This window comes from Antennarius striatus, chromosome 6, assembly GCF_040054535.1.
Source record: "Antennarius striatus isolate MH-2024 chromosome 6, ASM4005453v1, whole genome shotgun sequence".
In the NCBI taxonomy this organism is placed as follows: Eukaryota; Metazoa; Chordata; class Actinopteri; order Lophiiformes; family Antennariidae; genus Antennarius; species Antennarius striatus.
In genome coordinates this window covers 24,777,497-24,849,585 of record NC_090781.1, presented here as the reverse complement: position 1 = coordinate 24,849,585, position 72,089 = coordinate 24,777,497, and the positions used below count along the sequence as shown (strand labels likewise).

The following is a 72,089-nucleotide window of genomic DNA, read 5'->3' as shown; positions in this document are numbered from 1 at the left end:
CCAACCGGTCAAGGCGGATGGCCACCCAAAAGAGTCTGGGTCCTGCCCGGAGTTTCTTCCTCAATGAGGGAGTTTTTCCCTGCCACTGTCGCTTAAGCTCTGGAGGGTTTTTCTGTCTGTTAAAGCACTTTGAAATGTCTGTTTCCATGATTAAGTGTTATATAAATAAAACTTGATTAATTGATTGATTGATGGAGATGCTTGCCTCGGTCACATGACTACCTTCTTAAAGGGGCCGCTCCGACCGCTAACACAGAATACATTACCGTTAAACTGAAACTCCCAAGCTAGCAGAACCAACAAGAAACAAACTTCTTTGGAAAGTTTGGAAATTTTAGAACGTTTCTTTTTGAAAATATTGTCAAAAGGTTGGAGACCGCTGCTCTTCATGCTCATCAATGCAACCGCGTTGGTGTGGATGGACCCGGGCTTGGCTCTGACCTTCCTCCAGCTCCATTGCGGTGGCACGGCGCAGCTAGCATGGACCCAGCGAGTCTTACTGAGGAAAAGACGGGAGGAAAAAGGGGGGATGTTGAACCTTGAGACCAGCAGATATACGAGCCCCTCACTGTTTTTTCATTAACCTGACTGTCAGCATGAAAAAGCCCTTTCTTTTACCTTGTTTTCCTTCTCCTCCTCCTACGCCTCGTCCGTCTCCTCCTCGCGTTTACGTTCAAGGACGGAGTCATTTTGTGCTTTACGGCTGAGAATGAAGGTTTGTTCTACTTTTGTATACGTGTGTGCGGGACAGTGGACTTCACATTGGCGGGGTAGAGGATCTGGAGGAGATAGATGACTGTAAGGATGGTCGTTGCGAGGTGATGACCTCAGTAGTTTGGATTTAGTGAAGTGTATAAGGGCAATGTGCTCTTTTTGACAAATGACGCGGTGTGTATTTCACGTCATTAGACGGCACCCACTCCACCAGCAGAGGCAAACAGAGTGTGTATTGTGTGGGGAAGAGGGGGGAGTCTGCGGTTCCTACTTTGCTCGGTTTCAGAAACCCCATCCTCCGTTTCTGCACGTCCAGCGACGTTGTTGTTGGGAACTCGATTTCAAGAGGCGTGTGTTTTTCATTTTGCTTGATTTATTCGATGATCTAATTGGCTGCAATGACGGTTTTGATGAAAACCACACACGTGCGCCGACACACACTTCTAAATTCACCACACATGCGAGGCAGACAATCCCCCTTGACATCTCTGACACGCCACGGCCGTATAGCATTTTTATTTTTCTTCTGTCCCAAACAAAACCCATAACTCAGACGAGCCTTTTCCACTCCTAACCATAAAGGTGGCGTGGAAGGAGAGGGTGGGTGGGGGAGGGGGCTGTTTTATGGCGGCGAGTGAAATGTAAATCCACCCCAGGTCGTCAAATCAGGAGGAAGGCCCTCCGCAACTTTGGGGAGACGAGTCCAAACAAAAGATGTCGAGCAAACATGATGGACCTCCTGCTGATGCGCCGGTTTTTCGGGAACATCTGGCACATGCATCTGCATCAAACCGGAAGGTTTACGGCGCTCTCCATCCTCTTCCTCCTCTTCTTCCGCTAACTAACCGAGTTGAACAAGCACGACTACCGAGAGCGAGCTGAGCCGATGAGCGGCGACCATATTTCAGGCTCTTTCTGAGGTTCCTGCATGAATTAAACATGAGGTTTCGTTGAGGATGTAAATCGATAGGTGTTTCAGCAGCTCCCTTGTCTCGCCGTCCCCTGTGCCTCGCTGTCGTCATGGGTTGGGATAATGATGTTTATGGATGCGACATCACTCGCTCTTGCAAAAAAACCCACGTGTGAGCTAAAACCGCGGGATTAGCGCGGGTTTGATCGAACGAGTTCACGCGTTGCTCAACGTGGACAAACAGGCGAACGAGTGATATTTTATTCTTGGCTTGAAAGGATGAAGAAGAGAAGAGAGCGTTTAAACGGAGAGCAAGATTAAAATAACGACTGGACGATCCCTGAATCCTGAATAAAGCCTGACACAGATAAGTTGGGCTTAGATAAACTTAAACTGAAGACCTGAAGGATTCTAAGAAGCTTTTTATTCTTATTCATCGACCTAGACGTCTTCTGCCTTCACTTCAATGTTGAATATTTCCTTCAAGCTAACACCATGTAGCACCATGTAGCGTGTTTTCCATATTTAATTTAGCGCCGCTGAAGGTTTCCACACAGAGGGAGTAGATTCGCTCCCGCTGTCATTTCTCCTGCCACCACCGGGTGCACCAAATTAAAAATAATAATAATACTGATAATTCAAATTGTACAAATGTCGGCTTTGGGATTGCTTTTCGTGAATTATTTAGCGTTACACATTGCTGACTCCTGCTTGTACATGAATCTCCGGCGGCGCGCTCCGCCACCAGCTCTGTTTCCCATTAACTTTCCACACTACGGTTCAATCCGCTGCTTATTTTTTCATCCGCTGCTCCTTTGACATTTACATGTCTGTTTTTATCCAGAGAGGAAGATCATCTCTGGCAGCTTTTCCCGTTTCCCCGTCCGACAGATTTCCTGCTCCGTCAATAAAATACATCGTAAGATGATTTTAATTAAATCTGTCATTTTGTCCGTTTGCTTTGGGAGAAGCAACGTAAATGCTAATTGAAATTTTGGCGATATTTGATCTGTGAATTCATCGCCTCCACTGTTATGATGGGAAATAAGGTCCAAAACACAAGACGAGTAGAATTTGATATGTGAAGATACAAGGGACAACATTGATTTAAGTGATTTTCATTTAGTTTTTATTATGACTGAGATTTTGTTGTTTTCAGGAGTCAGACTCAACGTAACATCGTCTCCATGGAGACGCACCTGATTCACATCCAAGGTTAACTTCCCCCCACCACAGGAGGAAAGTACCGGCGCTACCCTGCCAGCTACAGATTCATTACCTGTGTTTTTATTCATTTCACAGATACAAAAGGATTCTGGTTCAGATTCCTGTGTTTTATCCTAACTGCTCCAAAAAAATGGATTTACAAAGATCTATTGCTAATGTTTTGAGCGACGATCAGACAAAAAAAATTTTAAAAACCACAGCAGGAAAAAACTACCAGCTCAGTAGAAATAACAAATCACCTGCCCAACTTCACTTTATTAGAACTAAATTAACTAAATTTCCCATGATCATTAAAATAAAATGTTTATATATTACTGCTCTAGACTATATTACAACTCCCAGCAGGTGAATTCATGACAAATTCATCCATGGGGTAGAATGAAAATCCAAAAGTTGACACAAAAGTGAAGCATTTTGAGTAAAACTAAAGAACAGACGTGTTTTTAAATTAGGAAAAAGAACTTTTTAGTTAACTGTTGGTTAGTTTAGTGTCTACAGTATTTAGTTTTCACAGTGTTGGTCACAGGAAACCACTTTTTGACTCCACTTCCTGTGGCCTCTTGTCGCTGCTGCTGACGCACCTGTTTGAGAGGTCAGAGGTCGTGACCTCACGTATCCACTCCTGATTTTATTGGCTCAAACCACCTCGTTGGTTCCACTGTTTATTTTTCCAGCTTTTAGTTTTTTTTTCTCCGGCCACATTTTATTTTGTACGTGTCTACATTTTCCGTGCAGAGGAAACGTTCTTTCTATATTTTGATTTCTTTTGTTTAAAGCGGAATTTTTTTTTTTTCTTTGTCTGCTTCTGTTGTGTCTTTCTGTTCACACACACACACACACACACACACACACACACACACACACACACACACACACACACACACACACATACACACTCTTAAACCCATTTGGGCCATTCTCACAGAGGCGAGTTGAACTAATCCACCTGGCTCTGGCTCTCAACTTCCCAAATGCCGACATGAGAGCTGGTCATAACTCTTCACGCACACTTTCTCACACACACACACACACACACACACACACACACACACGCACACACACACTTATACGCGTACAGAGACGCACGTACTCCAGAGGCTTTCTTTGGTGAGCCATCGGCGCCGTATTACATTAAAGGTCAGTTACTGGGTTTCCATTTTAGCGCTGCCTTCCGCTGGCGGCGTGCTGCGAGCAAAATAAATTGGAGGATTGTCTGTCAGGACGCCCGTTTGATTCCTTCAGACGGCGGCGAGCGTTTAACCGTAGGAGGTAACGACCGCTGCCTCCACCCTTCTGCTGGAGGACACTGATGGGAATGGCGTTGGTTATGCAGGTATTAATAACACGTTGGAGGAATCCTGGGGACAATGATTGATGCGTGGACCAAATTTCAAACGAGGCCAGAATGTTCAGTCGGCTCACTTTTTGGTTGGTTCTGTTTGATTTTTGGATTATTGGATGCATAAGTAACTACTTAATATGCAAAAAGCATGAAATTTTAGCATCAAGATTATCGTTTTAGATCGAGTATTGTTGTTAAATCTCTTCCGTCTCAGCAGAAAGTTGCAGAGAAAAGCCTATTTTGAAGTGAACTGAATTCCACACTTGTCTTCCTCCTCACCGTTGTCCCCAACGGACGCGTTAATCTCCAAAAGTTTCAGGGTCTTTGCTCCCCCTGCAGACACTTTATTTAGATTAGAAATGAAGAATGAGAGGAGAGAAAGTAGGGAGGAGGTGATGCTGGGTGAGGGAGGTGAAGTCAAGTACATGGAAGCAGAAAAAAGTGTGTTTTATAATGGAATATATCACACTGATGAATGGATGCATGTGTGTGTGTGGCTGAAAAACGATGAAATGTCAACAGAGGAAAAACATGTTTGTTTTAGTCAGATGTGGTTTTTGACAGTTTTTGCGGGTCGTAGGCCGTTCTTGACCCACAGAGGAGCAACCGACTCCATCCTTCATCCGATCTGGATCCGCACGACAACAGAAATACGATCCAGTAAATCATTTTTCAATAACTCTCTTCCAACCGTATTATTTTTGAGGTCCAAGTTGAAACGATTCCATCTGGAAAATATATATATATATATAATCAGTCCAACACACAACAAATTTATGTTGTACAAGCGACACGCGGCATAATTTTATTCCTATTCCCCGTCCGGAACTTGACGCAGCGCCGCACAGCAGTTTTCCAATCATTCAGATCTGATGGCAGTTAATTAAATTTTTCCAGGTGTCAGACTGAAGTTATAGCTGTACTATGTAACCCACTTGTAGCAGCCTGCAGAGTAATGAATATGCGAGCTACCACATTACGCTAAATCCGTTTTTTTGTTTTTTTTATTGCTATCAGCATTTTAAATTTAATCTTTCCTCTGTAATGAAGAATCAGACACAACCGGAGTAACGTGTCTTTTTTTCTTCATCTTCCATTTGTTGTTTTCTCTCCTCGAACTTTAAAACTCCTTGACCCGACGCTGTCAAGATGAAGTTGGCTGTTGTATAATGTAAATGTTGGAAAATGACAAATTCACCCCCGAGACACCCGTTTTGACCCCTGGGAGTGGAGGTGAATTAGTCAAGAAAGGGTTTCTTGACCTCATTTAATTGCGAATTAATAAAGGGCAGTGCTTTGGTTTCCATGGTAACAACCATATATGCCATTGACCGTCATTATAATGCCATTCGGTGCAGAATCTGAGCAGCAAATAAAGGTTTTTCCTTCAGATAATCAAACTTGAAATCCTCAGGAAATGGTGATTTTTCTTATTTTGTTCCATTAACGGCACTCGGAACGATCTGCCCCCCCCCCCCCTAACATTTCCAGGTAAACGTTGTTTTTTCCTCCTCACCACTGACCCCTTGCTATGTTTGCGATCGGCCCCTTTTAGTGCTACTTAATGGACTGTACCATTAGCATCACGGCGACGTCAACTTGTTGGAAGGCAGAACGGTGACCCGGAGCACAAAGCATTTCATTCAATTAGGTTGGAGCGTAACCACATTATGACGAACCCCCCCACCCCGTCCATCGGTGAGGGGTTCTGTGTGGTCCCACGGAACCGGAGTCAACCAGTGGAATTTAGACCCCAAAAACATCTGCACATAGTCCCAAAACCCGAGAACTCATGTAACATGTCCTGTTGGGACAGGAGCGCAAACACAAAGTTGAAAAAGACATGCTGAGCACTAGAAACACACTCACACACACACACACACACACAAACACACACACACCTTGTTGAAAATGGCTTTTTTTTGCCCATTTTAAACTTTCAAACTGCAAGCACATTTTCTCACAAACATGCACACACTCTTACTGCTCACATATTTTTACTGAGTCTCCTGAGCTGATTGTACATTTGCGTGCACACACACACACACACACACACACACACACACACACACACACACACACACACACACACACACACACACACACACTGGCCAGTCAGCCTTAGTTGTTTTTGGACTCAGGAGTCTAGTTAACAAAGGCCAGTATCAATCATTTAGCCTGTGGCGAGCAGCTCAGTCGATGGGGTCGTGTGTGGGTGAAGAACCCCCAGAATCCCTCACTTCCAGGGGGAGGAGGGGCTGGAGGAACCCCCCGATGGTGCGGCTGGAAATTGAATGATGTCTTAAAATAGGATGTAAGGAGGCAAGCTGAGAGAAGCTCGGATGAAAGCTGCAAATAAATACAGAGGCAAACAGCAGCCCTGCTTATTACGCAGCTTTATTAGCTACTCAATTTCCAGTGTCTGAAGAATGCATGCTGAGCTTTATTATTTCTGAAAAACACACTCCTGCTTCACATTAGAATTCCACCAGTAGAGGCTCATCAATGATGGCGACTCCTCCAAAAAAAAATCTGGAGGAGGAAAAATCTACTGAAACGCCGAAAACATATTTAGATGATTCAAAAAATAATTAGAACAAATTGTTTACTCATGCGCTGCACCTGCTAGCCTATCAGCATTCATTTACATCTATTTTCAAATTGTAGGGGATGATTTATTCATTTTTTGTCATGAATATATATACTTGATTGAAGAAATTGTGGAGACTGGTGGAAAATCAGCATCAGTTTTTATATGTTGTTCTTGCTCATTTTGCATCCCCCCCCCAAAAAAAAATAATTACCACTAGCTGTCACTGGATTAAAGAAGGATCTGTGTCTCCACTTGTGTTTTTTAAATTATTATCAGCAGAAATATTGAAAAACGTGGCAAGAAATGGAATTCATGAAGATATATTTAAATAAGTGACAATCAACCAAGGAGCTGGAACCAATCCCAGCTCTTCAGAGGTCAGCAGCTATAATAGTAGAAATAACTAAATGACTTATTGGGAGTGTAAGTTCATGAAACATGCATGTTTTTCTGTATAGCCAGAAGATACTGGAGGGGATGTGGAGAACACACATTAAAAGCTCTTAGTACACACATTAATGCTCCATTAAAAGATGCTTTATTGGTCATGATTCAACCAAGAATGGTTTCTCTCAGGCGCAAAATGCGTGTTTAATATGAGGTTAGAAAATGATAATTGATTGATTTTTTTTTTTCCAGTATCGGGTGATGTATGGATTTCTAAATCAATGCTTTTATTGCGGTATTCAAGACGCGACGGTGAAAGTTCATTGAGGAAAACTTACTTTTTACACGTAAAGATGTAATTAATTATCATACCATCCTGTCTTTTCACACTGATCATTCATGCATTCTTAATTTGCTGCTGTCCTTATCTGGAGACACATCAGCTGTTCTTAGCAGCTGGTCGGACCAATCAGCACCGTGACACAGCATTCATTTCCTGTTGTCTTATTGGACACTGCATGATATCCTCCATGCTTCGAGTTTATTCACTTTCCCATCACTGCCAAATATTTGCAGATCCATTAATTTCATTGTCAGTCTCGGTATAGTCATCAGCCACCGCCTCCACCAGATTCTAGATTCTTTGGTTACCCTTATATTTCTAATCTCCCTGAAGAATCCAAACGCCTCAAACTGACTAATAATCAAACACCATCTGCTTCAGTAACAATTATCTCTACTGTAATAGTGAGTAAAGGTAGTCCTCAACCTACAAACACAATCAGTTCCGAGGTTGTTCATAAGCTGAATTGTTTGTGAGTCTTTATTGATTACATTTCAATTTATAATCTCCATTTTGAGGTCATTTTAATGCCATGACTACTAACAATTACAGGACATTAAAACATCACAAAATAGATAAAATACCTTGTCTCAGTCACATGACTATCTTCTTAAAGGGGCCACTCCTGCTGCTGACACAGAATTCATCACTTGTCTTATGCCTATTTTCTTTTGCTTTTCAATCAAGTTTTATGTATAAAGCACTTAATCACGTCAACAGACATACCAAAGCGCTTTAACAGGCAGAGAAACCCAACAGAGCAAGCATAAGCGACAGTGGCGGGGAAAAACTCCCTCATTGAGGAAGAAACTCCGGGCCGGACCCAGACTCTTTTGTCATCCATGATAAACAGTAAAGCATCCAAACTATGAAGCCTGACGCTCTGAGATGCTAACAGAGACGCCTACGAGAACAAGATGGAGGAACTGAGTGTCGGAGATACGTGAATGCAGGTCGGATGTTCATATCTTGAAGACTAGCTGTATTTTTCATTGCACATGTTGTAAAATATCAAAGTGACTGACGGCAGGCTCTAAAGACCTTGTAAGTGCTTGAACTGGTCACTGCTGTGAAAATAGTTCCCACTCTAGCATTAAGAGTGTCTTTATTATATACCATTCTTCAATCTGACACTCTATTGTTGCATTAAATCAGTTTTTCTACACATTATTTGTTGCTTGTGATTTGTATTATACTGTATATACAGTATTTTTCCAATGTGTTCATTGTTTTATGGTTCAATAAGACCCAAAATTACCAATAATAGCATTGGAATTTATATTGTAATGCATTTTTAATGTTAATACAAGGCCGTATTATCTTCTATCATGCTAACACGCACATCCCCTGTTAACAAAAAACCCACCAAGCATGAAAGAACTCTCACATGCAGACAAGCTGGGCTGTGTCGTACTGGATTTCTCCATTCACGATCTTATCTCCAAATGTTGTACCCAAATCCCTCTGGGATGGGTGCTATTTTAATTCCATTCTCCAACTTGCTGAAAACAGAGGATTAAGACTGTGGAACGAGTGTAGCGAGCGTCTCCTCCACATGTCGGTATATTTGTATATATGTGCATACGTCGGCTTTCATGTGCTGCAGCCCACATGTGAGCATTGATAACAATCTTATTGCTGTCAACGGTCCAAAGGCCGGCGCTGCAGCCGACGGAGAAAATCCCCGAGCCTGAGCTCTGTCTCCTTTAATCTATCCTCCTTTTTCTCACTGTAGGGCTCAAAGCAGCAGATGATGGATGGTCGTTGTACACCGAGAGGCCTTTTCTTTCTTTCATTCACTCCATCATTCCGTCTTTTCTTTTCCTTTTTTTTTTTGGTTTCCAACTTTTTAATACGAAATCAGGTTAGGAAAAGGGATCACCTGCCTGTCTCCCCACCATCTACATACCTGCCTGTTTAACCGTGATAACCACGTTTCTGCTCGGACTGATAGCCCGCTGGACCTTCATCAGGACGCCATCCAGACACAAAGGAGAGTAGAAGAGGTTGACTTGATTAACCTTCATCTGGCTGGCAGGGATGGACAGAAAATCCGCATCACCCCCCATTCGCACATTTCCCCCTTCCTCAACCCTCCAGAGGCTCCAACAACAAGAGACCTGGCGGCGAGGGAAAGTGGTTTGCTCTAGAGATTATCGCGTTTGTGTTTGCGTGGCGTGGTTCCGTCAGGCTAAAGGTCGGCCTATCAGGTGGGGCTAGCTGGGTATGGATAAGGAGCAGCTGAGTGGTCAAGTAGCTGACCTCCCGTTTGCCTTCATATGGGAACGGACCACCCTCCAGCACCCTTTTGCCCTGGAGGTGAGATTAGTCTGGTGGGGCTGATAAAGCCCCAACGTTCTCCAAACAGCCAAACAATCACTGAGGATTATATTCAGGGGAAAAGGGACGGTTCACATACAAAGCAACTGGGAAAACAGGCAATAAAGACTCTTCTTTGTTGACTGTAGATTTTCACAAAAGCATACCACTTAGATTGGCCGTATTTGTAACTGTCAAACCCTAGTTTTGGTTTCCAGGAAAAAGCAGCTGGTGAATGCATTGACCGGGTGCAGGTCGAGCTCGCATGTAGCTCGGTTTTTTACTCTAAATATGTCTTTCAATTTTGTCCTCCTTGCCTTTGACAGATGTTCGGAGCCATGCTCTGTTTGACAACGGTCTTGTTTTATGAGGTGCTGAGCATGGAGTTCATAAACAGAGGGAACATCTCGGACCACTTCATCAAGATCTCCACCTAAAACCCAAGTCCGGCTCCTATTATTGCGGTTTTATGAAATATGCTCATAGGTACTGGGAAAAATGTGATTTTTGACCTGATGATGGTACAAGATTTTTTTTTTTAAAAATGATGCTCTCGGGATGAATTTTTGTGCTAAAAACAAATCCTTTCAACACTGGACTTACAAAAAAAATCTTCAAATAAGTCGATAAAGACTTCTTTAACTTCGAGTTCCAGCTCTGATGCTAGCACCATTAGCCCTGCTTTGGCCGTCTTTCGTCAGGAAGTCTTCTCTGGAGTAGCGTGACTCACTTTCTCAATGTGAATCTTCTTGTGAATGAGCTGCTTTGCTTAGATGATGAATGACTTTGAGTCTTTTCATCATCCAAATGCCCTGCACCATTAGTTGCACAGTTGTACAAATAATTCAGTCTGGATGAATGTGAATGATGGGTCGATTGGCCATTAGATGTACATTTCCATCCAAATGGCTAAAAAATACATTAGGAAAACAGAAATTTATAAAATTAGAGACATTGAAAGGGCAAAAATTGAGGAGAACATTTATCCTGCTGTCTTTTTCTAGCACGTTAATAAAGTATAATTCTGTCAATTCAAATTTATGAATACTCTAATGTTTTCCAAGTATCCTAAACTAAACTTTTCAGATCTGCAGTAAAAGTCTTTCTCTCGTTTGCCTGCCCACCAGCCGTCACTCATTTCCCGTGTACTCGTTTTCCCGTAACGCTGACTCAGCTTCATTTTCCAGCGTTTCCAGAGGACATGTTGGGGGAAAAAACAGTTGCTTCAGGACACGCTGCGACTAAAAGATAGTGTTTGTCGGTGATAATTCCTGCCTCTGGTGTGGCATTTGATGTCTTCACAGACTGGAGTGATTTCAAAAAGCCAATTTAGGACATATTCTCTAATGCTGCCAAACTTTTCATCTGTTTTGTTTCGGGGACACTTTTCTCCTCCTATATATCTTTGCGTATGTCTTGACCATCAAAGTTCTGCGCGACAGCTCCCAAACCAGATGCACGGTTCTGCTAAATCAATGTGGTCAGACGTCTGAGAGACAGCCCAGCTATGTTCCCCACTCCAGTTTTAAGCTTGTGTTTCCTTTTCACATATTCCCCTCTACGTCATAAGAGCCCTTTTCCTTGTAAACATCACTCAATGCAATAAAAAAGCAGACAATTCACCTGCAGTTCTCTATTGTTTGGAGAAGAGGAGGATTATGGGCGTCGTGTTTTGGAGAAATGGATTAAAATATTGTGTGGATGTACTTATGTACGATACAATAGACAGAGTAATCATAATGTCAGTGTGAAGGATGGCGCTTTATTGTGGGGGAGCTTAACGGACAGGCTTTATCTGTCCAATCGGGAAATTGAACGATGAAACAAAGTGAGCCAATGAAAAGGGTTGAAGTGACAGTCTGGAGCCGCCAGGGTTAAGCCCGTTTGAAGGAGCGCACTTCACCTAAAGGTTCCTTAATTAGATTGGTCGACAAAAGCATTAAGACCTCGAGCAGTGTGTGTGTGTGTGTGTGTGTGTGTGTCTGGAGTTGTAGGATAATCTCTTCTTGACTTTTGGCCGTCTATATGGTGCGAGACGCTACACTGATGTTTTCAGAAGACCTTGAGGATCACAAATCCCAAATATTGCATCTTGGATTGAAAGGATGTGACGAAAAGGTCCATATATCACCTTCTAATAATAATAATTGAAGTAAGTTTGTGAAGTAAAGAGAAGAAAACCAAACTGGTAGAGATTTGGTACACGGCATTGAGCAAAAAAACCTGCAGAGACCCGAGACGTTTCGTTCTATAATTCACAATCTAAAAGAAATCTATAATATCAGTAAAATAAGAATGCTTTAATAATCCATAATCCAGGATTAAAGCGTCACAGTTGCTGCCGACCAATGAAGAGCTTCCAGATATTCCAGTATAATCCTGGTTTATCATTAGCTCTGATTAGTCCCTCCTATATAATTACAGTAGGAGTGAAAAGTCACAATGAAATTATTGGATTAGATCAACAGGATTAAAATAAATTGAAGATCCTTCTCCTCCATCATACACACACACACACACACACACACACACACACACACACACACACACACACACACACACACACACACACACAGCATCTGCTATTGATCATAATGATATCTTCATTCTACACATTCTGCTGACAGGCAGATGTGCATCTGATGTTACCATGGTGATGCATCCTGGTTGAAACTGAATGGCTATTATAAACTGGTAAATCCAGGATTATATTATCTAACCAAACAGGTAAACCTCGACTGATATTGTTTTGAGTTTAGTCATTCTTGATTAATAATAATATAATAATAATAATTATAATAATGTAATACAAAAAACAAACGTACTCAGGTTTGTGTGTCTTTCTTTCTCTTTCTTCCACTAACACTATTTTCCACATGGATAGTAAGAAGCTAACCAGGTTTAAGCAGCCTCCAGACAGACGATAGACGCTGGTGTTTCTCGGCCATCTGTCTGTTATTCCTGCCCACAGTCTGGATCCAGGCTGGAACACCTGGACGGCGTTCATCTGCTCGTCTCCAGGTGTCACGTTGGCGTTCAGACTTCACCGACAGTCCTGTTGGATTTAGTTCAAACTGAAACTCCGACTTGATAGAAGCGGGTGTGGTCAGGAAGCCCCGCCCACCACACACATGCACGCTCTTACAAAGCAAAGACGAGCAAAACAACCACAGCTTTCCATTGGGTGACTTTAAATCATGTCAGCGTTGAGTCATCAAAGGGGGCGTGGCTTATAACATAGCAGCATTTGAGTACGTTCAACTTAAAAATGGTAAAAACTGTTCCACTGAGAAGCTCCGTTGAGAAGAAACGATGCAGTCCATCACACATTGATGGACTGCGTTGGAAAGTGATCTCGCACACTTACTGACACGTAACCCTAGGCGACGCGTATCATACGCATTGCTACTAACTTAAGTTTTTTGTATGCATTCAAATTCCACGTCAAAGTCATCAACGTCATATACGTCGGTGGGTTTGGAGCGTGTTTATCTCTTTCATCATTTCCCCCCGAAGCCGGCCAACAATCTGTGAAGGAGAAACGCTTTCCCCTCTGAGGCCGATAAGCATCTCCCGCTGCAAAACTTCAGAGCTTTAATGCATTCATGCCTCGCTCTGGTAATTTCTCAGGAAAAGTGTAAAACACCATTTGGCTCCACGTTGGCCTGGGCTCCATTTCTGAAAAACCGTCCTTTCTCCCGGGCCCCTTATCAAAGACTAAAGACAATCAGTAGTTTATCAGTGTGGGAAATGAGTGCAGGAAGCAGATGTTGTTCTGATTAAACACACACACACACACACACACACACACACATTATTCCAAGTGGCACTCAATGCTGCTTCAAGGACTGACAGGAACGGAGCGGCCAAGTCTTAGCGTTCCATCGTGGTTATCTGGAGAGGAAAACCACCAGCAGGCTGCTCATTTCTTCATTATGTGTGTGTGTGTGTGTGTGTGTGTGTGTGTGTCTTTATTGCACAGTGAGACTATTAAAAATACTAAGCAGAAACGAGGCCAAGGATGTGATTGATGCGTTTCCTCTTCCTCCTGCTGCACAACTTCCAATTTATGCAACCACATAATGTAGTAATCAATGAATGACAATCAGCCAATCAGCTCCCCTTACAGACGCCATGACAGACGTACCTGAAGGTCTACCTGTGTGAATACGAATGAGAGGCAGCGAGATCTTTTATATGGTGTCTACTTTATTAAGAATGCACTTTGGCACCCCTATATTTTCTTCACTTTAGGCTATTATTTTACAAACTAGATATAAAAGGACATAAATAAATGACATAAGTTACATGTACCTAGAGCTCCTGGACAAAAAAAAAACAACAGAACAAAACAAAAGCTCAATAAAACATGATCATGTCGGGGAAAAAAAAGTACAAATTAAAAAAAACCAAGATTGAGAGAATGTTAGATCTACATGGCTAGATCGATCATATGGCATCAGAAGGCATACAATGACAAACATGGAACTTCTTTTTAAAAACTTTTTTGTGGTTGTTTTTTTTTTTTTTTTACAGTTTTTCAAATCATCCAACATTTAAGTAAAGGAAAAAAAAATATTTTACAGTACATTCTGGTTTCCTTCTCCTTTTTCAAACATGTCTTGCATATTTCCAAACAGGTCCTTTTTATTTCTGCTAGATAAACCACCCCCCCGCCAAAAAAAAGAGCGTCGCCGATAAAGGAAAGCGCAGTAGAGCTGTATTAAGGACGGAGGTGTTTTTTTCTATTATATGAAGCATCGCTTTTCGAGTTCAGAAACATTCACATAATTATAGTTTAAAGAGATAAAGGAATTAAAACAATGTTGTCCATGGGGGGGAGGGGGTAAGCCTGTAGCTGATGTGCTCTGGAGAAAAAAAAAAAAACTAAATAAGCAACAGTTTTCCCTTCTTCAACATGTTTTCCTCACTCGTCTGGTCTTTTTTCAAAACCGTTTTCCATTTCCAAAAGGAACATAAAAAGGTTTCGGCGTTTCCTCCTCCAGTATGCCGTGAGCTGGGAGAGTCCAAGCCCTCGTCTGGGTGTGTTTCCACGCTGGGGAGGCCTTTTCGTCACACTCTCACACGCGTCCGTTTGCGAGCCGGTTCGTCGCTGCCAACACAGGACCACCAGGGGTCCCAAAAATTTGTTTTCGTAAATGCTGTTGCAGAGTTCCACGTCTCTGCGTGTCCGTTTTTGCGAGGCCGGTTCATCGTCGCCAATGCAGGACTACCAGGGGTCCCAAAAATTCTGTTTCGTAAATTTCATTGCAGAGTTCGTGCAGAGCGAGCGACACACACCTGGCTTTGTTTGGGTAGAGACCGCCAAAAGCAAGAAAGTCAAGGGTTTTGTCTTTTTACGTCAAAAACTACACGTCTCTGTCGTGGCCTCTTCCTCCATAGTGGCATGAAAACACACACATTTACTGATAGTACGAAAGACGTCACGCATACAGTCAGACACACACTCAGACATCGGTATACACACTCAAATACACACATTTCTGCAATCACACACTCATTTCAAAACATATTTTTTTCTTTACATGCAAACAGAACAACAAAAAAAAACATCACCAAAATGAAACTTTCAAAATAAAAGCACATTATCCACTGGAGCAGGGCTTCTGGATTATATTACATTCTTCTTAATGTCTCTTTGTTATGCTGTTATATCATTCTTAGTAATTTCAGTACATTACTAGAGGGGGGGTCCTGATGGTGGACGTCACCAGATGTTCAAGGATGGACTTTTTTAATCTCACAGTCGCAGGACACTCCAAGGAGGAAGAGGAGGAGAAGAAGAGGGAGGAAGACGTTGGGAAAGAGGATGAAGAATTGCTGCTGTGGCCCAGGGGTTGGAGGGGGGGGGGGGTCCTGTTTGTGATGGACAGCAGCAGCTGTGGAGAAGAGGAAAAGAGAGGCTGCATCAGTCATGGTGGTTTTGAATATAAACAGTTTCTACTTGGCATCGCCTCCCCATCAACAATCCAGCTCCGCAGCCCCGACCCGATGGAACATTTGAATCATCTGCTAAACAAAAACGCCAAATCCCCAACATCCAGAGACGGCGAACGGCCGCTCTGCAGGGGGAAAATATGGATTTCGTGGCAGCGAGGTATTAACTTGTGTGCGCCACATGCTGTTGTGTGCGCGTGATACGAGAAACATGCTGTCGACTTATTGGCTCGCATGAAAAGCAAACACTGGCCCATGTGTGACGTGCATGGAGTCCAAATTAAAGCAGCAATGCAACTAAACCAGATTGTTTATTTCTGACATGCAAACTCAAGCTAGTAATTTAAATGTTTCGACATCTCTCCAGCAGAGATATTGATTAATGGTAGCACTTTATAATCAATAATAGGCATAAATTTATGCTTTACAAGCCTCATGCTGCATATTTATGGCACCAATTGATTACTTTTTATAGTTGATCTTTTCACAAATGTTCAGGAACATTTTAAAAACAGTAAAAAATTGCACGAAAATTTCAGAATATGTTCGTAATTTTTTTGAGTTATTCATATTAAATTGATAAATTTGGGTTTATAATCAGAAAACATCACAAACGCTCAATGAAATTAAAATATTTAGTTCTGTTTTCATCATAAATGAGGCTTAGTCAGTAAAATGTGAAAACACAAAAGAGCCTGATTGGTGACCTTCTTTGCAGGGCTATTCAATAAAATCACAAACTACAGTCTCCAAAATGAGAATAAAAATATGAACGCTTGTTTGAGGTAATTAAAATTCAACTTCTCCAACATCTAAATCACCTGATTACACACCGCATCAAGACATTTTGACCAGAAGTCATTTCCTTACGTTCCTAGACAGACTTCCTGCTCTCCGCTGAGCTCTGCGGCTCTGACTCCGAGTCAGCCGCTGATTCATTCTGCTCATTAACATTCCAGCAGCATCGGGTCTGCAGACTGATCACAGATCAGCGGTTATCGATCGGCTCTGGCTGTCTGAGGTGGCTCGACCCACATGTTAATTAACAGCGTTTTCAGCTGAGGGGCCGCCGATGAAGGAGCAGAAAAGGGGCATTAATTTATCTTCCAAGCACTCCAACATAGTTTGTATTAGTCTCTTACTGCTATAATAAAGTGAGTTTATTAAAAAAAAATATTTTTAAAAGAAATCTTTTCTTCTCTTGAGTCTCAGGTTGAAATAAAACGCTATTGATCCTCACCTTGATGACAGCTTGAGTAATCCTCTCTGTATTTCCTCATCTGTTTTCTCGGCGCTGGAGATACCGATTCATTCTGCATCCAATTTGAATTTGTGGAATCCCTTTTTTCACAAAATAACTCCTGCCAATGAATCCTTCATGCTTTTCATTCATTTTTGTAAAAGCCTGTCCCAGACGATGAGGAGGTGCTGTCCATCAAAATAGGAGATTCGGATGAAGACTTGAATGGAAGCATCCGACATGTGTGTTTATCTGTGGGACAGGAGGATGGGGGGGGGAAGACAGGGGAGCGGGAAGACTCCTCTGGAAGATTAAAGACATTCTCAGCAGCGTCCTGAGGGCAACAGAATACAGCAAGGCCAAAAAAACATCAAAAAGCTCCTCAGAATTCGCCCTCGATGCAGTCCGAGCCTCAAGCAGAGAGATTCTGTGTTTATACGACGGTTAGGATTCTCCAACAGATCCCAGCTGAGACGGAACAATGGTGACCAGTGCTGACTGTGAGTCCTACAGAAACAAATTCATGTACAATAAACACAGTTTCAGGAAATCAAAAAAAAAATAAAATAAAAAAAATCTGCTCCATGGATTTATTCCAGAAAGAAAAGTTCCAGAAACAACACTTTTGCCCTAGAAGAGGAAGAACGGTGCGATTCTCCCATCCCTTGTTTTTTCCTTCCAGACCATTAAAGGCACTCCAGTTCGGCCTCTCGGAAGCACTTTTCCAGCCGTCCCTCCCGTCTGTCCATAAAATGCTGCAGACGGGGAGCGTTCCATTCCCAAAAAAAAAAAAAAAAATGGGCAAGATAAAGGTCTGATTTTTTTCCCCAAAAAAAGTGCCATTTTCCACTTTTTTTCTTATTCATCTTCTTTTATTTTACATCCAATTTAAAGTGCATGGATGAGGTAAACTATTTCTTCATAGTTTCTTTGTCTCTTTTTTTTTTTTAACATTTAATCTTTTTTTGTTCTTTATGTATTTTTTCCCAACGCCGCCTGAACCTCCTCAGACGGGAACCATTCTGCCTTGCATCTGTTGCATTTGGGACAGCATTCCCTGGACGCTGGTCAGGATCTTGTTCTGGTGCGTTGCGGAGGAGATGCCGATGCGAGCCATGTCCCTGGAAAAGAAAGAAAAAGATCTTTTTAAGGACCACAAAAAAAAATAATAACGCACACAGGCCTGAGCCTCGTGATTCATTTTACAGCCTCCTGGAGGAAATCAACCAGTTTAACTGCGGAAGGAGGAATTTCTCATGCCAGCACAGCTAATGCTGTAATCCTAATTAGTAAAAAAATATATATAAATGTTACTGACAGAAACTAAGAAAGATTTTGTGCAGACCTGCAAAATATATCACTGAGTGTTTCTGGAATAGTTGAAGAAGTTTAATGCTTTCTTGCTGAGAGTTAGTTTAGCTTATAAAAATGGCTCCACGGAGGAAGCTAACTTTTTTACATCGTATTTATATATGTTAGTTTCTGAATGATGAAAATGAGATCTATTTCAGTCCTTTGTGATCCCATAAGGCACATGTGTCAAACTCAAGGCCCAGGGGGCCAAATGTGGCCCTCCACATGATTTTATGTGGCCCGCAAGAGCATACAAGGTCAAAATAAATGGAACAAAAAAAAAACTACATTTCCCAGAATGCAGTAATCAAGCCCATTTTAACTTTGACGAAAACGTTTTTAACAAAGTCGTGTTTGATGTTGTTTTTCTTTATTGATTTGAACAGTTTGATCCTTGATTGATGGAATTACGTAGTTGTTTTTCTTTTCATTACCTGACAAATTAAAAGGATTTACGTTACAACAGAGAAACACAAAAACACATTTTTTTTCTGTTCAACCTTTTTTAACTTGAATAAGTAATAAATTCAGAGTTACTTGACGTGAAGCAGTAGTTACATTTATGTTACGTTACATTTAGTTACATTTAGTTACATTTAGTTACATTTAGTTACATTTACTCACTCTTGTGTCATGTGCACCACGGCCTCTGGGGTGGTGTAGCCGGCGGCGGTGAAGTTGTCGCTGTATCTCTCCATGCCGATGGCCTGGAGCCAGTCCTCCACTGTGCCCACGGCGGGGGACACCTCGGGGCTCCCCGGCTCCAGCAGGGTGGTGTTCGGCCTGGTGAGGGTGGTGGTGGGGGCGGGTGCGGATGGAGAGTAAAACTCATCAACCAAATATGGTTCGGTTGTGCATTTAAACTCTGAACATATGTCGCTGCATGTAGACAATAAAAGCTGCATCCTGTTTCAATGCTTTTATTTTGAAAGGATTCACAAGGACTGGAAGAACGACAGGAATGACGAGCTTCTCTCTCTCTTCCTGAACGGAGCGCTGTACTCATCAGACAGGCGTGACAGAGACAGACAGGGACCCACAGACTGTGAAAAACCTCCGCACTACATTTCCCTCCCAACCAACCCCCACCACCCCCTCCCTGATGGACTCAGCAGGTCCGGCTCTGTTTTGTGTCCCCGGGTTTTTAAACCGATCCAAGTCAAACAAAATTTCCTCCGACACAGTAAGTTAATCCTGATTCTACAGAAAACACACGTCCACACTCGGCCGACTTTTACTGCCCACTGGAGTTCCCCAGAATTTAGCCTCCTCTTTTTTTTCCCATCATCCTTTGTTTCACCAGGACTCCCCTCTCACTACCCATAGTGTCCCATTAGGTGGGTACATGTGTGACCTTCTTGCATGCGATGCCCCCCCACCCCCCCCAGCCTGGTTAAACTTAAACAGACTTCCCCCGGCCTGCGTGGAGCATGGACGCACATGGAGGTGGTTGTGAACACGTTTGGCGCTGCAGGCAGGTGTTGATTTTTTACCATCGTAACTCTCTCCTCCAGTCGCTGCGCTCGCATTCCAAAGCGTACAACGCCATTAAAGCTAGTTTGCACAGAAATCCATTATGGGATGTGTAGGGTGGGGGTGGGGGGGGGTGCCGAAAAAGGAGCCTCGTGTCGGTGGTAGATAATGTTTAATGGCGAGTGTTAACACCGGCGAGAGAAAAGCAGATTACGTGGGTGTGTGTTTGTTTGTGTGTTGGGGCAGGATTGCGTTGTGCCGTAAATGGGATGTGTGTGTGTGTGTGTGTGTGTGTGTGTGTGTGTGTGTGTGTGTGTGTGTGTGTGTTTGTGTGTGTGTGTGTTCACACACATACGCTTTTTAACACAAGATATTTGTGGGTGAGATTTCCACCACTTTCCTGTACTTTTTTATTAATATGAAATAATTCCTCAGTGGGGGGTGTCACTCATGAATTAGATTTTTATTTTGGAATGAAATTTCTCAAATTTCAAGTCTGTATTTCTCTTGTGTGACTTCTAGCCATGCTATTAACTCATTGGTTGCCAGTGACGTCCATTAGTCTGTGCGTTAAATGCATGACCTCTGACCCTTTTTTTTTTGGTATTCTCCATCCTCTCACCTGACGGCCGTCTCCCCTCCGGTCCTCTTCAGGGTGTTGGGGTTTCGAATCAGTTTGTCCAGCATGTTGACGATCTGTCCAAACTTGGGCCGGTCGGCCCTCTCCCTCTGCCAGCAGTCCAGCATGAGCTGGTGGAGCGCCACGGGGCAGTCCATGGGCGGGGGCAGGCGGTAGCCCTCATCAATAGCCTTGATCACCTAGAGACAATACATCAATACTGTTATGAGACACTTTTGAATCCCCTTTTCTTTTGTATCTCTAATTTTATGTACTTCCAATGTGTGACAGCATACATGCTATTTGTAATATTCATTTGTAATATTCCACTGAACTCAAGGCTGTTCAAATATAATTTCTTCGCTGATGACTTACGTCTTGGTTGCTCATGTCCCAGTACGGTCTCTCCCCGTATGACATCACCTCCCACATGACGATGCCGTAGCTCCACACGTCACTGGCCGAGGTGAACTTCCTGTAAGCGATGGCCTCTGGGGCCGTCCAGCGGATCGGAATCTTCCCTCCCTGAAATTGGAACACAGCCTGATTAATGAAAACTGACACAACTGACAAGGAAGGTCACACACTGACACACACACACACACACACACACACACACACACACTTACCCTGGTGGTGTACGCCGCCTCCGGGTCGTCCTCCAGCACTCGAGACATGCCGAAGTCGGACACCTTGCAGACCAGGTTGCTGTTGACCAGAATGTTGCGCGCCGCCAGGTCGCGGTGGACGTAGCTCATGTCCGACAGGTACTTCATGCCCGACGCGATGCCCCGCAGGATCCCCACCAGCTGGATGACCGTGAAGCGGCCGTCGTTCTTCTACAGAACAAAATAGAGCGTTTAGAAAAACGGTTAATTATGTCATCATCAGCGTTTAAGTCTTCACCTTGAAATGACATCATCTCTGGCCCAGTGATGTGTTTTTCAGCCACATCGTACATTATATTTAATGACACGCTATAATTTCAATAAATGTTTTACAAAACAGGTCGTAACACATTTTAACGCAGCTGTAAGGTCAAATGCTCTTTATACCATTAGTCAATGCATGTGTCGACTGTTATAACTCCTCTTATAAGCAGTTTCTCCTCTTATATGCAGACTTTACCTGTGTATAATTTATTCTATGTAAGATATGTAAACAATGATAAACAATGAAAAGAAACGCAAAAGTTACGAGAACACACGAGCTACGTCTTTATTCCACCAACGAGAACAAGATCCGGTCTCACTGATGTTGTATCCATCCACCAACACGTGGTAAAGAACGAGATCCGGTCTCACTGATGTTGTATCCATCCACCAACACGTGGTAAAGAACAAGATTCGGTCTCACTGACGTCGTATCCATCCACCAACACATGGTAAAGAACGAGATACGGTCTCACTGATGTCGTAGCCATCCACCAACACGCGGTAAAGAACGAGATATGGTCTCAATGATGTCGTATCCACCCACCAACACGTGGTAAAGAACGAGATACAGTCTCACTGATGTTGTATCCATCCACCAACACGTGGTAAAGAACGAGATACGGTCTCACTGATGTTGTATCCATCCACCAACTAGTGGTGGTTTCCTGAAGCAAGACTTGTATCTCAGATTTTGGCTTGTATGTCGAACAACAAGGCGGACAGAACGACGACTTGTATCTCAAATAACTCGTATCTCGAGGTACGTCATTGCATTGTAGCTGGAATCAAATACAGGCATACTTACAAGCTTTAAGTATTGTTGTTTGATGGTTGTTTACAGCTATTTTATAAATGCTGTGGTGTCACAAATTGAGTAAATATACAAACCTCCTTTTATCTGATTTGATAAGCTGATTTTCCTTTTAATCTCTAAGATGCAACAAGTTAATTCCTCCACAGATAACACGACCTTATGCGCTGTTTACTCTTCCTCTCCATGTTTTTGTATTTGTTCTAACTCCATCTACATTTGTCCACTGGATAAAGTACTGAGCATCATTTAAAACCCACAGTGAATTCTGGAAACACAGATGTGGAACCTTCACCGACCTCCTTGTCAGAAACGCATCAAGTCGATCAAGGAGAGGATCGAGATTAGGGAGAATGTTTGTGAAAGAACGCTTGTAATATCACTGGACCACTTTACCAAGATAAGATGGGATCAACAAGCTGCAATTATTACACACACACACACACACACACACACACACACACACACACACACACACACACACACACACACACACACACACAGGCAGACAAGAAGGCATGACTGACCCTCAGGAATGCATCCAGCGATCCGTTCTCCATGTACTCGGTGATAATCATTACTGGCTTACCTAGACAAAGAGAGAGAGAATGAAAAGCAGGTGATTATGGAGGTAAACGATGCACATCACAGCCTGACGCAGCGGGGAGAGGACACACATGTTTGTGTGTGTGTGTGTGAGTGTGTGTTAGAGAGAGAGAGTGTGTTAGGCGATCCATCTCTGTCCCGTCGTGATTTAATTAGCTCGGTATTACAGTTACCCTGACATCGCCCGTCTTTCCCTGCACATGTAAAGGAATCCCCACTGGAACCAAACATCACTACACAAACTCCATTCTGTGTTTATGCAAATAAGTACCGACATCAGACGCGTTATCCAGAGTCTCATCACGGTCACCCACCCAGAATACCCCCGACACTCTATTTATGTCACTCACTGTCCCTTTGCCCTCTTTCTTCTCGGCCAACTTTCGTCACATCTGTCACTCTCTCTTGCCTTCTCTTTTTCTCATCATACTTTCTCTCGCTCATCCCCGTCATTTCTCTCTGGCCTTTCTCACCCCGTCCTTCTGTCCTCCCCTCTCCCGTCTCTCTTGGGAGAATGTCTGCGTCTTTATCTGAGCCGGGACAGGCAGGCGGGGAGGGCGAACATTCCCTGTTGGGTCTCTGTCCGGCTTTGTCTCTTAGAATCAGGGGGGAAATCAGGGAGAGGAGGATGGAGAAGACGAGGAAGGGAGGGTGTCTGGTTTTTGTTTCTGGATCTCAAGCTGGTGTGTAACCAGCCATGGCGACAACACATGCTGCCCCACTTCCTCCTGGGACATTGCTGCTCCTTGCATTCCATTTCAAGTGGCACAGTTAAGGTGTTGGGGAAAAAAGTGCTGACTTCAACCCAATGCCTTGAGGGCGAGGTTGGGCACCCCAACAGACTGTCTAAGGCAACACAGCGCCAACCGACTGGTTGACAGCTGCTGTCTTGAAGGTACGGTCTCTCGGATCCAAGCCTCTCCCCACGCCAAGAGGCCATCAGTCACCGCCGTACCCATCGCGTGATTGGCACTCCATTAATTACAGGCCGACCCTGCATCGCCCTAAAAAAGAGGAAGTGGAGTTTAAGCTGGAGAGAGCCGGGGCTTTCTTTGTCAGCCATCTTTGTTCCCTTTGTTGCCTGCTTCTGCCCCCGGGGCATTGGGTGATTGACAGCTCCCCAATCGAGTCTGAGGAGCGTCTGACCTGCGACCTTAAACTCTCGCCTTCCCAGCCCCGCCCTCTTCCTCCCTTCTCATTTGCATGCTAATACCTTGTTTACTGAATACGCCCTGCTGCCTTTGGCAATGAACTCTGGGCAACGGCCCCGCCAATGGGCCGATTATCACCTGCCAACAAAACAAGAGAGGGGAAGAAGGGGGTAAAAAATGCAACAGGGGGGCAGAATATCAGGGGAACGTTGGGGGAAATGCCCTCCAGAGGCCCCTTGTCGTTTGCAGCGAACAAAGATCGGGCTTTTAAACGGAGATCTTTTTTGAATTAACCAGCTCTTAACTTATAGTATGCAAATCAGCTGTTAAACATGTCACGTGTGATTTCAGGGTCTAGGTTTTAATTACACACAAGCATGTGCAGAAGTATATACAGGCTTCAATATGTTGGACGGCTGCACACAGTCTTGGGTGAGAGATTTTTTCACACCTTTATGTGCCTGTTTGCAGCTCCTCTGTAATTTATAATGTTTTAATTGCCTCCGTTGGACATGTTCCAAGGTCAGATTGAGAAATTCACTTTAACTGGATTGTAATTTAGACAGGAGTACAATCAAATAATGGCTTTTTAAGAGATTCCTCCAATTTTGGAAGGTAGAGTCAGAATCCCGTTGCTTTGGTTCATCTTTTTCTTCATCTCCTGCCCTGCCTCTCTTTTTTAAACCTCCCCTACGGCAGATCCACCACCCTCTGCTTCCTCCCAGCGTCAAGCCCATTGTTGTCCTCCATCTTCCCTCCAATCCATCAGCTCCTAACTGCCTCCCCGTCTCTTTCTCGGTGTCTTTTTTGCGCCTTTCCCGTCTGCCTCTTTTTCCTCTTGACTTCTTTTTTTCATCTCCTTGCATCAACGCCATCTACGCCCGTCTTCTCTGTCGTTCTCGTTTTTTTGTTCCCCTGTGAAGTCTGAGAGGTCATTCCTCGTGGGGGAGAGGTGTAATAGGTGATAAGCAATTCTGCCTGTGCCGCTGTTTGTTCACGTCTTCAACCGAGCCAAGCATGTCCTGTGTGTGTGTGTGTGTGTGTGTGTGTGTGTGTGTGTGTGTGTGTGTGTGTGTGTGTGTGTGTGTGTGTGTGTGCGCAGTTTGTTCAGACAGACAGTGTTATCTAGCACAGATAGAGTCTGGCTGTTGTGTCACGATGCATTAAGGCACTTCATCCATCTATCCCAGGGCCGGCCATCAGCTACGGTAACACTCACACACACATGTATGCAATCAAAGGTGCACACACAAACTGACATGTGCTGACAAAACACTGGCTCACGCACATCTAGACTAATATATAGCATCGGGGGAAGGTGTAAAAGGTAGGAAGAAAAGGAAAGAGTAGGGGGTGTGAGTGCCAAGGGCAGAGGGTATGATATTCGACCAGGCAGCAGCAGATAGTGGAGGGATAGGGTATCACTCCCTAACCCCAAACACATTTACAGCTGACACCATGATTAATGAGCCTGGTGCCGCGCTACAGACTCTGTTCCTGGACCCATTAGTCCCCCCCTACCCTTCCATGTACCACCTTCTCTTTCCCACTAATGCTGGACCCCTTCCATCTGGACAAAACCCACCTGGGGATAAACCCGGATGGGACATCTAGATAACACATGGGCACAAATACAAACAGATATAGGACCAAAAACAGGCCTCTGTGAACGTTACACAACACAAATGTCGTATACCTTCAGATATTCTGCGTGTAGCACACACACACGTCACGCAAATACACACTTTTGGTGTGTAAAGATTAGTTTGTCCCCATGCTCACCCTTTTCCAAAGTCACCGTAAACCACAGGATGATTTATTGTCGTAAGGGAGGAAGGGGACAGCAGGAATAAATGTCCTTTCTATGTTATTTCAATATAACAGTCATGTGTGTGTGTGTGTGTGTATGTGTGCACACATGCAGTTTTACTGCAATATCCTGCAGCAATTACATCTCTAAAATAGTTTAAGCTTTTTCAAACAGAGATATAATTACAGTCCCTCATTTGGAAATGGCAACTATTTTTGTCTTCCATCTTTTTCCGCACACAGGAAGTTAACGTACATTTGGTGACCACGCCCTCCAGGTGGATGATGTTGGGGTGGTCAAACTGCCCCATGATACTGGCCTCGGACAGGAAGTCCCGCCTCTGTTTGTCGGTGTAGCCGGCCTTTAAGGTCTTGATGGCGACGCAGATCTCTCTCTTGCCCGGCATCTTCAGGCGGCCGCTGCAGACCTCGCCGAACTCCCCTGGAAAACAGAGAGTCGGGGTTTAAAATGCAGAATGATGACACTCAAGGACATCGGTTGCCACGCCGGACGATAAATCAAATCAAGAAGGGGGTAGGCGACGGTGTGAGCCGGTTAGAAGGGGTGCACTTTAAACATTGATTAGGGTCTTTAATCCCTTACTGCCCCTCCTCCCCTACACCACCGGAGAGGCTAAGAGGGGAAATAGATATTGATTCTTTCTCTTTATTATTTTGTCATTGGATGACTTTTCTCTGGCCACACCGGTGGCACAGGCAACATATTTAGCGTGATTTTTTTTTTTTTTTTTACTCATTGACCTCTACCTGAGGCAGTAAACCAAATGTTATTATCCAAGTTTGCCTTGACGTTTTATTGACAAGCAGCGCCCCAGAACATTGCACGCAAACACAAATCACCAAAGAAAAGATATGCCAGCAGCGGAATATTTGCCTGAAAGAAAATACACTATTATTCTATTAGTTGGGGGGGTGCTTTTATCCAAAGTATGTTGCAATATGCCTTAGTCAGACACCGCCCAACATCACGGCACTTTGAAAATTTGATTTATAAGATGGCAGAATGAATTGTAGTTGCTAGAAAAACTAAAAAAAAACAAAAAACACCTCACCGATGCCAATAACTTTCTCAATCTTGATGCAGGAGGCGTCGATCTCTTTGGCGAACTCGCGGACGGCTTGGTTCGGGTCCTCGTAGGTAAAAGGGTCAACGTATATCCTCACTCCTAAGAAAGGAGATATAAAAAAAAAGAGAAATAAGGGAGTGAAAAGTGAAGGTTAATTCATTCCAGGAACTCGACTCCCATCTGTTCTTTATTTCCATCATGCTTCAGGCTACGCTGCCTTCCTCTGTGGAACCTCTCCTCCTCCTCTAACTCCATTGCTTTTCATGCAACTTTGGTTGACTCCAATGGAGATGGAGATCATTAACTTGAAATTTTTGTGAGTCGCAAATAACAATGTTGATGACTTGATAACGAGGTGTTTGGAGCATGTTAAGATGCAAGTACATTAACTTCAAAACTGTTCTTTTTTCACCCTTTTATGGGCTTCATTTGCGGTTTAGAGAGCATGCACACATGAACGCACCTGACAGGGTTAATGTTCTTCAATTACAGAGTGTGTAGGTGGAGTGTTCATCATCAGTTACCTTGATGTAAGTGCTTTTCTTCATCAGAGTCCTGCTTGGCCTTGCTGTATTTACTCCTTCTGGGGGCAAAAACAGCAAGACGGTCAGTGGCAAGTTTAGGCCATAATGTAAAACGTGTCAGAAAAACAAACAAACAATGCGTGTCTGAGAAATTATCATAATGATAAAAATAATGGAACACATGTCAAGTCAGTGAACCGTAATTAAAACCAAAACCAGACTCTAAACCTACTTATCATCAATTAAATGAAGTGAAGTGGTTTCACAATCACTGATTACTGTTGAGACATTTATATTCTGTTGGAAATAAGGATTTAAATGGGAGCTCGTAACAAATACAGAAACCTTTTTTTGGACAGTAAAATATCTCAGATTCAGTTTATCACACAAAAACAGTACCTGTTTTCACATCTGTATAACTAATAGTTGTGGAACCAACACCAACGGCTCCATTCCAAGCAGTTTAGAATTAAGGGATGAAATTTAAAGACCTGATCGGTCAATCAGACCTTGTCTCTTTGTTATAATTAATGACTGCATGAGAAAAAATGTGCAAAACAGGAGTTGTCAGTGATGCTTCAACATGTTTCCCATATGTTGAATATTTTCTTCTCGACTGCAATTTCATTCTCACTGAAATAGTCTGATGTTCAGTCACTTTTAAGACAGTTTACTTGATTATATTTAGTATTAAAGAGTATATTTTACTGATTGCAATCTGTTTCTTTTAACTGAGCGACTTTCACTTGCGGTGTGGTATTTTAACGTTATGATATTACGACTTTAAGTCCGGCCTATCCTTCAGCGCTTCAGGCTCCTGAAGGGCACTGATAACACAGCAGAAAATCAATGGTAGACGAGATGCACTTAAACCGCTGTGGATCCCTCAGGCAGCCTTGACACCTGGGCTTATATTGATGCGGCGGGTCGGTGGAGGAAATGACCAGATGTGTGAGGCATTGTCCTCCTCTGTGGTTGTGTAACGACGGCAAACGGCGACGTGATTACCGTCCCTCCCCACATTCACAGGACGGCAGCGGCGGCACAATGACAGCGGTCGTCATATGCATATAAAAAAAGACAAGAGGCAACCACCTGCTAGGCTGAGCAGGGGGGGGGGATCACACACACACACACACACACACACACACACACACACACACACACACCGAGGTGAAGCGGCCCCATCTGCATGTAATCCCATCAGTGTGACGCGTTGTCCTGCTTGCCGGTTAACACCCTGAGATTGGGTCACGGCGAATCCACCTGATGCCACTCGCTTTCGCCCCCTCTCTCTCTATTCTATCCCCCGACTTTTCATTGCCTGCTTATCTCATTGTGCACCCCCTTCCAAATCCATCACCCCTTCATTTCTCTCTCTCTCATTCTCTTCACGGCGGTCAGCAAGGCGTAGCGGCAGAAAATAACCGGCGGCCTGGATTACAGCCACCAGCTGAGCGATGGAGGGAGAGGGATGCAGAAGGACCGGGAGCCAGGGGTCGCTGATTGCATCTCTTCAGCTGTCACACCTGTCAATCACGACTCCGGTGTGGCGAGTCGTCACTCATTCAACATCGACTTGTGTGTGAGGGTGTGTGTGTGGGACAGCTATAAGCGAGACATCCCGTCGTTTTTGTGTGTTAGTGTTAGAAACAGGAAGCAGGGACGACGCTGACCTCCGACTGATGACGAAAGCACTGATGAGGATGATGAGGAGGACCACGCTTCCCACCACCGAAACCAGTAACACTGTGGAATTGGTGCCATCGCCGATAATGGGAGCTGGGACTGAGGAAAAAGGAAGGGAAGAAGGGGGGAGGAGAAAAGAAAGGGTGGGATAGAGAGGGGGGGAAAGACAAAATCTATCAATAAGATCAATAGAGTCATCGACCTCTTCCTGTAGACACAAACAGGAAGTGTTCTTAACCGTTAGACGTCTGGGCTTCTCTTAAAACCACATGTCACATGTGTCATACTCAAGGCCCGGGGGCCAAATGTGGCCCTCCACATCATTTCATGTGGCCCTCGAGAGAATAAAAGATCAGAGTGTCTAAAAATAAATAGGTCAAAAGTGTCCCACAATGCAGTAATTCAGCCCATTTTAACTTCGACAAAAACGTTTTGAAATAATTGTGTCTGATGTTATTTTTCTTTATTGATTGATAGTTTGATCCTTGATTGATGGAGTTCTGTGGGTTTAATAACCTGACAAATTAAAAGGATTTATTTTAAACAAAAATTTGTAACTTGAATAAGTAATAAATTCAGAGCTGCATAACATTAAGGAGTAGTTACATTTATTTTACATTTAATTTACATTACATTGAGTTACATTTATTAGTGACATCTGGCCCTTTGAGGACAGCCGTTATACTGATGTGGCCCTCAGAGAAAATTTGTTTTTTAGAAGGAGTACGAATCAATTGATTGAATTGTTTTGACGCTTATCGGTTTCAGTTTGTTTCATTCCAGCTCCTCTACATTCACTTTTAAAATCATTTTAACATCGCAATGATCTGGCATCTGATGGAATATGTGGAAACCTTTTAGCTCAAATTAAACAAAAAAAAATCAGTAAATTTTAACAGTCTTTGGCGGCGCTGCTAGAGGTTGTAATGTAAATGTCTGATCAGAGTCCACCCACGTAGAGTGGCTTCTACTCGTATTATTTATGGGTTAGTATTTATGATGTGTTTTTAAATTCGTAGCATTTAAAGCCTCTAATGAGAAGAACTCAGCGGCGTCAAACTAAAAACGTCAGGTTCTTTAGGTTTTTTCAAAAAAGACATAAAGGTTGAACCTGAGCTGGGATTTCCACCGAGACTCAAAGCAGCTTGAATAATGGAAGCGACTGGAGTTGCCAGTCAGGTGCTGGAACGCGATATCATTAATGTTTTGCAGAATAAAGTTGTTTTGATGAACGACTTTTACGATAAAAGTAAAAGACGCCATCGTGGCAGGGGTTTTTCCTGAATGGGTGTGATGAAGCTGGCGGGGAAACCTCTCTACCTCAGAGGGATAAAAGGACTCACCGGAGTTGGTCATGAACTCGAACGGACCGCTGAACTCCCCGTAGCCGGCCGCCGTGCGAGCTCGCACGTGGAACACGTAGGAGGTGAGCGGCGTGAGACCCTTGATGTCGGTGTTCCGCGATGAGGTTTTAATGATTCTGTAGCTTCTTTCGTTTTGGTCCTGAAGAGGAAATGTAGAAAAAAACGGGCATCAGATCGAAAGAAATCTGTTGGAGATAGTGACACGACTGTTGTGTAAAAACGTTCCTGAACATCTTATCTACTGGTGACGAGTGTCAACTTTTAGATAAATGAGCCGTTGAAGTGAGTTTTGGAGAAGGAAGCCAAAAAAGAAGTGACGCTTTTCCGATGCAACTTCTCACCTTCTCGTAATACTTGACTTCATACTCCAGGATCACCCCATTGGCTCTGTCCGGGGGCTGCCAGGCCAATGAGATGGTGTGTCTCGTGATATCTTTCGCCTGGATGGACGTGACTGGCGAAGGAGCTACAATGAGACGAAATAAAACACAGGAAAATCACACAACTTTCCCGCACACCTCCCTGTTGTTTCCAGCCTGACAGGTACCAAATCTCTTTTGTGTTGCTCCCCTTAATCCCTCACCCTTCGCCTGCCTCTCGCTGGGGGGAAAGTCAAACAGCAATGACTTCCATGTGTCTTTGAACTTGGCTCGCATTCAAAATCGGAGGTGTTGCAAAGCGGTTTGGCTACACAGCTGGATGGTCAAAGCGTGAGTGTATGGCGATGCTATTTCTGAGCTAATGGTTGGCATCAATAAAACATCCAATTTCTGCTTTGGCTGATGCAAGACTCAACTTCCTTTCCTACGAGATGGCAAAACGACGTCTACATCCATTTCTGCGGGTCACCCTGGGAAACGTACTACAAAGCTGTCCGTAGAAAAAGCCCGTAATGAGCGTGACAGGTTTAATTTTTTATTTTAGCTTTCAAGAGAGCAAATCAATCAGTTTTCATTAATGCTAGAGTAAGCCGTCGTATCTCAAAGCCGTCCTGCTCCGGCTTGATAATGAGGCCGTATTTCAAGCGGCCGTGCTATCTGCATTCAGACGCGTTTAACACGTGAAGGTTAAAGCACAGATAATGGCAAACGCTCATCCTCTCCCTCAAGTGGAACGCCGGCGCACAAATCAAACCTCTATCTTCAGGGAGTGTGTGACAGCACTAAAATTGGGTCATACGCACTCGCTTGGATGCTACAAAAAAGAAAACGTGGAGATAGCGTCGTAAACACTTGTGTACAAGTGGAATTTGGCGCAGATGGGAAGATATACGGTTGGACCGGGTTGAGATGTCGACTTTGCAACAAGAGGTAATAGAGATAGAGACACAACTCGGGTATAAAAAGACATGCAGGTTGGTTCTAAAGATATTGCTCATCTAATATCGACGGGAGACGCGGCGTTTCCACGGCGCCCAGGTAGCATTCCAGCGAGGAGCTACATGTTTGACCTATGCTCCTCCGTGATACTGTAACCTTACTCGTTCCAGACCATCTGCCTTTTAAAAAATTACACTGGGATGATTAATGAGGGGTTGGCGGTCCACCGATTATGATTGGATTATCTATGACACCATATACATTCTCATCACTTTGACCGGGGGCTCCAGGGAGCCTAGCCTTTAAGCTAACGCTAACAAAACCCTGCTTTTAGAGGAGGATTGAATTCAAAACGGGGTCTGGAATTCAAGCACTAGCCTCAGATTGAGTTTCAGCATGGTAAGAAGAAAAAAAAAGTGACAGGAGGAGGGTTGTGATTGGTGGGGGGGTTGAGATGGAGATGGAGAGGGATGGGATTGCAGACATCTCTTTGGTAAATAGATTAACCCGAGGTTGTGTAATCTTGTTGGCCTAATGTGTTGCGTCTCCGTTAAACAATTAGATGGCGGCCATTTGGATCCCTCCGATCAATCTTACTCGGCAGCGAGAACCAATTTGAGGGCCCTCCTGGGGGCCGGCCGAGGACAATCTGGCTCAGAGAGAAAACCCCCCCAAGGGGGTCACAAGCCTTCGTTCACCAAACGTAATCCACACATCCATCTTCCCTCCAAAGATGACAGATATGGCGGTTTAATCGTGTTGCCTCCTCTAGTTGCACTTTTATTTTTCCCTTGACTAACGTCCAGATAAAGATGAGTGATTTTTGGACTAGTCCCACATGAGGTCCCCCTACATGAGAAGGTGCTGTAAAAATAGGATTTAGGGGTTAAGATTTTTTTTATTTTATTTTATGAAACGAAAACAAATAGGTAATATAATACCACACGTGATGTGTGAAGATTAAATCCGACATGTCTAGACCGAGAAAAGTTTAACCTGAGGCTGCGAGTCGTGCAAAATTACGCTCGACAAGCCGCCGCCTCTGCAGAAGAATTTAAAATATAGGGCAGAGTTGTTTAATTTAACAAGAGAATAATAAGTGTTAGATGTCATGAATATTCATATCTCACCTCATAATAAGTGCATCCAACAAATACAAACGCACAAAGACACAGAGTCCCATTATCTCACACTGACAGCCGAAAACTCAATCATGCCACCCATGCATACTAAATAATAAATCAAAACCCGCTGCAGGTAAACAGCACTCTGGGTTCCGATTGGTTTAAATACCAAATAGTGACGGTTGTGTGTGATTTCTTTTTTTATATATGTTTTTTTTTTTATTTATCCCTGCATACGGAACACAATTTGCAAAGTGTGCAAGTTTGTCTTGGTGAGCGTGTTCATCACCAAGTATTTGTGCAGCGAGGAGCAGCTGTGGTCGGCTCCAGCAGTTGTGCAAATATGCGGTCGATTACAGTTTGACATTAAAAGAGACAGCGGCCGCTGTGCACATGTGGTTGCCAGATTGGAGTCTGGTTGCCAGATTGAAGTCACTCACTTTTTTTTTTTTTTTTAGTTGCCGCCAAGGAAAAATAGCCGGAGAGGGAGCCGTTTTTCAGCGTGTCAAAGAAACGACTCATGCTTCCAGCCCCACCTATAAAACCAGCTTCCATCTCCCCATGTACGAGATGGAAACTCACTAACACACACACACACGTGCAATGACAGACGTGGCCACACACACGTTCTCTCATGCACTAATTCACTTTTAGTCACCTCAGCCTGCCAAGCATTTTGTATGGAGACATAAACACCTCTCTTTCTGCCTGTCTTTCTCACACACACACACACACACACACACACACACACACACACACACACACACACACACACACACACACACACACACGCACACACAAAGTACTCGAACCCATAAAGGGGTAAAAAACATCCATTTACAGCCAGGGGTCAGTTCAAAGCATGGACACCCCCTTCACTTTTCTCCCCTCTCCCCCCCATGCTTTTCCTCATGCTGCCTGGGTGAAAGGGTTACGTCCTGACTGATTTACGACACTGAAATTGTTCCTGGGGAGACACAACCTGACCTCTTTTGTGTGCACACACACACACACACACACACACGTAATCACCAACACTCATGTCTTAATCTGTGTCTCCCACCGCTGCACCTTCATCCGTCTTCCCCCAAAGCGCCAAACTACCAACCTGCCTTCCTCACTTGTTCTCTTGCGGAAATTCTAACTGTTGTAGAAGGATTGGGGGGTGGGGGGTGGGGGTGTTTGGCTGCCTTTTCCACAGCGCTTATAAATCCCAATAAATCTATCATAATACATGTGTAATCCACGGTGTCTGGATGAGGAGAGGCGATACAGAGAGAAGGACAGCCGCAGATGACTGGCTGGATTACCAGCGGCTGAAACCAGAGCTTCTAAAGCCCCTACCAAGCATTAGCAGGAAGAAATCCAATCAGTCTCGAGCTATTCTATTTAACACACACACACACACACACACACACACACACACACACACACACACACACACACACACACACAATTAGAGGAGACACGCATGCCCGGGGACACATTGAGGACATTGTTCGTCTCCATCAACAAGTGCACAAACATTCTCCGCAACACGTTTTTTCTCACTTTCAATCAAGCCCAGCGTGCAGGTGGTTCTTGCACATGTGCAAACACATAAATACATCCCATAATAGTGCTTCCAGCTGCAAGTTTCATGTAACTAATCCGAGGGAACAGTTGTGGAACATGCACCGGTTGACGCGCCAAAGGCAACATCGTCTGTATCGTAGACGAAAGTCAGAAGTTTAGCCTTGGGCAATCTCCGGGCGACATCAGCGCGCGTGTGTGTGGGTGTGTTTCCATGTCGCTATGTGTGTGAGCTAGTGTGCTTTGGAGCTCTGGCACATCGGTATGACCGTGCTGACATTCTATTACGGCCTTGACTCTAGGGTGTGCTCCATTACGGCCCCTACACGCCGGTCTGGCAGCGCTAGCAGCTCTCCCACAGGCAGCATCCCCATTCATCTCTATCTTCCTGACCCCGGCTGATAAATCAAGTCACCCTGACCTTAAATTGCTCACCCAAGCCCTATTCAAGATATCCGCTTTTTTTCCCAGGGATGGGAATTAGTTTGGGAGGAAAAAAAAAACCACACACACACTGACAAAAGGGTACTTATTTCGCCACCCAAGAGCAGGGCAGTAAAACGAAGACACAGTAATGATCAGCTATAAGTGGAAGGAGAACAGGGAGGGATGAAGAGGAAGGGCCAGGGTTGTAAAATCCATTTGCACAACAAACTGGCTACAAAATGGCTAAATGACAAAACAACGGGAGGCTTTTGAACGCACCCTCAGGCTTAGAGGGCTCTCCTCTTGCTCAAGCTGCATTTAGAGCGTATTCTACCCGAATAATTAAACACACACACACACACACACACGCAACATTTGTAATGAAGCCTCCACAGATCAATACAGCTCATCTAATTCATTAGCTCGACAGCTAAATATAGCACATCGCCACCCCCCACCCCCCATCTGCAGCCTCGTGCCCAATTATGCAAAACCGAAGCGAAAAAATGCAAAATAAAAAGGAGAGACAAACTAATCACCCGGCCTCCACCAACATTATTTACAGCTTTAATAGACATGTGTTGACATGCAAATTGTCCCCCAAAAAAGTGCTCAAGCACTCCATCAGACTTGTGCTTTGAATTTAGAAGACTCCACACACGAGGACAAAGCCAGTCCACCAAAATACTTCGTAAATCTGCAGTGAGTATTTTTAAAATGTCATCAAAAGCTGCAAACGGCAACTGTGTTCAATCACAATCACTCTTTTTCCCCCTAATGAACTGTTTTTTTGTTGACCTGATTTCTTGATTCTTGACCCAGCAAAGACAAATTCGTCTTGCATTAAAATATGCTGGTAACGGTATACCATAATGATATATTAGAATTCATTCACTGAGGTTGAGAATATGTCATTCAGTCACTGTCGACCACTTCAACAGTCATTGATGTAATACAGGTAAACCTTGGCTCACGTCATTGATTATACGTTGCTTTTCCAAAAAAAATGCACGGAAAAATAAAAATGTACTCAACTCTACGTCTTGGGACTAACGTCCCTCAAACCGCCACCGGTCGACTCACCAGCCTGATTGGTGGTGACGGTCACCGACACGGCCTGCTCCGGCCCGGGGCTTTGGGGCGACACTCCGTTCACCGCCCACACCTCGAAGGTGTAGTTAGTGTGGGCCTGCAGCTCGTTGATGGACACCCGCGTCCCCTTCAGGCTCAGCTGCTGGGGGCTGAAGTGGATCCCGTTACCGCAGGGCTGACAGCGCCGGCCGTCGGGCCCGCAGCGCTTACACACCACGTTGTACGTCAGGTCCTGGCGCCCCCCAGAGCTCCGGGGCGGGCTCCACTCCAGGTTGACGGAGGTTTCGTTCACGTTGGAGATGAGGTGGATGGGCGCCGATGGGGGACCTGCGGAGGACGAGGAGGAAAGACTCAAAAAAAGACTCGCAAAAGACAGCCTCAAACGTAATTAATGTACATGTGTAGCTGACGTGGAGGTCCCTTTATTGAGAGCTTTGGGGTGTCTTGAATTCCCTTTTAATGTCCTGTCCATTACAGCGAGAGAGGATCCGGTTTCTCTGGAGTTAATTCAGCCCTGAAATCTAATATCCAGGCAGATTTCTTTCCTATTCGTACGTGGAATCAGCTGGAGGTGGAAGAACGCCGCAGCTGTACGACATCAGTCAGGAAATTTTAGCAAAATTCACTTTTTGAAGCCAAAGGAGCAGATTCAGAGAGACACGAAACATCAATCCCAATTTAAACGTCGGCTTTATCACAATTAATGCTTTGTTTTTCTGTTTTTTACTTTGTTTTTGCGTCGCTTTCAAACTCAACTGATGGTAATGGACTTAACTCCGTCTTCCTCCCCGTCTGGTTCACCCTCTCCCTGACTAATGAAGCGCACACCACGAGTGGGGCTGGAGGGATCGATGCCGGGTGAAATATGAATGCTAGTCAGTCCGCAGACGAATCATTTCACAACGGAAATTAATTATCAGTGTTATTTTTAGGAGGAGCAGCGTGGCAATGAATGATTTCATCGAGAAGCAGCGGCGGAGGAGGAGGAGGGGACGGCGTGTGCGGGTCGCCTGAAGAGAAATAAATGTGCTTTTGTGCACAAGCGCCGGTTGTATTAATGGAGACGTGGAAGAGCGGTTTCACTCATGATGTATGTGCCGCATGTTGGGGATGGTGATGAAGGAGGGAATGTGGAAGGGAGGATGGAAACAGATGGAGAAAGAAGCGCCGGATGAACATCCAGGGAGAGGAGAGGAACCAGTTGGGATGGGGGGGAGAAGACGGCGACGGTGGATGGAACTGACCCTCAATGAAAGACTACGATCAACCATTTCCCTCCATCTTTTCCTTCATGGTTTGATTTGAATGTCTAATCCACATGTGTCAAACTTAAGGCCCCAGGGGCCAAATTTGGCCCTCCACGCCAATTTATGTGGCCCTCGAGAGGATTAAAAGTCAGTGTCTAAAAATAAATAGGTCAAAAGTGTGCTTTGACCAAAACTACATTTCCCACAATGCACTAATTAAACCCATTTTAACTTTTAAAAAACACATTTTGAATAAAGTTATTTTTCTTTATTGATTGATAGTTTGATCATTGATTGTTGGAGTTCTGTGGGTTTAATAACCTGAAAAATTAAAAGGATTCATGTTATAACAGAGAAACAAACAAACATGTTTTTTCTGTTCAACTGTAATGTTTGGAACTAGAATAAGTAACAAATTCCAAATATTAATGAGTAGTTACATTAATTTACTTTACATTAAGTTACATTTAGTTACATTTATTAGTTACATCTGGTCCTTTGAGGACAGCTGTTATGCTGACGTGGCCCTCAGTGAAAATGAGTTTGCCACCCCCCGGTCTACACCCAACAGTCTCTAACGGTACAAGGTCCAGCTGACCTCTGGTCCCGTTCCAGAGCCAATCATCTGCTGCCTCACACCCTGACTATAAAGTCATTACCAGGCTGTCATCTGGACTCATTGATCATAAACCCAACGGGTCAAAAGCTAAAATAATGTATCCGGTCCACCCTGAAGGGTTCTTGTCTTGTTTAGATACTCTTGACAGCGACGGCTCTCAAACCAGATATTTGAGTCTTTGCGTCAACGTCAATCAGGAAGACGGTTTGTTTGTTTATCATGGATAGACTATATAACTTTATTACTGTATAAAGTCTTAAACACATTCCATCACATGGCATACACACACACACACACACACACACACACACACACACACACACACACACACATAAACTACCTTAGGCTGTACCTGTCGCTCTCCCAGAATGCACCAGTGGGAGCAAGGGAGCGTGGGAGAGCCGTCGGCTGTGACTGACACCCGGTAATTAATCCTGGGAGAGAGACTGACGGGCGCTCGACGCTCACACAACCTTCGTACGACGTCGGCTCAACACGGCCTTAAAATTCACATTCCTTCCCGCCGGATTCCGGAGGGAGTCTCAGAAAGTTTCTCCTCAAGAAACTTTGGGATTCCCTTTTTTTTTTCCCGCCTCTCCCAGCAATTTACTTCATCCTTCATCTTTTTTCTCACTCCACCACTTCTTTAATCCGTCTTTATTTCTTTCCATCCCTCTCTCCTCCAGTATTTTCCTTTCTGTAATTGTTAGTTGAGTGGCGCTCGGGTCCGCGCTAGCAACGCAGGCTAAATTGACCGGAACGTCGACCATCCGGCTGGGATTCATTCGACGCCCCCCTCGAGTCCTCCACTTTCTGCTTTCACTCCCCATCCCTCCCTCTTCCTCGAACCACACCGCTAAGAAAACTGGGGGAAAATCTGAGAAACACATCAAAAAACCCCAAAATGGAGAACGGCAGCGGCGCAACCAGTCCCCCGGGCGTCGTCCCTGTGCCTCGTTACAACCCGATGTGTGTGAATTCACACTCTATCATGTATACATGTTCATTGCCAACTTTGCTCAATGATTATTACAATATCGTTCCCTAAATTGCATGCTTATGAATTAACTCTGGTGCAAATTGTGGATATTTTGTTGAGTTGTGTTGACTTAACAAGATCTCAAGCAGTTCAACATCTTTAAAAGCCTCAACTATTCAATAATTGATTCAATAATAATTTTTTCACCTGTCAGATACAGATGCATGCGTCTGATTCTATACATCAGGTTTATCATGAAAAAAATATTAAATTTAGGATTTGGAAGTCTCAAAATCCCAAAAGATCAAGTTGACCAAATATGACCCCAATTGGCTTTAAATGGTTTTAATCTTGACAGAATTGAAAAAGCACGGCTACAAAAGTAGTTTACACTGAAAAATAACCAATGCAAACACAAAAAGACTGGCTGTAAGGCAAAGTGAACATAAGAGCAAGACAAGATATATAAAAATAATCCATGAAAAAGTCTTCAAAAATATTCCTGCAGCACAGAAAATCTGTTGGAACAAATCTATTTATTCTGTCAGGACCCTCGAGCGAGCCGGTCCAAAGAGTGGGAGGCAAACGATCAATGTGGAGCTCAGTTAATGGTGAAAAGAATAAAGAAATAATAAAGAATAAACGCTGCAAAAAAGAGTAAAAGATTAAAACAAAAAAGGAAAGAAAACGGTGTTGACGTATGAATTACAGAAGGAATAACTGGGCTGCCCACAAACACAATGAAGGAATAACCACGTTTAATCTTCATCATGCATCGCTGGAATCTGAGCTAAGAGAGAGAGGGAAAGCGTTTTCAATTACACACACACACACACACACACACATCAATTACCAGAGGTGCTAGTTCTGACCTTCAACGGGGGGAAATGATTTTTTTTTCTCCTCTTCATCGACTCCGTTCGTGACTCGGAGTGGGTTTAAAGTAAGAGCGAAGGCAGAATGAGGGACGTGTGAGTGACAGCTGTAATTACACAGCTCTAATATGTGGGTGAGAATTTGTTTTTAAAAAAAAAATGCATGAGAAAGGAAAAACAGACAGACGGGGGCGAGGGGTTCAGAGATCAGATGTTTGGTGGCGGGGCGAGGTTGAGGGTGGATAGAGTCCGGCTCACTGGGATCCACAGACGGATCAGGCTCTAATAAAATAAGACCAGTAATGAGCGTGGACAGCTGTTGCTTGAAGCAGTCGGACTCGCATACCTCACTGGCTAACTGGACAATAGAGATGAGCCCAGAGCTCATTCATTTAAAGTCTGACTCAATTTATTAGCGACGGACAAAACGGTGAGCAGGCAGACGCGTGACACACATATCAGGGGCAGGTTTAGTTATTAAAAATGTTTTGGGTGTTTATTTATTACAAGTTTGAATAAAAAACTTTATTTTTTTATTTTTTTTGTCATCTTTTATGGGTTGGGTTTTTTTTTTTCCCCCTCAAATATATTTTGCTGCGAAAGTAGGAAATGGGTTTTAATCGAGGCAGGACATAAAAAAAATTAATGTGAAAATCTATTTTTTACAAATAAGAAAAATTGGCAGTAAAAATGCTTAGTTGTGAAAAATAAGGAGCCTTGAATTGAACGGTTTTGCCCGACTAATGCTCTGAAGGTTAGAGTGCCAAGACATTTAAAGATCTATTTTACTGCAAGACAATAAAACACAAGCAGTCTAGCTTCAAATGATAAATCCAATCATTGTTGATTAAATGTTTTTATGTTCATACAAATTCTTTATTAATTTATACAAGGCAAATTCAGTCACTACAACTGCGAACGTCGTGTTCTGATATTTATTTCTCCAAGAAAACTCCAAATTAAAAACATCTCAGCAACCAATGAAGTGTCAGATTACCAATCTGTTCACGTAATTCATTGGTTTATATTCTAGGAGAACATTCCTGGTGATCTGGAGCTGATACCATGTGGCGAGGGGAATAACTAGGGGGCTGTCCGGTTTGTTCGAGGCTCATGATGGGATGGATTCAGCTGTTGGTCTAATTTAATAAACTGCTTTGCTGAGTGAGGAATCCAGAAGAAGCGGACGGATCACGCGGGTCAAACGCCAACCAATCCGCGAGCTGAGGAGCTCAGCAGATGTTTTTTTGCTTGTACATTTGTTTTATGACACACACTCACACACAAACGCAGGCCATATGTAAGGATGACGGCTGTAATGTAATGAGTGTGGCTGCTATGTTCCTGGGGTTGAGACAACTTTGTGCGTTTTGGGGGGGGGGGGTTTCTCCTCTGTTTGCGTTGATGTGAAACTGAACAACTCCCCCAGAACAAATTCTAAAAAATAAAAAGTTAGAGGTGTGACCGGGCAGCAGGATTGTTAAATATTTGTTACCGCAGTTACGGAAAGTCGGAGGAAACACATTCAGACCAGACCGAGAAAGAAAAAAAAAAGTCTGAACTTTCTTCAGCTGGATGCAATATTTTATTTTCTTTCTCCTGGCACCTTCGGCCTCTCCTCTATCGCAGCATCTTATTCATTCTCTGCATACATCTCCAGCTTTCCATCTGTCCTTGTTTTTCCTCTTTCGTTAACTGTCTGGGCCTCTGCAGATATTTTATCTCTATTTGTCTCGGGCCCTTTTTTTTTACTCAGTCGCTGGAACAAAGACTCTTTTCTTCGATGGCTCTGATTGTTTGCTCGGAAACAAAACGGCGGCGGAACAACGACGTCCTGGTGTATTATTCCTCTTTAGGTTAGCCGCTACCTGTTACTAGCTGCTTTTGAGTTGTACAGATATGTGTCATCTGCATAAAGCATTCTACAAAGATCTCTAATTTTCCTCAGATCCTTGGTTACCTTCTTGCCGCTCACTCACCGAACACCGAGGTGGAATAAAGGCGCGCCTGTGCCGCCCTGAACGGGTCGTGTAAATGGGTTCCTCTATTGTTCACACACTCCTCTGCTGTTTTGCAGCCTGGCTGCGGAAGACTGAATGTGGGATGCAGCGGTTTATACCCTCATTAGCTCTCTGTCACCATGACTGATCACTAAGTACCACCTGGAATCAAATGACAGCTATTAAACCAACAGCCGCCTGCTTTATGTGTGTGTGTGCGTGTGTGCGTGCGTGCGTGCGTGCGTGTGTGTGTGTGTGTGTATGTGTGTGTGTGTGTGTGTGTGAGGGGGTAATTCAGTTTGGCCTATGTAAGAGAGAGAGGGTGGTAGAGAGACAGAGAGATGCTTGTGTTTCTGGGTCATGTCTTATTTTTCTGATAAATACTCATTAAGTATTCCTGTACATCAAAATGTATACAGGTAAACCTCGGCGAGTTACGTCGTTCTCAATTATGGGTCAGTTTAAAAAAAAAAATTTTAAAAACACAAAAGTTTAGTAAACTGTAAAAAACTGTTAAAAACTGTTAAACTGTTAAAAACACATAATAATATCATGTTACTGTGTAATAAATCAGAATAAAACATATAATATCATATTATTAGCCCGTAGCAACCCCCGTGACCCACAATGAGGAAGAAGCGGCTTAAGATGATACAACTTAATATAAATCCATATTAAGCAAATATTATTAAAATGCATTAATTAATAAAGTTCAGTACAGAACTGGGAACAGGTATCTCCAGTTTAGCCTGGAAACGGATTACCTCGTAAGTTTTTCCGAGGTTTACCTGTGATGTGTACTTACGGGTGCAAGGCATGGACGCCGGGTCCGTTTCGGAGCGGAAGTATCCCTTGTCGCAGACACAGGAGGTGGACCCCTCCCTGACGGAGTAGCTGTGGAGCGGACACTTGGAGCAGGAGCCGTCGGTGGCCAGAGCGCGGTAGTAACCGATCTTACAGGCTGAAACACAACAAGGAGACAGTGTGGTCAGTTTGGTCAACAGGTGATGTCAGCTGGGCGGAGCTTCAGCTTCAAACACATCTGACACCAAAGACGTGTCCGTTTACCTAAACAGTGCATTCTCTACAGGCAGTAGTGTGTGTGAAGTCGTGTTTGCAGCTCTATCTTTAGACGCACTGGTGCCTGGAATATTTTCACTTTTAGCTCTCTTAGAGTTTCAGACTTTGCCAACATTTTCCTGTTACTGCAAAACAAAAAGTCTAGCTGACACTGATGCTAACGTCATGACTTTTGCAAGCATTTGGAAATAAAACAAAGCACCGAACAGTCTATATATTATCCTTCTGACAGTGCAAGATGAAAAGACAACTGTAATGAAGAGATATTTACGTCCTAACGATACATCTAAGAATTTACGAGTTACTCTCCGATCAAATCCAACAATCCTGTCCTTATGTTTATGCTAAAGGAGGTGTTCCGACCCAAGAGCCGTGAGCGTCATGCGTCCCCTGTGGACCATGAATTTATTAAATAGCTTTAGTTTATTTAAGCGAAATGCAACTACAGGCCAAAGACGATGACTGTACAAACCAACGATGCAAAATCTGATGGGAATCAGATGGTGAAGTATCTTTGCTGTGGCTTTGTTTAGAAGATGTCGTATAGCACTTTATCACATACTTGTCTCCCAATAGCGGAGAAGAGGAGAACTCTGTGATCTCACACATTCACCCAGTTTACTACAAGAAAACAATATGTTGCCCCTGGAGGCTTTTTTTTCTTCGAATTCTCCCTCATTTTGCTCTCTTCCTCTCTCACGTATACAGTATATTCAGTCGTACCTCGAGATACGAGTTATTTGAGACACGAGCCGTCGCTCTGTCTAAATTTTTGCTTTACATACGATCAAAATCCAAGATATGAGTCTTGCTTCAGGACACCACCGCTAGTTGGCGGATGGAAACAACCACCAAACAACAATACTTAAAGCTTGTAAGTATGCCTGTATTTGATTCCAGCAACAATGCAATGACGTACCTCGAGATACGAGTTATTTGAGATACAAGTCGTCGTTCTGTCCACATTGTTGTTCGACATACAAGCCAAAATCTGAGATACAAGTCTTGCTTCAGGAAACCACCACTAGTTGGTGGATGGATACAACATCAGTGGGACCGTATCTCGTTCTTTACCTCATGTTGGCAGATGGATACAACATCAATGAGACTGGATCTCGTTCTTTACCACGTGTTGGTGGATGGATACAACATCAGTGAGACCGGATCTCGTTCTTTACCACGTGTTGGTGGATGGATACAACATCAGTGAGACCAGATCTCATTCTTTACCGCATGTTGGTGGATGGATACAACATCAGTTGGGGCCATATCTCGTTCTTTACCGCATGTTGGTGGATGGATGCAACACCAGCTGAGGTCGCATCTCGTTCTTTACCACGTGTTTGCAGATGGATACAACATCAGCAAGACCGAATCTCATTCTCGTTGGTGGTGTAAAGATTTAGCTCGTGTACTTTTGTGACTTTCGCGTTTCTTTTCATTCCTCATCATTGTTTACATAACTTCTATAATTATACACAGGTATGCATATCTGCATATGCATATCTATTGGTTGATAAAATGTTATTCTTTTCATAATATAGAGAGTTTGGGAGTTCTTTACAAGTCTGGAACAGATTAAAATTATTTTAATAATTTTAATTGGTTAAATGTTGTTTGACTTACAAACTCAGTCATGCAACGGATTAAACTCGTATCTCTTAAACTCGTATCTGTCTAATGCTCTACATATATTCCATATTCAAAAAAAACAGAAGGGCGCTATTCCCTTTGATTATACAGAGAAGGGCTCCGATGTCTCTACCTCTTGTCTCTCTAACAAATTTAAGCTACACTCCATTGGCGAGGTTTGGAGGCACAATGAAACTGGAGCCGCTGGCATTTCAGACCATTTAACAAACAAATGCCGCCACTCTTGGCACGTCGGGGAGCTCCGTCACTCTCACCAGGCTGATTCAATTCCCTGCAGCGTAACACAACAGCTACACGCACACACAAACACACACACATCTCCATCTGAACTCGTAACCCAAGTGATACGTTCCCAACTTTTGGCAACGGTGCTCACCTTCCTTGTGAGTGGCAGTTTGATTGGAGGGCTTGTGTTTCAAGGAGTTTCTCCCTCATCTATCCGTTTCTATAATGGTTGGAAAATGTAGCGGGGTTACATTTCACCCTCTGAGCACCCAACCAGAAGAGGAGGACAAAAGAACGATTCTCAAAAGAGGTGCAGGGCAGACAGTCATCGCACCGATTGGACCAAATAACCTGCCACTCAATGAGGTTGTGTGTGTGTGTGTGTGTGTGTGTGTGTCTGTTTGTGTTCCTCTGATGTAAAAAAGACCTACTGGAAGGTCCAAATATAAATCAGATAATTACACACTCATAGTTTGCAGGGGTAAAGCAATCCCTCCCCCTTTGGAACACACAAACAGAGTCAAACACAAACACACATGGATTCCAAAGGCGCCGTCATAAATACATCATACATAAGAATAGTCGGATAAACAAACTCCCACATGTGTTCACCACACTAGAAATCAAATCAGTGCACCACAGGGAGGGGGGGGGGCTGATCCTACCACAAAAACACACACATAGAAGAGGATATCCACAAACCGCCCCCCCCTTAAAGTACTTGAAAACCTTATCTTGGAGTAATAAAGTCAGACTCTGCCCCACAGTCGCTCTCCTCTCGCTGGATTAGTGTAACGAGGTTTTAGCTGAGCCAGGCTAGCTGCTACCTGCTGAGCTTTTTTTTTTTCTTTACCCGTTTCTCCTCAGCCAATCAGGGGCGAATCCCTGCCACTTCACTCTCTCACCCTAAACTAAGGATCCCTCGGATTGTAACCCCGCAGGAGGGCAGAAATCCCAGGTTTCTTTCTTCTTTTACCCTCAAAAGAGGAGATTAGTCGGGAGGAGCTTTGTGTCATCTCTTCATCTTTAAAACAATCTTTTCCAAACTTCATCACTTGCGACAGAAGGATGCTGGGACTTCGTGGGTATTGTTTAAACCGATGGTAACCGATTCAGGTGACCAAACACAAAGACATCGTCTTGGTTTGTACGTGTGCGCTGACCAGGAAAAGCGTCCAGAGTTGAGAACGGGGGGTCAAGCTGCTCTATGAGACGATGCCCCCCCCTTTACTAAAAGCTGGTGAGAGTTAATTGAGTCCTATGCCTCACAGCCTTCGGGACTGAGCCTCTTTAAAGAAGCATAGCCTCAAACTGTGCACGCTTGATGAGTTTTGCACTCATCAATTATTAAGCCGTCTCAAGCTGACCCTAGAGGGCATCCCAGAATTCCCTGCAAAAACTCTAAATCCAAGTTTGCCATCGACTTCCAGTCCAATCCAATCCTCTTTATTTCTATAGCACAATTTAAATAAACACAAGGTTTCCAGTAAATATATATATATTATATATATATATATATATATATATATATATATATATATATATATATATATATATATATATATATATAAACACAACAGACACACAGTAAACAATGAACAAAAAGCAATAAAATAAAATATCAAATAAAAAATACAATAAAATAAGTTAAAAAATAGAAATAAAATCAGGTAAAACTATTAAAATTTTATGGAAAAAAAATACAAAATCAACACTCTACAAGTTGTCAAACACCAACAACATCTCAGTCTGGGATTTGAAACTCTGCAATTTTGAAAAAAGTGACGTCAACATATTATGGGTTGTTTATAGCAGCTACTGCCCTGCAGAAAAGAACAGTTCAGGGGGAACTGAGAAGCTGATATCCAAGTTAAGCTGCAGAATTTGCTTCCTATTAGGAGTGTGAGAGTGTGTGTGAGTGTGTTTATGTGAAGGAAGAGACCGCAGTAGTGGGTGGTCCCAGCGACCGAGGAATCTCCCTTAAGACTTGGTGGATTTATCTCTGTCCGGACCAGCCGTGGCAAAACCCACACACACACACAGACACAAATACAGATATCCATGAGCACACATGTATTTAGGTTTTATAGGGTCTGAGCTGAGAAGACTTGATCATATCCTCTGGTGGAGCTTTCAAATGTCTAACCCAATTTTTCCACACCATCTTTTACTTTTTTTTTTTTTTTTGTGCCGTCTCCTTTTTCGCCCCATCGCTCTCCAACTCCTCTATATTATCTCTCTCTCCCACTCTGCTGGGCTTTCTCTCGGCAGGCCTCCTCTCAGACAGAGAAGGGTTTGTCAGGTGCCAAATCCCTGAGCCGAGAGATCAAAGACAGACAAAGAGACTGGTGACTTACTGTTCTATTCTGGAACGGCAAAAAAAAAAAAAAAAATGGAATCCCTCATACACCAGGACATCGCATTCTTCCCACTTTTTTTTCTCCCCCTGCAGCTCTTTCACTCATTCAATCCTCCTCACTGGTTTTAGTCTTTTTTCCCTTTTGTCAGTCCTTCCCCGCCCTGTCCCTCTTGTCTCTAAGCTAAAAGCACGTTTGGAGGAAAAAAAAGGGGGCAACGAGGGTGGAGGGAGAGAGAGAGTTAGGGGTGGTGGGAGTTAATGAGTAGTTTTGTCAATGCGGTTGGGGATTCTGCTGGCTGAATTGGTCGCGCCGCATGATGGGAGGGGAAATCGGAACTCGCGTCAGAGATAAAACTGTCGATGCAGCCAACCGTCGAGTGCACAAAAGCTAATGATGCATTGATAGCTACCCACACACGAGCTAACGAAAACCCGGCTAAGTTTACCTCAAAGTGGCAACAACCTACACGCCAAGTGTTGAGTTAGCCCAGACGCTCCCCCAACGGCAGCCAAATAAAACCACATCTACCCACGCGCCCTCCCACTCCAGCCCACCTTGAGTGATCCAATGCAAAGCATGATGGGCAAGCTATTCTGCAACCCAGTATATCCTGTACACCAGGGACTGAAAGCATGAGACCCAACTTGCACTACAATGGCCAATCCCAAAGCCCAAGGAACACAACACCCAGCACACGGCTCACAATAACCCAAGCAGAACAATCGGCTCTCTTAGAATCACAAAAAAAAGGGAGAATTAAGTTCAAACAAGGGTATTTTCCGTCCTTTCAAGGCTGTGCTTTATCGTCTTTTGAGATGAAAACTCAAGTCACTCCTTTTAGTCATAACAGACAGCGAGCGCTCTTCACAGGAGCACTCAGAGACGACACCACAAAGCTGCTCTTTACAAAAAAAAAAGAAAAAAATGAAGCGATCGGCTTTCAGGACCCCGAGGGCAAGGAGAGTCTCCTCCTGCACCTCGAGGAGGCAGCAATCTCTATTTAGACTGCCTTTCCGACATATCCCTCTTTCTTTTGTGTCTGGCTTTTATTCCCCGTGGAAAGCGGCTTGTTGCTCAGGTGAGACTCCTTCTAGACAGGATTACTTCCAAACGTTCTTTGTGTAGCCCCCCCCCCGAGCTGGATTCGTCTCTTTGTTGGATGTATATCATTTCTATTCCCACTGAGACACTCACTCGGATACTAAAAGATCAACCGTGTCAATACACCTGAAGCGCTGGTATTTTAGCAGGGGGGTAACTAGCTGCTGACCGTTAGCATCTGTCACAGGAACAGCAGGAGAGTGGGGCAGGTTAACTCATTAATGCCGTCACTGGAGGTTATTAATTACCCCCAAGCCCCCGACGCCGACACGCGGCCACACGGCCAACGGAACCCATCATCATGATGGATGAGGGACACACGGCCACCGAAGCTGATCAACGTGATTGATGACACACACTCATCACACATCTTGACCTTGACCCGAAAGGGGGAAAGGTACCATCTTTTAAAAATCAAACCCCGAAAAAGTCAGGTAGCGACATCAGGTTTGAAATCCTTACTGGTGTTAATGAAGGCTAAGGACAAAAGCCATTAAGGCTAATGATGCTATTAGCATACGAGCCAGCCTTGCTGACAATCACCGCGGCTTGGCTAACGCTAGCCGGTGCCAGGGGCAGCAAGAGTTGCCAGCAGTTTTTTTCTGGATGCAGGGTGATTTATAACTGTATTTCAGCAACATTGATCCATCATAGGAGAGTCAGTGACACCGACCTAATTAAAATGTCTCTGAGTGATACATAGGAGCAGCAGACAGAGAACCTGATGAGCAGAACTCATTTTGAAAGTTAGAATTAAAATTAATTAGGGAGTAAGTTGGTGAAACTAAGTCTGGATATATTAAGAAAAGTTACCTCACTTTAGATTTCAGTTTTTATTCAATTTCAACACCAAGTTTTCCTGAAATTACATAAATTACATAATTTTTCTTAATCTAATAACAACATACGGCACCTTTCTGTTCTAAGCCTAGTAACAAGGTTTCTGTTTACATACAGTACAAGCCTGAAAACCCATTTCCTGCTCCGACATGTGGCAACGGCCAACATATATTGTTAATGTTTGGATTGCATAAATAAAAAGAAGTGAAATATTGTTCTGAAGGCTTCCTGCTGGCTGAGGCCTCTGCGTTCTTATTGACACGTAGCCCCATTCCCTGGCCTTCAGGAGGAATATTAGCACAATGGTTCTATCGCAAAAATCTAAAGTATTCCACCCAGCCACTTCAGAATGGACCAGACCACACCTTAAAAATGAGACCAGGGTACAGCTTGTGAATGCGAGGAAGAGAGAAAGCGGCGCTAGAATAAAGGCAAAGACATGGACGGAACAGGGAGGTGCAGGCAACAAACAGATCCATCTTTGTTTGGTGGAACACTGTTAGACTTGGCTGCATTGGGTGGGGGCCACTCAGATTCCACATTTGCAACCATGCCAGGTCTGCAAAGGTGGCACCACCCAAACTCAGGCTTGGTGCCAGCCCATTGCAGACCCTTTGTGACCTCAGGTTTGCACAACAGATGGGTAATGGATGATAATTCAGAGATATCTGCACACGGACAGTCTTACAAACCCCTGCACACCTGTAAACCAGCAGGTATGCACGCACAAAACCCTTCAAATGTCCTCTGGACTACACGCAGACACACTTTGCAATATCATGCATGCGTGAAAGTACACAAGCACATTTACCAAACTGGACTTTTTGTTCACAAGGTGAGCACAGGGACATTAGCACAGCAGGGACGATGGGAGGTAAACACAATCAGTCCAGGTATTGTTTGGGTCCGATTTCCCCAAGGATCTGGAAAGGACCGGGTCTCATGTTGGACATGTGTGTGTGTGTGTGTGTGTGTGTGTGTGTGTGTGTGTGTGTGTGTGTGTGTGTGTGTGTGTGTGTGTGTGTGTGTGTGTGTGTGTCTGAACAGGCAGTGTGTCTTGCATACTTTCCTGACATTGTTTACAATGAAAAGAGCTGCAATTCAATTATGAAAAAAGAGGCTGGGAGGTGGGAGGTGGGGGGGGGTATGCTAATGTTGTTGTGCGGCGCACACCGCCAAACAATTGGTCGCCTTAAACTACTCCGCTAGCATCGAGTCAAAGAGAATGGGGCAGGAAAAGGGAGGATGTGTGAGGAGAACACACACAAACACACACCAAGAATAGGTGAGGAGGAAGAGGAAGTGATAGGGAAGCAGCTTCAATGGGGCCGCGCGTCCACGTCTGTAAACAAGTGTGAAGTAAGTGTCTCACTAACAAATCACCCAAAATCCCCAAAAGGGATCTTTTTACCGCACAATAGTTTTCTCACATTAAAATGTGTCGAGTTTATTTGAGTTTTGTCGCTGATAAGATTGCAGTCATTGTACTTGTCTTGTTGTCACAGCTCAGTTGTACATGTGAACTGAAATTTAAACCAACACCAACCAACGAAAACTATTCCTGTTTCCCTTCTGTCACCCGTCAACTCTTGTCTTCATCAGCCAAGAAACACTTTGGTTCATTCATTCATTTATTTATTTGTGGAAGTAGATTCCCTTCAATCATTTTTACAATCCAGCTCTACAATTACTCAATGTTTTATCTTTGTTGACCTGATTTCCACAGGGAGAAAATACAGAATGAAAACAAACTGTGTTTCTTTTCATTCTTTATCATTGCTTACGTAAGTTATATATAATTAATTATATACAGGTAAAGTCTGCATGTCTATTGGTTGATAAAAATGTGTGTTTTTGTAATAATATAGGTGGTTTGGGGCTTTTTTACAAGGATGGAAGTGATTAAAATTATTTTAGTTATTTAAATAGAGTAACCCCTCGTTACTCGCAGTTAATGAGTTCCAGCACCACCCGCAAAAAAAATAAAAATTACGTGATTATTATCATTTACGGTGATTTAAATGTTCATGAACCCTCCCCATACTGATATTAAACCAACTTTTATCTGTATTACCCCTTCCCACACTCTGATAGACTGTTTAAAACACTTTGGTGTCTCACAGAAGTCACTTCCAGATGCTTTCAGCCAATAGCATGAGTGTATGGTAACATGTGACTACCTACTAAAAATCCACGATGTAGTGAAGCCGTGCATCTTGAAACATGAACAAGCGAGGGATTACTGTAGTTAAATGTTGTTTGACCTACGAGTTCAGTCACGTGACGAATTAAACTCATATCTCGAGGTTCTACTGACACAGAACCTTTAACTACCTCACTGTCGCTGATCTCAGGAACCCGCTTCGGCATCGCCCGTGTCGTTTTCTCAGAAGCGGATCGGTTGGCTGGTAGAGTAGGGGTCGGGAGGGTCAACTCATGAGTAAGAAGGAGGGTATTTTTAGGCTGTTTGTTTAGGTAATCTACTTGTAGCTCCCAGACGACAGCCTGTCTGGGGCCGCAAAGCACCTTCCATTGTGCATGTGTGTGTGCGTGAAGGTGTGTGTGTGTGTGTGTGTGTGTGTGTGTGTGTGTGTGTGTGTGTGTGTGTGTGTGTGTGTGTGTGTGTGTGTGTGTGTGTGTGTGTGTGTGTGTGTGTGTGTCGCTGAGAAAACTGAGCAACAACATTATGTTAATGTATTGTGTGTGAAGGCATGTATGTGTGTGTGTGTGTGTGTGTGTGTGTGTGTGTGTGTGTGTGTGTGTGTGTGTGTGTGTGTGTGTGTGTGTGTGTGTGTGTGTGTGTGTGTGTGTGTGCGCGCGCTCAGTCAGGGTGCATACAAACTGTCCCGGGTCACTAGTTCTTCAACAGCTCATGTCAGTCCAATGACGGTCCACCACTCTGCAATGTGGCTGTCGCTGCTTTGACCTTTGACCTCTGCTGGTGTCACCCAGGTCTCCAGACCACTTTCCCCTTCCTCTGCCTCCAAACAACATCGGGGAGGGGGGCGGTCACTGTCGTGGAACTGATACCCCTCAGCTCGAAAACTGTGTCAGCTCCTGTTCGCATAGTTTGGCTTAGCATGATGTGTGTGTGCATTCCTACGTTAATAACATATGTGTGTGTGTCCACAAAACGTTGCTGTTGGGTGTAGGTTTTGACCCCCCGTAACCCCGGGGGCTGGTTGAACCCGGCCTACAGGGCGTGTAATAGGAGCCCCGGGGGTTAATGACTGCTGGCTGGACAAGGTTACCCTGCTAATGTGTAGCATGTTAGCCTTTAGCATCGATGTGAGGACGGACACGCAGGCGCGGTGACGACGGGACGATGAATAAGCTGCGAAATCCAAATGCGAGTCAAGCTTTGCAGGACGATAACAGATTCAGACGTCTGTGTGCTTTTTCTGGCATCGTTTAGTAATGCCTGTTTCCTCCGGTTCTGTTATCTCTCCTTATCTTTATGGTTTCTCTCACCACTTAGCGCGATGCTATCTTTGGCAGATTTATCTGTGATTCTAACAGCACCTCACGGCCCACGGAGCTGCCAGAAATGTGTTCTTTTATTCTCTTTCTTGACACCATTAGAATAAAATGTAAAAAAAACACGCAAAAAAAACTTTATTGATCCGACACCGCCGTCATATTCCCAGCCATAAAAACCACAGCTGGCAGAGTTCGTGACACGACCGCGCCAGGCCTGTTCAAAAAGCAATCACTGCTTGTACTCGTAAGCCCCCCGCGCCCCCAACCCATTCCCTCCCCACTTCACCTTTCACATCTCAGGTCATTTATCAAGCCCCGCTAGACAGGAGTCGATCCATCTTTCTCTTTGCTCCACACACACTCGTGCTGTCACACACTGACGCCCCACTTAGACATCGAGGTGCCTCCGTTTGATTCTCGGTCACCTTCTTTTCTGTTTGGACTCTCTAATTTCTCACATTCCTCCGCGGGATTTTTTTTCCCCCTTCCTGCCCTTCCGGCAGACTTTCCACGGCTCACCGCGGATCAGGAGGGGATCAAGGTTTGTAATCCCGGAGACGTGCCAGATAGCGTGGGCACACCTCGCCCTTTTTGCCTCAGATCCCCCTCCGCATCCCCAAATTACATTTCGACTCTCCCATGGAGAGGTTACACCTCACGGGCAAACCCCGTGGCGTGTTCCAAACACATGTCCGTGTGCACACATATGTACTCGCAGCGAGGGGTCGGCCACCTGATCTCAAAGGCTCTGCTCGGACCTGGTAATAACATCCCTAGTGATCCCGTCATAATTTGACAAGTACGGATGCGAATGTACCCGAGACGCCTCGAGGATGTGTGTTCAGACGACGCCTGAGCCGCCCAATGTTTGACGAGGTTTTTTTAGCGACAGTAGAAGGAGACACAACAAACAGCCTTAATGGATTACACAGCGTCTGACATCCGTTTGCTTCACTGTATTACAAATTAAGAATGAAATGTTTGTGTTTGTTAACAACACAAGATGAATTAGTCTCTTCCATAGTCTTTCACTGCTGTACTAGCACTACCAGCTGCTGCACACTGTGCCAACTTTTGCACAATTTTGGTAGATGAATTGAACTTTTTGCTCAAGACCTTTGGCATTTAAACATCAGTGTCCTCTTGTAAACTCAGCTTTAAATCTGTTAAGACTGGATCTATTTTTTTATTTATCTTTGCTTTGTGGGCTTTTTGGAAGCTGGATTATAAAAAGCATGGAATCGAAATTTCCCTGAGGGAACACCCAAACCCCTCCAAAATAAAGTTTTATCGATCAAGACAAGTGGACCTCAAACTTTGGACCGGTTTAACGTAAGGCAATATTTTCTCAGACCTGCCTTTAAAGTGTGGAGGATATATACAACAAAATAAAACGATAGGACCAACATAAAAACCGGTACTTTCTCTTTCTTTGAAGTCGTAGGTTCTTCTTCTTTCTCCTCATTGGCTCTTTTACCTTATCTTGGAAAAAAAATCCCAGTTAATCATAGTTATTTGTATTATTTGTGAGTATTTTGTATTTTATAGTCTGTTATCAGATGTTGTGAGTCAACACTCAATGTTGGCAAATAGCAAATTAGATCCGTTCTAAAGCAGCTCTTCAGCTTTTGTAGTCGTGATTCATCCAGGAGAGTTTTACGGTCATTCGAGCCTTGGAAGTGCTCCAAATTCATCCAACATTGTCCGTGTAGGCAATAAAACACACGACACAAAATGCTTCCAGGCGCTTGCAAGGACATCTGTCTGTGAAATAACCTGCCTGCATTTCTAATTCCTCTTCATAAATAAAAATCTCACATTCAGAGTGTGTGTGTTTGGTTTTCCAGGGGGGGAAACGGGGCATCTCGGCTCTTTAAAATGCGACCAGTGTCTGGTCTCTGGGCTCATCAAGATTACAGAGCAGCCTTTTCTTGCCAGGCTTTTTGTCATAACCCCTAACTGATTGCCACCGAGCGATCTCTGATTCGACCGCCGAACCCGGCGCCCTCTGAGGAAAAAAGACGATGACTAAAGAGAAGAAAAGACTGCCGACTATCACCCCCGGCGGGGTGGAGGCAGCTTAAGATAGAAATCAGTAGGAGAAAGAGAGAAGGGGGAGATAAAACATTGTCAAGGTGTTCGCAATCGACCTCCCATTGTCGCCTGCTGGCCATCCGTCCGACAGGCTGCAGGTCGGCTTTGTCTCCCAGCAGAGATCGCCCAACGCCATCGGAGCGTTAATGGGAGCTTATGATGCAGCATAAATACCGGACGGATATTGTCTTGGACACACTCATACAGTATATTCTTTATGAGTTGGATCACCAGGGGCACGAAGAGTGTGTCCACTCGTACAAAGTGGGCGATCTCTGCTGGGTGATCTCTCCCATCAGAGATCGCCCAACGCAATTTGAGCGTTAATGAGGTTATGATACAGCAAAAATACAGGACAGATATTGTTTTGGACACACTCGTACAGTATTCTCTGTCCACACACACACACACACACACACACTCAGAGTCCTGATCAGTAACACATTGCTCTTGATCAAACGGATTTCCGTACTTTGGTGAACTGATGGATGAAGTGCACAATAAGGATGGTTGCCAGACTGGAACTAAATCTCTTTCAACTTCACTTCCCCTCATGTTTTCGCTTGCTTTCTCTCTCTCTATCTCTCTGTCTCTCCCACCTTCCTCTCCTCCTTCTCCCTTTTTCCCAAAGATGTCTGCTCTCCCTCTGTTTCCTCACAAAGACATCAGCGGAGGCCCTGTTTCTCATTCATAACTTCTCTCCCTGAAACAGTCGGACCGTGGCCGCCTGATTGCCGTCCATTCCCTCCCTTCCTCTCTCTCGCCGTCTTTCTCTGCCTATACATCTGTCCATCTCTCTTTACAGACTCTGCCCCTTCTCTCTGTCTGTCGGAGGGACAACACAGGGGTTTTTGGAGGAAGACGGGGAACAGAGATTTAAAGTGATTGAAAGAGAAAGAGAGGGGCAAGGGAGCAAGAGGGAGAGTGTGCGAGAGGAAAATGGTGGGAGAAGAAGGGAAACAGCCGGAGGAATGGGAGAACAGCAGGGATGTATAGAGGGTGGGGGGGTGAAAGGCCTGCGAGGTTGTGTTGGTAGAGAGCCGGGGTATTGATTCAGAGTCTTTTGACATGCTAATTTGCTTGCTGACTGCTTTAATCGCTCCCTCTTCCCATCGCCGGCTTCAAAGAGAGGATGCTTTTCAAAAAGATGAGGAGAGGATAGGAAAGGAGTGGAGAGGGGAATTTTATCATCCTAAATCCTTTCCTGACACTTCCACTGCAGATGCCGCCAGACATCCATGTTACAGGGTAATTTTCATCTCAACAGGTTCTGTTACCCGACACGGGTACCCAATAAGAATGTAGATTTCTGATGAAATAAACAGGGCTAGAGTATCACAGACATTCGTGATCACAAAGCTAACCAGAGATTTGTTTTTTACAGTGAATTAAAAATGTTGCAGTAAAGGGTTCTACAGACAGGAAGTCGTTGACAACACAAAAAATCTAGTGAAAATCCGAGATACGAGCCGTGTTTCAACATCAGTGAGGCCGCATCTCGTTCTTTACCACGTGTTGGCGAATGGATACAACATCAGCTGAGACCAGATCTCGTTCTTTCCCGATTTCTAACTTATATATAATTAATTTTACACAGGTTAAGTCTGCTTGTCTATTGGTCGAAAAAATGTTGGGTGTTTTTTCATATCCTGACGTGAAATCTCCTCACAACAGCTGAGAGGATAAATCAACTTTTTTTCTGATCAACTTTGACACGCCTTTGGTATTTTTTTTTTATAGCTCCAGAAGATTCTTGATAATCAGGAAGAAAAACGAGCTGTGGATAAATGACTTAAAGGTGGAGAGTCATGGCAGCCGTATTCCTACACAGCTTAGCTGGCACCGCGGCAGCAGCTGTCAGCCCCGGGTCATTCTTGATCGCTGGTGGCTTCCTGCCCTAAACAGAGCAGCGCGAGGAAAAACAGAGCGGGGTGATGAGTGTCGAGAACTGCGAAGGGAACAAATACTGAGGCAAGACGGCAGCCCGAGCAGGAAAAACATTTCAGCACCTCGGCTAATGATGGCTGAATTACACACACCCCACACGCCTCCCTCCTCCATCCAGCCCAGGATGTGTGTGTGTGTGTGTGTGTTGAAGGGACTTTTTCATCATCCTAAAACCTAAAGCATTGTTTTAAATTCCGTTCCTCTTCAAGCAATTATTCCAGCATGAAGAGGAGGATCGCTCGGGAGACATTTTTCGTCCTTTTGTTTTTCTATCTGTTGTTCTGGTAACGGATTCCTCGTCTCTATTCTGCAGCACAAAATGAGCGTCTCTGGTGGCGTCGATAGTGATGAGTGTATTCATTCTGCTGCTCTCTACTCAACTTTGTGTGTGTGTGTGTGTGTGTGTGTGTTGTGCTAAAACACACTAAATCTTGTGCATGTGTATTTGTGCATCTGCTATACATATTTATTACAGTATTTTCCGCAATATAAGGCACAATGGACTATAAGGCGCAACTTCAACGAATGACTTATTTTAAAACTTTTTTCACAAATAAAGTGCATCGGTTTATAAAACGGATTACTGAGTAAATTAAAGGCTTTTACAGTAGGTGCGCCTTATAGTGCGGAAAATACTGTATTTGCATGCCCTTTTTTAACATATGTAGAGTTATTTGAGTGTGTGCATGTAATCATTGGCTCCTATCACCTCAGACATCCTTACTTACATGTGTCTGAATTTTTACTATACGTGCACAGACTCACACTTTATGTGCCGGCGGGAATAATGACGTGTGATGATGGCCTATGTGCTGCTCCTCCATCCTAACACCGAAGGTGATCTTATTATTCAGCCCACTTCCTGCTGCTGCTGCCACCGAAGGCAGTGTAACAAACACCAACCGCCTCGACGGCCGGAGCAGAGCGACGCGAGAGGAAAAATGAGGACAAAACAGACGTGGTGTGAAAGTGTGAAAATTACAAACAGAAACATGAAAAAAAAAAAAAAAAGAGGGACGTAAATACAGAGAATGTGTGAGAAAGAAGAAACACCACCCAGGAATAACCCTTCGGGAAATTTGGCGAGACAGACGACATTGACGGAAAAGGCAAATAGCAATAGAGACGGCCAAGAGGAAGATGCAAATGCTTAATTTGTGTGTTTGCACAAGAGAGGAAGGAGGTGGAGAAAATGGTGAAGGGAGAGGAAGAGTGTGTGTGTTTAAAGCCAACGGGGACCAGCAGGCTAAACAGAATTACGTGGTGAATTTAGATGATGCTCCCAAGTGCATATTTAACACTGTCAACAGAGGAAGAGAGAGAATGAAATAAACAGACACACACACACACACACACACACACACACACACACACACACACACACACACACACACACACACACACACACATGGAGTGAAGCACAGGAGAGAAACGTCATCCCTGAAACCTCTTAATCCAAGACGGATGAGGGTTTCCATCTGAGCAAAGACTGCTGGGAGGAGGACTGACGGAGGGGGGGTGGGGGTGTCCTCAGGTGAGAAAATGTCCCAATCGCAGACTGACATCACAATTAAGACTGAAACCACAGTACTTACAGTAAAAAGGTAACAGGAATTATTAAAATGTTAACTCAACGGGGTAAAAACAGGAATACATTTTGTGGTTTGGATAAATGGCTAGAAGATGTACATTTCTATGGACGTGTTTGTGATTTGATTTTTGCCGATCATCACCTATGGGGTGTTGAGTACCTATGGGGTACTCAACAATCAACCATTCTTCTGCAGCGTCATGAAGTGTCACCTGTTGGAATAGACATCCTCCACAAACAAGACAACAGCCTGAAGCCAAACAAAGACCCGACTTGCTGGTTTTCCTGAGAACACACATCACTGGTTTGAAGACGCACCAACGGCTGCCAAACCACACATCCCAAGCCCTTGAGCTAATTATCATATCCCATAATAACACTCCTGGTTCTCACTAATCCCTCCCCTCCCACTCCTCAAACAGTAGGAACCCCTTCGCCAGATGAGGAGCGAGGGGCGAGGGTCTCCCCTGACCCCTGCTCTTCCCCACCAGGGTATGAGTTTGGGGGGGGGGGGGGGTAAACAGGGAAAGGGATCCCAAATGCAAACAGACAGGCTCCCCTCTTCTCAGATCAGGGGCCCCCTTGGACCTAAGTGCCCTTGTTGCCCTTCTTGCCTTGGCCCTTGGGCCACCCTTGGCCCACCTCGGACGAACAAGTCCCCACCGCAGCTGTCAAAACCCTGACGTCTTAATCAATCCTGGATCCCCCAACCCTGTCAGACACGGCTGTAAGATGGATGCAGAAGGGGGCGACCCTTGACCTCTGCCAGGAGCTGCAAATACAACTCCTATGTGCCCAGTAAGCCCGCTACAACCCCCCCACAAAAAAACATCATCGCCAGCGTTAGTCGGCTCTGCTGCTGCTGCCCCAACAATGATGGAGGACAGCCCATTCATCCCGAGCTGGGAATGAGGGGCCAAGGTGCCCTTGTAACCCTGCACGAACACAAGTACACACACACACACACACAAGTATGCAACCACACACTATTGTACTTGTGTGCACCATAGAAACTTTTCAACAAGAACGGTTTTAGTTTGAGAAAAGAGTGCGCAAAGACTTTTTAAAATGTTTTAACCAGAAATCAGACAAAGATAAACGGGACACATCTCTTGTGGAACCCCTGGTGGTCAACATAGAGCCCCCCTCCCATGGAGACTGTCATACAGAGGAATATTAACCATCTCATCAGCGCATATTCTCACACAAAGACGGCAGACATTGCCTTTAAACCCTTCGGAGCTGACCTAAACCGACACCCCCACCCCCCGGCAGCCTGGAAGCATCAAACTCGCTGCACGTTATCCAGTTTCAACTCAAGTGAAATGTTAAGAACCGTTTTAAACACTGTAACCCAAGCTAAAAGCGAATGGATTGGATGTATTGGCAGCGGTAACCCAAACAAAAGTCGAACAGATAGGGTGATACGTGAACTAAATGGATATATTGGCTTGAAAAGAAACGCTGCCAGCTCAAAAGGCTGGCAGACACCGCGAGACTGCATTAGTCATCTAAAACCGAGGTTTCCAAATCCTTCCTTGCCTTCTTTGGAGAGTAACAGCTATTTATCTCAAATGAAATTAAAGAGGGGAGACAAGGGGCTGTGTTTCCATCATGCTGGGAAATGAAAGTTACAATACAGAATATGAGATTAGGGCTCTCCTTGTGTTTCAAAAAAACAGCGTGCAAACAGCGTGATAGAAATCCAAGTCAGGGTTTGTGACGAACTCTCTTTGCTTCTTCAAAGCCAACGCCACAAGCTGAAAGATGGACGAAGCCATGTGTAGCCAGCAGAGGGGGTGTGGGGGGCGGGTTGTACTTACAATTCAAATAATGCTTCCTTTTTGAAAAAAAAAAATACAAATGCAAACACACACAAAACCCATCTGTGACCGTTTGGGCTCCTTTGACTCCCCCCAACCCCCCAAGCGGCCCAGTGGTACCCCCTAAATCACCAGACCTGCTTGTCATGCAATTAGTCTTTCAAGATAAAGGCTCCCTCGTAAATTAGGCGAGGTGTAGTGGTACGTCCTCCTGTTAATCACCCGTGCCCAGCCTCTGACCCCCAGTTGCTCTGCCTCACTGGTTTCTTGTGTGCGATGCTGGTGGGTGGCGGGTGACGCAAACCAATAAACAACGGCGGTAGAATTGGCATCCTCTTGCCAGGAGACAACCGCGCCTCAGCTCGACAAAAAGTAGCATGTGATCCTGCAAAAAGCAGCTGTTCAACACTGCTAGATGCCGTCCATAAGGCACTGCAGCGTACCATTAGCGAAAATATGTTGTGTGCAATGAATGGAGCAAATGCATGATGGTACAGTCTGGGCTGGCTCATTACCGGAAAGGCCGACTTTTGGCGATTTTGTGCAATTTATGGAAGAAATCCCACAAGTAGTCTTTATGACGTGTCAGGAATCACAAGATTCCTGGCAACAAACATTGAAATTTGCAACAAACATTTCAAAAGATCCACTGGTGAATTTTCACTTCTAGGATCTCAAGGCAACGCTTGAATTCGCAAAAATGCTGAAAGCTCTGTAATTTCTATAATTTTAGAAAGAGGTGTGGAAGGTGGAACACACCGCTGACCTTAAAACCCCATCAAACCGCCTGGTATAGGATCACATCAAGCTGAGATGGGAATAATCATCAACAACGGGTGCATCGCCCCCCGACAAAACCGGTATTTCAACCTCATCTCACAGCTGTGTGTTTTCACTCTTCTCATACCTGCTTGGAATGATAAACTCTTTTGTTCTCCTTCCCTTTCTTTCTATTAAGCCGTCTATCCCCTTTCCCAGCTTCTTTTTTTATGCTCCATTGGGAATAAGCGAAAGAGCAGTTGGAGGGAAAGATAGAGAGGTGGTGCAACCCGGTTGGAGCGTCTACCCCTCCGTTCCCTGCGTCGCCATTTCTCCTGGGAGGCATCCCACTGCGTTACACCTCCCAGTGGGCTTGCTAATTACTCCATTTGCAGTCATCATTGCTTCTATCACCCAACCAGACAGAGGAAAAATGACTGTAGAGAGAGTTGGGGGGAGTTAAGGTAAAAGATATAGATTCAAGGGAAGGAGAAAAACAACTAAACCCTTATTGTGACGAACTGAAGAGGAAGAAGATATCAGAGGCTGCAGGGATTCACAGAACAAACAAGCGACGAGACTAACGTCAATTCTTTACCTTGGCATTCCGTGTTGCGCTCCTCATATCCGGGGTTGCACAAGCAATTCCCAATTGGCACCAACCACTCCCCGTCGGCTCCACAGTACATCTTAGGAACCTCTTTCTCGTCGGAATTATCCACGCATGACCCTCGAACCTCCACCAGCGAGGAAGTGTCGGCTCCAGTGATGGTATCGGGAAACTGGGCCAAATTACGCACCGCTAGAGGGCACTTCTTGTAGAAGACCCTGACAGACACCAACGCAATGCAAGCCCCAACATCCTGGAAGGCCAAGTAGAAGCCCTTCCGCGTCAAAGCCCCCACATCCCGGACTTCCGTGTTCAGCTTCATGATGCGATCGCCGATGTCCACCTGAGTGAAGCTCTCGTCGGCGGCAATGGTGTCAATCTTGCCAAACTGGTTCTCCCGGATGTAGCGCTCCTTATCGTTGTTGGACTCGTAGTAGTAAAGGTTGAAGGTCTCCTTGCAGGTTCCCATCACCCCCGGGAGGCTGTTGCAGTCCCGGAGGGTGAACTTGATCTCGATGTAGACGCGCTGGGCGCCGCCTCGGGGGATCCAGTCGGTGCGGAGCCAGTTGTTCTGGTTTGGATCCATGACGTTACACACCTGGTACGTCCGGATGGGAATGTTCTTTTCATCCATAATGCTCACTTCCTCCCACTGGGGAAAAGACAGGACAAAAAATGGTTACAAGGGTAATCTGAAGCATCTGAGGTCACGTCTGTAAATAAACTGGGATATAATACAGACCAGTGGAGAATAGTCATGGAAATGCTGGAATATGAGGTTAGAAATAATAGAAATGCTTATAAAATGGACCTAAAGTAGCCGAGAAGGAGAGCTACTGAGCAAAAAGAGCATTCAGGACAGATTAGTCAATATTTGAGTCTGAGCAGAGGAATTAATTGATGGCTAAACTTAATGCATATTTTATGAATGTCAACTAATAGATTTGTTGGCACTTAATATGGTATCGTAAAGGGATTAATATTCATGGATTCTCCTCAACGGCGAGAATGGAAATTCGCAATTAGTTCTATGCATCTGTAATGCTCACAGTTCAAATACTTGGGGAGTGTGTGTGGGGGGGGTGAAAAAGAATGAAAACAGGTCTCTGAATTAATGCTAATGGTCTAACGTGTGCCTGCTTTACATCTCCATACATGATGGAGGCTGAGGCACAGGCGCACATGTTCCCCAACTCACAGGAGAGAGAGTGGGGGGGGGGGTATGGATTACGTTATCCACCCCAGTCTGGGGTATTTTATGCTGGGGGAGAATGTTTGTTTTACTTATGATAAGGTCGCCCCCCCATCTCTTCTCAGATCATACAAGCACATCTGGGGAGGTTCAAAGCGCCGCGTTCCCTTTCGTTTTTCACCGCGTTTGACTGAGCCAGGATGTAAACAAGAGCAGACAGGCCTCTGGCTGCCGAAAAGACTTTTAGAAAACAACGCGAAATTTAAAATAAAATAGCGGAAGACATGAATTACGCTGCCAGATTTCATCAGAAGCCTCATCTCACTCATCTGCTCCTAAAGCCTCGCATCCCAGGAGGGAGGAGGGACGACACTACACACAGATGCAGATGTACGGTTTGCAGAAAAAAATAAAAGTCCTGTTATTATTGGTGCTCCGTTCCATTCTGCGCTCTTCCTACAACCCCCCATCCCCTTTTTTGTCGTGGAAATCAAGTGGTGCTGAGATAAGGCCGCACCCCCCCCCCCCACCCCGATAGCAGGAACAGAGAATGAGGGCAATTGGCCGTAATGAGGGGGTGAATGCCGGCTTGCTGGGGCTGTCAGGACCCCGTCAATCACGTGTTTGGCGATAAAAATGATTGGAGGGGGGGCAGTTTGGGATCAATGCCGGTCAAGTTCATTTAGAGGAGGTGATTTGGATTCCTTTCAAATATGCATTCAGGCTCAATCCAAGTCAAATCCATCGGATCCAGATTGGATCGTCAGGCGGTTTGGGGTCCCTTTTGTGGCCCTCTGAGGCCTGCGCCTGTGCCCCGGCCTCTATTCTAGCCGCTATCAGACCCCGGGTTAGATTCCCCCCAATTAGACCGTTGGTCCGACCCCACTCCTGATTGTTTTATGGTAAGATCCAATCATCCTGCGGCGAGAGCTGAAGCCCACAGCCCTTTCCCCCTCATTCATCCCCTCCAGAGGACCCTCTCTCAGCTGCCAAGTTCCTCTCTTTCCTTTTTCTTCCACTCAATAGAGGAAAGGGATATAAAGTTTCTCCACAAAGACCGATTCAATCCACCGTCTATTCAGGAAACCTGACGCCTGCTGCAGTATCGGCCCTTTGCATCTGACCATTACAGAGGAGGTAGAGGGAAGGGAAGGGAGGAGGAAGGCGAGCAGGGGGCGATGGGGTTGCCTTCAGGCGGGCGGTTCTCAGAACCGATTCTGGGGACCCGGTTGGGGCCCTGTAGAGACCTCCATACGCTCTCTGCTTGCAATAAATAGCGAAACTGCCTGTATTTTACCGCAAGATACTGGAAATAAGGTTTGGAGGCGTACCCCTATGTTAAAATCTCTATATTACACACAGCTGCTCAATAAATCATCACGGATATTTCCATAAAGGACTCACCAGGACAGAGTCTTATCAAAGAAAGCTGTGTATCTGTTTGGCTTTCCACTCACAGCTCCTGCCAACGGATATTATCTCTCCATTTTTACTCCACAGGGTGTCCATGCATCCTAACAAGGGGACACTTCTTTTCCTGTACTTACCCCTCCTTCCGTGGGGTTGGCGACCCATCCCAGCTCCCCCTGTACGGATCTGGAGTCCAATAACGTGACTGGAAAACAAGAATGGAAGAAGTGAGAGCTTAGCCTAGAAGGGAAGGGTATAATGGCTCCGAGTTTTCATCAAATAAACGAGTGAACAGACACAAAATAATAGAATTAAGAAGAGATATATCCTGGAGATGAATGTCTGAACACAGAGAGGAGAAACTAGAAGGCCAAAGGGTCTAAAAATGGGGGGGAAATCCGCTCGTTTTTCTTGTGCGTATTTTCCTGCCGAGCCTGACGCGCGTCGTTATGATTGATTTTCGTTAAGACTCTGATTTAACACACTTGTCCAGCGTGTTTTTTATGGTTTCCATGCGCCTCGGTGTGTTTCGTCCTGCTCGGGATCAGCTTTACGCATGTTGGATGTGAGCGGAATCAGTTGGAGAGACGTCCTTGAATTTTTTCTGGTTGTTTTTTTTTTTTGGTGGTTGAAGAGACGCCTCGACAGGCTTTTCTATCGTGTGTTTCTGGAGGGGGAAAGGAAGTTCAGTTTAATTCAGTTTGTTAAATTCAATTAAATGACACATCTAACGTGGACCTATAGGATGTGTTTCTGGGGGTGTTTTTGGATTCTATGTGACTGAAATGTTAATCAGCTGCATGTCGTTATGTCAGTGTGAATTACACAGCAGTGGGTCGGACGGGATCCAGAGCGGTCCTGTTTTTAAATCCCGACACATTTGTGTCACATTGGACCGAAATCAGTCCGTGACGCGCCGCCGTGGACTTTCTGTCAAACATCCGAACCCCTTGCGGAGCAGGACGGAAATAGAAACATTACACCTCCAGGGAATATATTCCGTTCATCCCGTTCGATTGTTATACATTCAGTGGAATAAAATGACCTTTAATTCAATCGCGTTGCTTTTTGGGGTCTGGATTAGAACCTGTTTTGGGGGCCTAAATGTTAGACACGGAGTAAAACGGAGCCCCGGGGAGCCGAACAGGCGACTCAAATCACTAACCCCCCCCCCAACACAGAAGCTCCTGTTTCTGCTCGGCTGTGTGATTTCTCACTTTCTCCTATTTGCACGATCATCTTCCACTAAAACACATTTTGGCAGCAGAATAAATCTTTTTTTTTTAAATCAAAATAATCTCTCTGTGTGTGTGTCCGTTCACACATTTCCACGCAACATCTATCAGGTTTGCTTTTTCAGGCCGGATTCCATTGACCTCTCTGTCCGACAGATGGATCAACACGTCTTGCGCCTGTTTTAACCTATTCCTAATCCAGCGCAGGCAGTTTGGCACGATCCGTGCGCCGCCCGCCACCGAACCAGCCGATGCGCATTTGGAAACCGCTTCTCATTCAAGTTTCCTTGGTCATAAAAGTCAACAGCAGTCGATGCGTAAAGGTGACCGTCAGCGTTTTCCACCAGTTAAACCGAAGCGCGACTCCGCGCACCCCGCTTCTACATGGGCCCCCTAAAAGTGGAGGATCCGGAGCGCAGCGCACACGGAGACGGAGAGCGGGGGCTTGGAGCCAGAGAAGTCCGCGGCGGTTCTTTTTCTCCTTTTAACAACCTTACCTTCGTTGGGGGGGTATATCCGTGCCGGCGAAACAAATGTTGAAATCCCCAAAACGAGAAAGGTGGTCGTGAACAAAATCCCTGCCATGAGTGCTATTTGTTTCGCTGCTCTGTTTTTCTGTCCTCTTTTTCTTCCGTTGCTCTTCACCTAGGTCCTGTTCGCTCTCTCTCTCTCTCTCTCTCTCTCTCTCTCTCTCTCTCTCTCTCTCTCTCTCTCTCTCTCTCTCTCTCTCTCTCTCTCACACACACACACACACACCCTCTCTCTCTCTCCCACTGGAATATGGATTTGTGAGAGAGAGACGCGCGGAGCGCACCGACGGCAGGAGGCGGGTCTTGACTACAGTATAGGCAACTGTGACGCGAACCCCGTCAACGCACAGAGGAAAAGTAGCGGCGGGGGGGGGGGGGGGCAAATAACCCCCCAACCACCTCATCTCCCACAAGTCTCTCTTATTTTCCAGAGGACCTATCCTCAGTGACACTTGTCAGGTGGTTTACATCCAGGAACGAGTCTTATGAAAGTCATCGATGTCACACTAACACACACACTCACACACACACTCACACACTCTCACACACACACACACACACACACACACACACACACACACACACACACACACACACACACACACACACAGACGTGGAAACTTTCTTATTATACATTGAAATCATAAAGTGTTGGGGTTTGTTGTTTTTTAAGAGGCCACATGCGCCAGTTGTCTGTGTTTTTATCCGCCCCGATGCGCCACTCTGTCCTCTGCGCTCCTCTCGGTCGCGCTGCGCTGATCCTGCGTGTCTTCCGTTCCGTCTCCAGCGGAGCGCAGCGCAAAAAACCCCAAGGTTGAGCCGCCTTTGGACCAAGGTCGCCACCTAGCGGTTATATTTACGCCTGTTCTGCCTCCAACAATTGGATTAAAGAACAAGCGTGAGCGTGACCTTCCAGACATTACACGGCACCGCACTTTGTGGGATTGATAATGGCCGTTTAGTGATCGGTGGTGAGCTTGTATTGGATTATTGTCACTTTGATTTTATTCTAACATTATTAAGGTTTTAAGGGCATTTATGGGGATGTGTGCAGATCCAAAAAAAAACAACAACAGAACCGGGGTTGTGTTGCTGCAAAGATGAATTCTAAACAGGCATCGGCGTTACCTTTGGAATCCTGAAACAATAGCTGCATTGTTCATGTGGTAGAAAAAGCCCAGCTGTGCCCAGGTTTGGGGGTTTTGCCCTGGGTGCTCTCCCTCCTTTATGTCCTCCCACACAGGTCCTCTATTGCTCCCAGGAGATGCGCCCACTGCAGCCTTTCACTGATCTGCGGGGGAGATTGTCACGGCGTGGGCAGGTTGGGGGCGTTACGCATGGCCACACACCGCAGCCAGATGGGTTTCCACAAGCAGCACCTTCATATTACTGTGGGTTATTCGGAATGGAATGCAGCCTGAGCGGAATCTCGTCACGTGGATCACAAAAAAAAAAAAGTGTCTTCGATCATCATGTATGGTGAAGCCGGGTGTGTTTGGAGTGTGTTAACGGCACCTGCTCAGCAGGTGCATGTCGCTGCACCCCTCAACTCATTTTAATATCACACATGCATGAGTGTGTCTTCATTTGGAAGCTCTAGAGCGCACGTGTGTCAAACCCAAGGCCCGGGGGCCAAATGTGGCCCGCCACATCATTTTATGTGGCCCGGCGAGAGAATGAAAGATCAGAGTGTCTAAAAATGCGTTTTGACAAAGACTACATTTCCCAGAATGAAGTTTTAACTCTGACTAAACGTTGTGAACAAAGTTAACGTCCTAACTTGTGTCTGATGTTATTTTTCTTTATTGATTGATAGTTGGATCCTTGATTGATGGAGTTCTGTGGGTTTAATAACCTGACAGATTAAAAGGATTTATGTTAGAACAGAGAAACAAACAAACATGTTTTATTTTTTCTGTCTAACTGTAATGTTTGGAACTAGAAAATGAGTTTGACAGCCCTGATCTAGAGTCCACATTTGGCGGATCCTGAGCGCTCCGGTTCCCATGCCTCCTCTCTGTCGCCGTCACACCAACCAGGCTTCTAGACTCGACTACAATAAGCTCATTTCTGCCCATAAAGGGAAAAACACAGGAGTTTTCTTGCAGAGGTGCCCTCGCTGCAAATAGACCTGCCTCTGTGTGCGACGCCTCCGGAGACATAGAGCGGTTTTGTTTCTGAGATGAAGAGAGTTTTTATGTTCAGGTCTGAGAAATCAAGCTAGGTAGAAAATAATGGAGCTGATAGGAGCGGATGAAGAGACGTGTGATTCGGACTATTTAACCCCAAACATCAAATTATTAAGCAGATTAAGAGAAGCTTTTCCCTGCTGACAACAACCTTTAAACGCCAGCGGGGAGCAGATTTGATGGGGGGCACTTTTGATCTTTTCCACCAATGGCTAAAAATCCCCCCCCAATTGCGACGGTGGTCAGGACAGGCTGTGTGTGTGGGAGAGGCTGTTCCTCTTCTTGTATTTGTGTCAGTGTTTTTTGATTGATTACACTCCTCTTGGTTTTTCCTTTATGTTCCTGTCAAACAACCAATCTTTTTCTTTCTTTTTTTTTTCATGCATGGGGAAGGAACCCCACCCCATTCCTTTTTTCCTCCACTTTCTCCCCAGATGGCATCTGCTGCCCACACATCTGCATTATGTGCCAATCACACCACGCCATCCTTTTGTCGGAGCGACACATCAGCTCACATGAACTCACACAAACGGATCGGGGAAAAAGTGATCCGCTGAGGGTTCTGGAGTCGTATATACGTTAGATATCAGCACCTGATAGAGCTTTTATAGGTGATGTCACCTGATTTATTCTATTTAAAAGTCATCCTGGGGAGAATAAAGGTCTCTCATCACATGAGGGCCGTTTTTTGGCCATTTCTATTAATGTGTGAGTTTAAAATTTACAATGTGTCCATGTCCAATCTTTTTTAGGATGGATCTGTTTATTTAGCCAGTCGTTAAACATTTTAAGATGTTTTAAGATGGTGAACCACATTGGTATTTAATCTATGTGGATAGGGGGGTAGGTTAACCTCAAATTTAATGCTAGAAATAATTTGGTGGTTTGGAGAGTGTGTGTCAGTGTGAAATGTTTGAGTTTCTTTATTTACTTTTTTATTCTAGCAAATGGAAAATTGAGACACAAAATCTAGTTGGAAGTCAGCAAACCATCGACTCGAGACATTTGCAGCATTTATCGTTAACTGCCCCCCTCCATCTTCTGCCCTGCATACAGTTTGAGCCATTGTTTCAGCTAAAGCCCCTCCTGCTGCTCCGTGACCTCCTCGGGGCTACGGGGCCGGCCCACCACCTTCGGAACCCCTCCTCCCCCCCGCCGGCTTCACGCGGTGTTCCTCGGTCCCGCCGTCAGGAGGACGGTGGCTGGAGGTCAGAGCGAGTGGGAGTCAGAGGAGAGGGGATGAAAGGAGCAGCAGGACGGGGGCTTCACACAAGAACGTCAGCAAAGCAGTAAAATCCACCAACACAGAGTTTATTCACACCTTTTTTTTTGTATTATAAGTTGATGACACCTGTTTTTACATCTGAATCTCCTCTGAAATGTTCAAATTTCATTTTAAGTCCATTAATGTAACTTAAACCACTCAGAATCTGTTTGAAAGTATGAATCGATCTTCAGTTTTGCTGATGATATTTCATTTTTCATTAGTTGTGTGATCCTTAACGCTTTAAAGCCTGAACTACCAAATAATTGTCATGAAAGTCAATTTTTTTTTGGAAAATAAGGTCTTAATGGAACCTTCTGATAAAGTTGTCCAAAAAAAAATAGCATAATCAGAATCAGTCTTTATTTGTCATGCTGACACACATGGGACAGTACAAAATACCCCTCTGAAGGTCCCAGTAACCCCGGTCGATAAATAAGATCAATAAAATAAGTTAAGAAAAACAAGAAAAAAGTTAAAAATGTAAGATAAATAAGAAGAACAAGAAAAAATAAGTTAAAAATGTAAGAGAAATAAAGTGTAAAGTGTCTGAACAGCAATTTATTTCAATAAATATTGCAATAAATGTGTATATATGAGCTTTAATTTGTATTATTTTACTAAATCTGGAATTTTTTCACGTGTAAAATACAGGTGCATGCATCTAATTGTATGAATCAGGTTTTTCAGGAAAAAAATATCAAATTTATGAGACAAAAGTCTCAAAATCTTGCAAATGTGTCAAATATGATTTGTTATTTGTCTGTTTATTTGTTTCCTTTAAACTTTTATCTCTTTTCTTTTGTCTTTTCTCAGTTTCATCCCTCATTACGCCCATCCTCTGCTTCCCCTTTATCTCCCCAGCAGTGACGTTAACTCAATTTCTGTGTTTATCGTGCTCGACCAGTCGCTCGCCTTTTCTATTTACGTTTAAGTTTAAATGTGAAGCGTGAGGAAGAAGATGCTGTAATCCAGACTGGATTAGACCCCAGACAGCCGGTTCAGCTGACGATGCACGTTTGGAGGTCATCAGGTGGACGACCCGCCTGCTGGATTTGGACTTACAGATAAAATTCCACTGTTAAGTCTCTTCCTGTGGCATTTCTAAATAAACACGGCTGTCAGAGCGAGAGATGACCTCCTGACCTCCTTATATTTCATTGGTTGAGCTTTCTCTTCTCATCAATCATTTTAGGATCCAGTAATAACTGCAGCAAATTTACCTCTCAAAATCATCAATATCAAAAAGCCACGACTGTGTTTGGGTTTCTGCTTTAAACTTCCAATTATTAAACAGTTTGCTTTGATTTTACAGCATGAAATGAGGCTGAGAAATAACCTGATCACAGTTAACGCTTTTAAAGCCTGAACTATTACATAACTGTCAGAAAAATCAAATTTTTAGAAGAATAATGGAACTTTTTTTGACAACTTTGCAAAAAATAATTAAATAAATTTGAATATTTGAGCTTTAATTTGAATATTTTCTGCTAAATCCAGAATTCTTTTGCATGCAAAATGCAGATATATGCCTCTGATTGTGTTCATCAGGTATCTCAGGAAAAAATAATCAAACTTATGACGTAGAAATCTCAAAATCCCTGAAAGTCGAGTATATTAATTAAATAGCTTTCCAATGATGGAGCTCTGTCATCCTATTGGTCAATTTGTGCGTTAGTGTCCACGCTAGCATGTCTGAAGCTCAGGTGCACCAATGAGATGCAGCGATGCTAAAGGTTAGCGTCGCTCCGAGAGAGGCATCCTTTGATATAACCGTGTTAACTCTTACCACCTGTGCCATCCATCCACCACGCAGCAGCCGTCCCCACACCCCTCATGCCAGGTCAGTTTGAGCCCCTTTGCCCCCACCCCCCACCCAGAATGCACCCCCTGACCACAGCGTGTCAGTCAATAAGCATCAAACTCCGCAGGCGGCTGCACTCTCTGCAGCTCTGGGGGAAACAACCGAGCAGCAAGAGACCCTTTGTGTCGCTTCAGGATCACCTGATGTTCACCAGTGTTGTTTATCGCCCTTTATTCCACAGGCCCGGGATGCTTTTTCTGGGAAATGCCACTGATAGAGAATAGAAAGCAGGAGGTACCGTGTAATGCACGCTCACGCTGAGAGGTTATCTTATCCTGCACTGTAATATATCTTCCCTGATCAAGATGCATGGAGGTTGCGGGCCGTTCTTCTGCAAGTCTAATACAAACAAATAGAAAATGAGATCGGAATGTGCATTTAGTAGAAACTTTGGCCTTGATTTACAAGTTGTTAAAGTTGTATTAAAGTTTCAAATGTCTCTTTGCAACCACATGATAACTGACTTATTCTACTGTTTTGAGGTAAAAGCATCATTTTTGGGGGTTGTTAGGGGGCGGGTAATGATCCAGAAAACCCTCTCCAGGCCTGCCAGATTAAGCCGTCGACGTCAGATGCATTTATGTGTGTGTGTGTGTGTGTGGCAGCGCAAGTCACTCAACCCCCTTAAAGCATCAACACCCAGCTACAAATCAGCTCAAACTCCCGGCAGCTTTTAGAGTCTTTATGTAAAAGATTACGCGCAAAAGACATTTGGCAGCCTGCAAAGGAAATAAGCGCTTCAGGGGAGATGATTTAAGGTGTCTCAAAGTTATTTTCTGGCGTGGTGTCAGGCGCTTCGGAGAACCTCCTCATCATCGCTCTTTAGAGGGATGGAGGAGGTGGAGGTACGGTGAGAACATGCAGATTTAAGCTTTGTTTAATTTAATTTATTTTAATTTAATTTAATTTGATTTTATTATTTTGATTTTATTTATTTTATTTCTTTATTTTATTTTATTTAATTTATGTGGGGCATCTGAGGCTTCATGAGATGCAGAATCTGAAGCGTGGTAAGCACGTCTGTGCAAAGGGTTATTGATGCACTTAGAGATGCGTTTATTTGAGTCACATCGCAGGAATAAAAGTCAAGCAGAGACCTTTTGGGTGTGAGATTGTTGTGATTGTGTGTGACTC

General features: G+C 44.4%; 1 protein-coding gene across 2 annotated transcripts; it reads right to left on the bottom strand.

The window, feature by feature from the left end:
• Nucleotides 1-14,032: 14,032 nt before the first annotated feature.
• Nucleotides 14,033-65,762, bottom strand: epha4l (eph receptor A4, like). Of its 2 annotated transcripts, none has more exons than XM_068316919.1 (18): nt 65,606-65,762; nt 64,011-64,078; nt 61,260-61,923; nt 42,514-42,669; nt 35,980-36,315; nt 30,797-30,921; nt 30,435-30,594; nt 29,079-29,190; nt 27,403-27,461; nt 26,864-26,977; nt 26,047-26,232; nt 22,752-22,813; nt 21,108-21,317; nt 20,854-21,003; nt 20,482-20,678; nt 19,011-19,169; nt 17,034-18,154; nt 14,033-15,735 (listed from the first exon to the last, which is right to left on the bottom strand). In XM_068316919.1, exons 1-17 carry the CDS (start codon nt 65,691-65,693, stop codon nt 18,040-18,042), a joined length of 2,961 nt encoding a protein of 986 aa, XP_068173020.1. In that variant the 5' UTR covers nt 65,694-65,762; the 3' UTR covers nt 14,033-15,735; nt 17,034-18,039. The 2 variants fall into 2 exon arrangements, with proteins under 2 accessions (XP_068173020.1, XP_068173021.1); XM_068316920.1 differs by having other exon boundaries at nt 27,403-27,458.
• Between the last annotated feature and the right edge of the window lie 6,327 nt (nt 65,763-72,089).

Bases quoted from the DNA above. Each gene is read 5' to 3' on its own strand.
- epha4l (XM_068316919.1), bottom strand. From the start codon at position 65,693: ATGGCAGGGATTTTGTTCACGACCACCTTTCTCGTTTTGGGGATTTCA. The intron at 21,004-21,107 runs GTAAGTGTGTGT...TTCCAATTTCAG, and splicing joins AGGCGGCGTACACCACCAGG to GGAGGGAAGATTCCGATCCG. The intron at 18,155-19,010 runs GTGAGTAAATGT...TTTCTTTTCCAG, and splicing joins GTGGTGCACATGACACAAGA to GGACATGGCTCGCATCGGCA.